The sequence below is a fragment of the Mus musculus genome, chromosome 17 (genome assembly GCF_000001635.26).
Source record: "Mus musculus strain C57BL/6J chromosome 17, GRCm38.p6 C57BL/6J".
NCBI classification, from domain to species: domain Eukaryota; kingdom Metazoa; phylum Chordata; class Mammalia; order Rodentia; family Muridae; genus Mus; species Mus musculus.
In genome coordinates this window covers 64870048-64942136 of record NC_000083.6, presented here as the reverse complement: position 1 = coordinate 64942136, position 72089 = coordinate 64870048, and the positions used below count along the sequence as shown (strand labels likewise).

Here is a 72089-nt window from a genome sequence, read left to right as displayed (position 1 = left end):
TAACATGGAGGGATTACGATCCTAGAGCATAAAGTATTTCATAGAGCCACAGTAATATAAACAGTATGGTGTTTGTATGAAAACAGACATGTGAACCGATAGAGCAAAATCGAGAGCCCAAGCATGAGCACATGAAATTTCAGCCACTTGATGCTCTACACAGAAAGCAAACACGTACACTGGGAAAACAGCATTTCCACAAAGGCTACCAAAGAGGTTTGGTTTGGTTTGGTTTGGTTTGGTTTGGTTTGGTTTGGTTTGGTTTGGTTTGGTTTTGAAACTCAGTTGTGTCACGTGATGTCTTTCTAGGAGCTGTCTTGTGAGAGGACGTTTTGCTGAAGCGGGTGTTTGAGAGGGCACATGATGTTTCGAAAGAGTGCAAGTAGAGCCTCACAAACAGTGAAAGGATGTTTCGCTTCTGCTTCCTGGCCTTTGCTGGTCTTCACTGGCCATGCAATGCTTCGCTGGTCTTGCTTCTTCACCCATCTTCTCAGATCTTCACTTCATAGAGATAAACTCACCAAAGAACTTCTCTTGGTATTCTAGCTGATTCTGGATGCTTCTGCTGGCTCTTGCCAAAATTAACAGTGAATGGATGAAAGACCTAAATGTGCAACTTGAAACACAGAAACTGCTATAAGAAATCACGAGCAGTCCCTTACATTGTATGGATATAGGAAAGGACTTCCTGAACAGGACTCCATTTGCCCAAGGATGAAGGCTAACAATTGACAGTCAGAACTTTATAAGACTAAAAGTTCCTGCATAGCTAAAGAAACAATCAACTACGTGAAGAGGGAGCCCACAGAATGAGAGAATCCATGTCAGAGATACATATATGAAGGTTTTAATGAGAATGTCCACGAATGTGTTTGCCTGATCCACACATTTAGTGGAACTATTTGGAAGGTGTTAGGAGGTGTGGTCTTGTCGGGGGAGGTGTGTTACTACAGGTGGGCTTTGAGCTTTCAAAAGCCTATACCAAGCCCAGTGTCTCTCTGCCTCTTCTTCTTTCTCTCCCTCTCCCCATTCCTCTCCCTTTTTTTCTGTCTTCCTGTTTCCTTCTGTGTGTCTGTGTCTCTTTCTGTCTTTCTCTCTCCCATGCTCCTTCCTGCCCAAGGATCAGGATGTAAGTAAGCTCTCAGCTCCTGCTTCCGTGACCATGTAGGCCTGCCTGCATGCCCCCTTCCCTGATGCTCATAGATGAACCTCTGAAACAGTAAGCAAGCCCCAGTTAAGTGGTTTCTTTGAATATTTGCCATGGTCATGGTGTTTCATCCCAGCAATAGAATAGCAACTAAGACAACAACTGATACAAGATTAATATCAGAATATATAAAGAACTTTTAAAAAACAAAGAATAAAAAAAAAAGAAAAGAAAAGAAAAGAGCCGGGCAGTGGTGATGCATGCCTTTAATCCCAGCACTTGGGAGGCAGAGGCAGGCAGATTTCTGAGTTCAAGGCTAGCCGGGTCTACAGAGTGAGTTCCAGGACAGCTAGGGTGACACAGAGAAACCCTGTTTCAAAAAAACAAAACAAAAAAACAAAACAAAACAAAACAAAAACAAAAACCAAAAAAAAGAAAGGAAGGAAGGAAGGAAGGAAGGAAGGAAGGAAGAAAGAAAGAAAGAAAGAAAGAAAGAAAGAAAGAAAGAAAGAAAGAAAGAAAGAAAGAGAAAAAGAAAAGAAATGAAAAGGCTCATTTTTCAAAAGTGAACCTGAAGCTAGGCAGTGGTGGTATATGACTTTAATTCCAACTCTCGGGAGGCAGAGGCAGGTGGAGTGTGAGGCAGAGCCCTGTCTACAGTGAGTTCTAAGACAGCCAGGGCCTCATAGAAAACTCCTGTCTCAAAAAACCAAAGCCTAAAGGAAAGGGCTTCTCAACAGAGAAGAGGTAGGTGTGTGTGTGTGTGTGTGTGTGTGTGTGTGTGTGTGTGTGTGAGAGAGAGAGAGAGAGAGAGAGAGAGAGAGAGACAGAGAGACAGAGAGACAGAGAGACAGACAGAGAGACAGAGACAGAGAGAGAGAGACAGACAGACAGACAGAGAGACAGAGATAGAGACACAGAGAGAGAGACAGAGGGAAAGGGAAAGGGAGAGGGGGGGACCTGAAAAGAGAATTTTTTAAAACCCCTTTTAAATTAATTATTTTATTTACTTACATCCCAGATGTTGCCCTCTCCCATTCTCCCATCCTTCTTTGCCTCTGAGAGGGTGCCCCCACCCTGGGCATCCCCCTTATCTGGGGCACCAAGTGTCTTCAGGATTAGGCACATCCTCTCCCACTGGTGCCAGACAAGAGAATTCTTAAAAGAGGTTACAAAAAAAGAAATTTCATCACTATCAGTCCCGGAAGAATGAAGGAGGTATTAAAGGTGACAATAAAAACACCTGAAATCATACCATTAACCATTCTACCTAAAAAAGAAAAGCCAGTAATACATGCAATTCTGTATATAAATGGAAGTATATAATTTTAGTGAATTTATCACATCTGGGCTGCCCATGCTCCCTCCAAGAGCCAAGTACCCCTTAACAAAAATCCTAATACCAGACATGAGAAAGCCTTGTTTGAATTGTTGGGTCAGAGCTGTTCAAGAGACCCCTAAAACACCTAACTTATTACTGTTGTTGTCCTCGGTTACCATCCCTGAGAGGTGGAAGATAAGTCCTTAATGCAGAAGAGACTATGCCCTTCAGAAATAGGGCCAAGAGGCTCTTGAGCTGAAATTGACCTTATTCCTCCTCCCTAAAGACTAGCTTTCATAGATCGGAAGGTACCAAGGCAAGCTTCTAAAGGAGGGGTCAGCCAATAGTCTTACTCAGATATGACACCTCTGAACCGTAGCAACCAGCGTGGCATGATAACCCTAAGGTGCATTAGTGGCATGCATACCTTGGCAGTAACCAATGACTCTATAATTGGACTTAAGACCAATTTTTAATTGGCTAATAAAGTCATTTGTCATTGGAGGAGAATCTACAACCACTAATTTATGAAACCAGCATAATCTCTAACAATGTAGTCCCCACCATCATAAAGGACACTTCTCTTTGCAGCAGATGGAGACCACTGCAGAAAAGCACCACCAATCAAAACGCAGACTTGCAGAGCCTAGTCCCAAGGGATACATCTACGAAACACCCCTGCATCTAAGGCTCATGGAACATCCTGGAAGATGGTGCAGAAAGACTGTAAGAGCCAGAGGATCAGGGAGTTTGTTCTGAACTCTCACGGTCTCCTAGCAACACATCTGAAGCTACATCCACAAAGTCTCACTAATATGACCATCCAAATGTGAGCTGAACAAGGATGGGACCAAGGAACATGCCAAAGTGGATGGGGAAAAGCCCACCAGGCCTCAGCACTATACAGAGAGCTACAGGAAACTGAGGAAGGCTGGGAGTGAGAGATATACACTTCCCCAGGAAACAGCACACTGATTGGTTATACAGTACCAAAAGTTCAGCCCTGCAAACATACATACAGTGGTATTATACAGACTGGGGAGGTTATATTTAGGAGCATATATGTAAGCATGTACAAATGTACAGATGTATGTGCACATACATATATTTATATATGCATACAATAACAATGAAAAAACAGGTCATGCATTTGAATGAAAGTAAGAAGGCATACATGAGGGGGTTTGGAGGGAGACAAGGGAAGGGAGAAATGTTGCAATTATATTATACTCTCAAAATTAAGTACAAAAAAGTCCTCTTTGTTCCTATGTCGGCTAACTTGTTCTATCTTCTTTCCTGTTTTGCTCAAGAATATTTCCTCTCAGGGTTGTCCCTCATATTATAAGTGAACATTTGAAGTTTTCTAACATCCAATATTCCATGCATTCTCCATGTTCACCTGTTACCTGACTTCACCTGCAAAGTTGTCTCTACATCTCTGTATAAAGAAAAGCACTGGTCAAAAGTGATTTAGGGTTTGTACAGCATCTGCAGCGTGATCTTTGACCTTTGTCCTCTGCTTTTCAGAGGTGGCCATCAGGATGCTTTGGGAGTGCAGAGGAAAAAGACTCCTTATTCTTCATGCCATTGGAATAAGGCTTGTGGTGAGGTTGTTTTCTATTAAAATAATTCATCTTTTTATGTCAAATGAACACTGTAATTGACATGATTACTTTGAGCTAATCTATTATGGATTCAAACAGACTAAATAAAAGCTAAAAGAAGAAACAGAAATTAATAACGGTGTTGTGCTACTGTTTATTCTGTGATCAATTCTAGTGAAAACCTGAAAAATCAATTCAGGTGTTCTGATCATAGCATTGCCCATACGTGTATTTATATGTATGTGTCTGTATCATACACTGCATCTAGTGGCTAAAGCAGTAATTCTGGGACAATTAGATTTTTATTAGACAGTTTCTTCTTTTGAGAGTATTGGGATAATAAGATCTTGAAAATTAAATAATATTTAAGACAATAAGTATGCATCTAGAGAAATTCAGTATTTAATGAAGGTTAACTCCTATTATGTCACATGTGTCTAACGCTATATAGATTTACACACATGCTCAGGGCATGTGTACATGCACACAGACAGAATCATCTACAAAAACAAACTCAGCATCTCAAATGTGGAACTGTGGACTCTGCCAGGCCTTGGAAAATTATTCAAGGTCATTCAAGACATGCTGAAAGCCATTACTTTCCTCGAATAGCAAGCCTCCCAGGAGGCAGTGATGAAATTCACCCAGGCTTTGATGGCTGTTGATGACTTTGAGAGGCAAAGCAGGGTAGCATAGACACCTGCAGACTAATCCAGCTTATCTTCAGTTAGAACTAATAGTGCTATTCATTTTGAGTGACCCTAAAACAGTTCTTCACATTCCGATAGTGCCTGTGCAGCCATTAAATTGACTTTCCGGGAACAAATGGGAAAACAAATCAGGGGCAGGCTTTCCCTCTGCCAGGATCTATCAGTTTCAGTCAAAGCTGCCTTTACATTATGGAACTTCACGAGAACCCGTGAGCCAGCAGGCAGATGTCTGATTCCATTTAGCCTGGGTTTTCAGTATTTTCTCCAAACACGTCCCTAGAAGACTTCCAGGGTCCGTGGGATGAATCTTCAAGTCCAGAAGACAAAAGTCAGACTCCCGGGTGCTCAGATCACAGGCTGCGTAATTTTAGACCAGTGTTTTCCTGCATAGCATTTCCTGTCACAAAAGTTTATTCTTACAAGTTCACGTCCCTGCACACGAGGCTCTGACTTGGGGCCTGGCAAATGGCTGCTGACAACAGTTTATTTCGTATTCAAGAAGACAACATTTCTGTGAACTCTGTGACAAGCAAGGTGTTAAATAACTTCTAAGTCTAGAAACCTTGTGATTTAGCAGAACAAAGGCTGGAAGAGATTAATGTCCTCAACAAGGAGTAATGACATAGATTCTTTAATCAAAGATTCTGTTCTCCTAGCCATTGAGAATTCCTGATTTTTGCACTGCTTATAGCCATCTGTCCTTAATACATCAGATAAAACATTCAGTGAGTGTTACTTACATTTGCTACAGCTTCACACACAAAGCCTTTTCACTATTGCAACTTGTTTACCTTGTATCCAAAAATATCTAAAAACTCCGAAGGAAAAAAATTACAATTATGTATAAGGTTTTCTGATCAACTTTCTCCTTATACGATACTGTTTAGATATTTAGCTACTAGGTAAATTTAAATAAGATGTTGATACAAAGTTTGAGTAAAAAAATGTAAGCTATTTTGTAAGTTGTGAGGTCTTATTACTTTGGGTCAGCAATTGTTTTTCTCTCCTTTCAAAATCATGCTGAGATAAGAAGCTTGAAAATTATGTTCACAAATTAAATCACCATAAAATGAAAACACACAGTTACTTAAAAAGTAAGTAATAATTGCAAAATATAAATATTGTAATCCATAAAATTATACATGGCAGGAAAACATCCTAGTTTCTAAAAAGTGAAAATGAGATTGTATAATGCCACAAATAACTAAATTTAAAAAAAAAATAAAGTGTTAGGAGGTAGTTTCCTAAGTTCGGGCATCTCAGGAACATGTCCTCCTTGCTGGCAGGATGCAAACTGGGTTCATGTTCCCAGGTTCTGGATCCCAACTCTCGTCCTGCTTCTTCATGTGTTTCCCGTTTGTCTGTTGACCAGATGCTGTTATCTTCATATCTAAACTAAAGCACACAAGTCATAAATGTGCTGCTTGTTCCGGCTTAATTGACTACGTGCTGTTCACCCCACTCCTTTGTTCCCTTATCATTCTAGATTTCAGGTCAGAGTCCAGGAGGGAACCTGACTGCAAAAGCTGACTCAAGGACTCTGAAACCAGGTAACCTGGCTAATGCCCAGTCACCAACATTAACAACTTCCTTGCTTAACCCCTTGTCTCAGAATATGGTTGGCCAATACAACAGCCCACCTGCTGCCCCTTGCTTCATGTTCCTATCCTATGAAAATGTTGTGTAGTCTCCTTTAGGGAGGATTTCAAATCCTGAACTAGTCACCTCCTTGAGCGCTCAGAAAATAAAGCTTTCATTTCTAAGCTTCTATATCTGAAGTGGGTTTTCTCAGCTTCCATCTTGAACCCAACAAAAGGAAGAAGAAAATAGATCGGTCGTTGATGATAAAACAAAGTCCTTTGTCTCTATTATGTACACAATGTCTCAAGCAATTGCTCTTAAACAAAGACCTGGATGCCCAGGAAGTTTTCTCCGCCCTGAAGAAGGGCAGACATTGAGAGAGCCCTTGTAGAACCATCTGGTTTGATCCATTGAGCTTAAATACTGTCAACTATTGACTCAAAGGTGTAACCTAGAATCTAAAAATCTACTATTGTCATTATTTCAAATATAGCTTCTGATCCCCTCAAATTACCAGAAAGACAGTTATAAAAGATTTATTCTGAAGCCCTTTGCAAATAGGATGAAAGCCACAAGCCCTCTCACCAATCACACAAATAGACCATTTCAGTACTACTTCAGGTGTGGCCATCTGCCCAACAGAGCTTGATCATTGCTGCTAGAGAGGAAGCAGACATATGGCTGAAGCCATGAGGAAGGCAAGTGCTGAGCTTAGTGTTCCATGCACCTTTCATACCTTGTGCCTAACACAGTGTTCTCACAAAGTTATGTTCTTAGCAATGGTTGGATCAATAAAAGTATGACTTTCTATTTCAAAAACTATATGAAAATGTAGGTAGAGGACAACATTGGGAGTTCTCTCTATGACACAGATAACCAAATTCCCCTTTAAAAAGACTTCCTTTACATCATCCCACAGATCCTTTGAACGCTGCTAACTTCCTCTGGTGCCAAGAAGAGTTAACAGAGTTTCATGGCATTTTGATTGACAGTCCAATAGGCAACTGTTCTTGGGCTGTATGAGTTTCTATAGAACACAGCTTTCCTTGGTTGAGGGGAATGCTATGTCAATTTGTGGTTCACTTATAGGTAGCAATGATGTCACAATTGTTTTTGACAAACCATGGACAACTGGACTTCCACTTTGCTCAATAGGACCATCTGGCAGGTTCTGGCGTGTGTTCAAAGAGAGCCATTTACTAACCCACTATCTTCTGTTTTGAGAAGACTTTCTGAGACAATATATTAAGTGCAGAGGTTTTCATATCTCATAATCCCTTGTGTCTATTAATAGCAACCAACTCAGAAGTCTCAGGCAGCAATACCCATTTCACTTACACCATGTGTATTTAAAAAGAATAAAAAAGAGCCAAATATCAGAGAAGATGCAGATAGGCACTTGTTTACAAATTTGTACTCTGCACAGCTGTGGCTGTGAAGAGAAAACACAAAGATGCTCGTGGAGAACAGAAGGGAATGTTAACGTTCCCCCAGAGACACACTGCTACCTTGGCTTCACTGTTATTCTTTCCCCACCTCTCATTTTAACCTCGATGATCCCTTCGGCTATCAGAAGTCACAATGGCAACCCAAACTAGTGGGATTAAATGCAGATTAGAAGGCAATTGATTTTGATTATTGAGTTACCACCTTTCCTGTGCAAAAGTAGAAAGGGTCCTTTAAGTAATTCCAAAATTATAGTGAACATAAATAAACCTGATGACCTCATAATAAAATATGAATAATCCTATGAATATCCTTTCATTAAGCACACATGTGCACATGCACGAACACACACACACACACACACACACACACACACACACACACACGAGCGCCTCTTTAGTCTTGCACTCTTGGTATTAACATGCACCCAGCTGAAGTCACTCACAGCCCATTCAAACAGGAAATGCTTATCTTTTCCAGTCTACCGCATTCTTATTTGCCTGACTTCAAACTGTCATCAAGCTAAGAAGGAAGTCTGAGGATGAGGACATTTCCAAGTAATTGTCACTTATTCCTTTTCATTGAAGATGCAGTTTAACAGCTAGAATGGAAGCTGAGGACGAGCAATCGCTTTTACTCAAGTCTGTAGAAACATAATAATATAAGGCAACTGCCTTCAGGAGACACAGAGATCATTTATTATCGGAAGCATCATAGATATCGTTGGGAAAAATGAAACCTGTGGGTTCCTTCAGTCTCTCGGATTGTTATGACTTTACTATAATAATATGTCCTTCTCTCCATATGCATACAAACACACATGTACACAGACATACATACTTGTGTAAATCAAAAACCCCCAGGTGCCAAAAAGAATTGTATCTGGTGGCAACTCACAAGGGCTGGTGAGTAAATTTTAATCCCACTCATTTGAAAACAGGAGGAGGTTGGAATGTAAAGTCAATAACTAAATGATCTAGATACTATTGGATAGCACACCACAAATGATTGCCGACAATGGCAGTTTTGAAGCCCTAGTGCGTGGGAGTCAGTAGCAGCATTCAGTAGGGCCTGGCTACAACCTTGACTTGACACTTTACACAAAGCACAAGTTTCAGGGGGCTCCTCACACTCCAGTGTCTATGCACTGGTGTCCTTGACGTAGCTCAAAGATAGTACAGCGCAGGCAGGGCTTCCAGTCTGCCTATGAAGATAGAAAGGGATTCCGTCGATAAATCTCATTACACCACACAAACACCTAAGGACGTCCCCATGGATCACGGCAGAGCCAGTTCTGAATTTCAAAGATGTGCTTTCAGTTACTGTAATTACAGAGACAACAGCGAAGACAGAGAAGCCTCTTGGAGACTCCAAGAATCTTATACTAAGGTATTCAAGATATACAAAACAGTGTTGACTGTAGCTGTTGGTTCTAAACTCTGAAAACAAAACCTAAAAAAAGCCAGACCCTTTATAGAGGCAGAAGCTCCTGACTTCATATTCAGCATGCCTAGAGAATGGAATTAAAGCAGGGTAAAACAAAGATGCTCAGAAAAAAAAAAAAAAAACTTGTTATTCAGAGAAATCCTTAACTTTCTCTGAGCTCCTGACAGGCTTTGATTGTTAAATGATTCCTCCAGGCTGAAGACACACTAAGTGCTAGCCACTGTGCTACATTCTACTAAGCATACAAACATCAACGTTATTCTCAATCTCAAGAAATTAACTCTATAACTTGAAAAACAAATGAATAAATCAGGAATTACAATCTACAACATAAAAAAAAATGTGTTAAAGTATAAGATAACTCTCCGGTGGCTTCCTGTAGAACTTGATAAGCTTGATAATGGTGGGAAAGCTTTGGTAATGAGAAGAGACGTGGCAAGCTCTTGATACAGAAGGAAAACAGAGGAGAGAGGACATCCTAAGCAAAGCACCAGACTCTAAATACATTTCTGGTACTGTATTCTGTATTAACATTTTTGACTCAAGTTTTAGTTATCAGTTTCTTCAGGCCTTAAAGTGATCTCAGATATGTCTAAAGTTTATTATAGAATAAGACTTTCACATGCATTAAATGTAGAGTATCATAAAACATCTCACATCTTAGACTTGTGCCATACAAAATTTAATATTTTTTATTATTCCAAAGACCAGTAATTGTCATGACAACAATGTCTGAATAAACAGGAGTAAAAATACAAGGTACTTTGGCTTGTTACACTTGTTAGTGTGTTATAGCATTAAGCAACTGTGTCCATATGTTAGCACACAGTAACTGGTAATACCATCACACTAAGACGTGCCCATGAAGGCCAAGATGGTATTTGCAAAGGACAGCAGGGAAGAAATTCAAAGGGGCATTAAGAAGAGAGAGTGGTTACCCAACCTAAAAGAATAGAATTTTGAAAAAGGCTACCTACCACCACTGAGGGAGCAGCTTTCTAGCCAGTTCTAGCCAGTTCTACAGAGGTTCCTCACGCAGGTGGGTCTTCTGAAGAGAACGCAATGGCAAATGTTGAAAAGAATTTCTTGTGCAACCAGAAAATTCTCATCATCTTTCATTCCTTGCTTTTACATCTTTTTCTATCCTTTATCCAAATAAAGGATAAAGGCTGTTTGTTCCCTTAACACAGAAGCAACATGATATCTTACGTAGAGATAATGTGTTAGGACAGAGTAATGCTAGTTTGTTCCCTTCCCACTGAAACCTAAATCATCCCTTGTTATTTCTACTCATCATGTCATAAGCCATGGTGGCATTCAGGTGGTGAGGACCATCTTAAGGTCAGAGCCAGTATCTAGTAAGTACTGGAGAAGCTAGCTGGATGTAATTAATATGGTAAGTGGTTTCCAGAGCACTTGAAGAAAGTTTAGGCATGCATTTCCTGTTAAGATATGACACCCCTCCTCAGTTCCAGGGACTGTGTGTGTGTGTGTGGGGGCGGGGGGTGTGTGTCAGTGCACTGTCTCTTCTTTGATAACTGGATAAGATGCTCTAAATCCCTTCCGAGGCAATTCAGACTCATTTTTCTTCCTAGCCAACCCAATTATTTTCTGCCTGTGCATTTCAAAAGCCCTCCACTAGGGCGCCCATCTATCTCATTCCTAAAGAGTCATTTGCCAGAGATTCCTGTGGGTCAAAATCTGGTAATTAGCATTTTAAACCTGGTCTCATTGTAGTAACTGCTTTCCACCTGTTCTCTGTAATTCCCATGATATTATCCCATTGAGACAGCAACCCCGTTGTACTGAAGTGCCCCTAAATTATACCTAACCAGCAGAAAACTGGTGACTCGGGTCTTGGAGGGCGGTAAGGGGGTGTCACCATGCTTTCTCAGTGGGCGTGGCTTGGGCAGCAGAGCAGAATGCACACAAATATGGCTAACCAGCATCCCTGTTTCTGAAGCATCAGACTCCTCTCTCTTTAGGTTTCAGGGACAGTGCTGCAAGCTCTTTAATCTTACTGACTATAAGCCACCTTTATGTCTGTGTGCATTTAGATTAACTAATTCAACAAATCAGATTTGCCTCCATCAAGTCATTAAAGCAACACATTAAATTCTGAATCCCAAATAAGGTGTATTCAGCTCAATGAATTTAGTCTTGTCTGACTATATTTCAGCCCATTTCTCAAAATATCCACACATGGTTACTTGCACACTATTAATAACAGAGATGAGCAAGGTCTTTCCTGTGTGTGTTTCTTTAGTATTTTGCTCTTTATTTAAATAAAATTTCAAAAAAAACATTAAAACTGCCTGAATGGTATAAAGACTTTCAATATACCTGTTATGCAAATTCAATAAGTATTAACGTTTTTGCCTTCTCTAATATTCTATATTTCGTTACATGCACACATTCTCATACACATTTACATATTATGAAATGCTTGCCAGTTGTGACAAAATTGCAGATATCATGCCCCTAGAACAAGAACTTAAACATAACTACCAAAAATAAAAGTAGAAAAGTGCTAATTACTGTTATGTAACTCAATGTCCTTACTTAAAATTTATCGTTTGTCTCAATAATATTCTTCATGCTTACATTTTTGTGGATTATGTAGCATATTTAAATTATTCTAGGTAAAATTTCTTTCCTTTTCTTACTATTAAATATAGTATTATTGACTCTAGCAAGTTTTCAGTACATATACAATACAGTACTTTTAACTACAGGGAACTTCTGTATACCTTATCTCCTGAAGGTATCCATCCGCCATTCCTCAAACTTGATACCCAACTAAGTAACAACTGTATAATTCTCCTGCCTTAGTAGTTGGAAGCCATTGGTCAACTATGGCTTGGCTATAGTTCAGCCACCTGTCAGGCCTCACATGAGTGTAGTCAGGCAGGACTGATGCTTCTGCAGTTGGCTTATTTCACTTAGCAGATGTTCCCCATGCTCATTCGTTGCTGTCACATAGTATAGGACTCCTTTCCTTTCTAAGGTCAAATGGCATCATATATACTAACTCCATATATATATGCATATATGCATATATGTATATAAGTATATATATATACACACACACACACACACACACACACACACGTTCATTCATCTATTGGTATACATTTAGCTTTTTTCCACATCTTGACTATCGTGAATTCTGGTACAGATACCTCTTAAGGACCTAAATTCCAATTCTTTTTATATATAAACCATCAGTAGACTTGATGGGATAAAATTGTTTTCTGCTTTGAACTGTTAGAAACATTCACGGTTTCCCATAGTACGTATACGATTTTATCTGCCCACTAACGGAGCACAAGGATGATGATCCTGTTCATGTATTGGTAGATTTAATTTGCGAGCATTTGCTCTGAATGTTTGTACCTATGCTTATCTCACTGTTGATCTTTCTTAACAATGGCTTTGTCTGCCTTTGGTATCGATATAATGCTTGAGAGTGCAACGAGTAGTTTATATCAACAAGTGGACGATCTAGAAAAAGCAATATCCTAAAATACACAACCTATCAAGAGTGAGCTGTGAAGAGATATATCACAATTATATTTAGTTAATTAATAAAGAAATGAGCTAGGAGATCAAACCCTCCCAACAAAAAAAAAAGCCAGGACTAGGAAATTTTACTAGTGAACTCTACCCAGTACTTAATTATTAACAGTAACCCTTCTTCCAGACTCTCCTCAACACAAATGAAGAGAAGACGAAATTCCTCAAAGCTTTTCATAAGGTCATTTACATTGACAGCATACAGAGTAAGTCTTTTGAGCAGTCCTGCGAAATGTCAGTGATAGTAGACATTAAAGCGAAAAGCAACTGCTTCGAGTTCACGGAAGAACTAAAACAGAAGGGGTCAGATGGGGAAGGAGTGTGAAGAGGTTCAGCTTCCCATCTGCCTGCTTCACACTGTTTAATCTCTCGGGGTCTCACACCTTCTCCACCGATGCTGCTCTCCCTTCCCATTATGATTTGCCAGCACTGCATATTGTATTAACACAGCAGGTCTCATTTTTACCCCCAGAACTCAATGCCCGGTCACTGCTGGCACAAGGCTAAGCTCAGAAGATCACGTCTCTCGGTACCTTCAGCCTTTTGCCCTATTCCTTTAAACTTGGCAATGTGCCTTTGAAATAATCTTGTTGAGAAAATTAGGTGGAAAAACTGCTTCACCACGTATGTCCATAGTAAATGAAGACCCTCACTGAGACGACCCTTTCATTTCTGCTGCCTCAGGGAACCAGGGGAAGGGTGTTGGCCACAAAAATCTGTATCCCTTACCAAACTTTGTAGTGATCTGACCAAGCAAGCAAAAGCCATTTGATGTTTCTTTCATCCTCTGACAAAAGCCAAGTCACTTTATGTGTGTCTCATGGTGGTACTGGTGGGAAAAAGAAATAGCTATTAGATGCTTACAAACTAAGTTCAAAGAGCTGCAAGAGGAATCGACAGATGACCACAGAATCTCCTCACGGATTTTTAAATGATTAGATCTTTTAAAAAGTCTTTTTGTAAATGTGACAAAAATCACAACTTTGTGTCCATCCCAAATTATTTACTTCTATAAAATCTCAAAGGAAATAACTTAAAATCTGTTTTCCTGGTTGTTTCTTTGTGCAGTAGCTGTGCCACTGAGCACCTAACAGGAAGGCTGACTCAAAGCATTAGGATGCTAATAGATCCACATGGGCACAAGACCTAAATGAATCACTTTTTTTGTTGTTGTTTGTTTTGGTTTTTCGAGACAGGGTTTCTCTGTATAGCCCTGGCTGTCCTGGAGCTCACTTTGTAGACCAGGCTGGCCTCGAACTCAGAAATCCGCCTGCCTCTGCCTCCCGAGTGCTGGGATTAAAGGCGTGCTCCACCACGCCCAGCTATGAATCACTTTTTTTTTTCTTTCCATTATTTATTAGGTATTTAGCTCATTTACATTTCCAATGCTATACCAAAAGTCCCCCATACCCACCCACCCCCACTCCCCTACCCGCCCACTCCCCCTTTTTGGCCCTGGCGTTCCCCTGTTCTGGGGCATTTAAAGTTTGTGTGTCCAATGGGCCTCTCTTTCCAGTGATGGCCGACTAGGCCATCTTTTGATACATATGCAGCTAGAGTCAAGAGCTCCGGGGTACTGGTTAGTTCATAATGTTGATCCACCTATAGGGTTGCAGATCCCTTTAGCTCCTTGGGTACTTTCTCTAGCTCCTCCATTGGGAGCCCTGTGATCCATCCATTAGCTGACTGTGGGCATCCACTTCTGTGTTTGCTAGGCCCCGGCATAGTCTCACAAGAGACAGCTACATCTGGGTCCTTTCGATAAAATCTTGCTAGTGTATGCAATGGTGTCAGCGTTTGGATGCTGATTATGGGGTGGATCCCTGGATAAGGCAGACTCTACATGGTCCATCCTTTCATCTCAGCTCCAAACTTTGTCACTGTAACTCCTTCCAAGGGTGTTTTGTTCCCACTTCTAAGGAGGGGCATAGTGTCCACACTTCAGTCTTCATTTTTCTTGAGTTTCATGTGTTTAGGAAATTGTATCTTATATCTTGGGTATCCTAGGTTTTGGGCTAATATCCACTTATCAGTGAGTACATATTGTGTGAGTTCCTTTGTGAATGTGTTACCTCACTCAGGATGATGCCCTCCAGGTCCATCCATTTGGCTAGGAATTTCATAAATTCATTCTTTTTAATAGCTGAGTAGTACTCCATTGTGTAGATGTACCACATTTTCTGTATCCATTCCTCTGTTGAGGGGCATCTGGGTTCTTTCCAGCTTCTGGCTATTATAAATAAGGCTGCTATGAACATAGTGGAGCATGTGTCCTTCTTACCAGTTGGGGCATCTTCTGGATATATGCCCAGGAGAGGTATTGCTGGATCCTCCGGTAGTACTATGTCCAATTTTCTGAGGAACCGCCAGACTGATTTCCAGAGTGGTTGTACAAGCCTGCAATCCCACCAACAATGGAGGAGTGTTCCTCTTTCTCCACATCCTCACCAGCATCTGCTGTCACCTGAATTTTTGATCTTAGACATTCTGACTGGTGTGAGGTGGAATCTCAGGGTTGTTTTGATTTGCATTTCCCTGATGATTAAGGATGTTGAACATTTTTATGAATCACTTTTTATTGTTTGAAGTACAATTATATCATTTTCCCCTTTCCAATGTAAGTTTTCCAACCAAGCTCACTCTCAAATTCATGGCCTCTGGCCTCTTTTTCTTTAAATGTTAATATATATAATATTTATCATTTATGTGTAGTATAGGTATATGTATGTAATAACAATATACATGATTTCTAACTTAACAAGAGGGCAATGAAAATCTAGCTAACTTCCCGGGTCTAGCAAAGTCATGAATCTTGAAAGAGAACCTAAAACCACCATTTTAGTACCCCAAAATAAATATGCCTTTTACCCCTCAAGAAAGAAAATTCTCTTTGCAATAGACAGAGACCATTGTGGAAGCCCAGAAATGACCGAAACACAGAGAATGGGTGATCATGTGGTATCCAGCCCCATCTGATCGATCCAAATAAGTCATTATTTTAGAAAGGAGAAGCAAGGCTTGTGAGGTGACTCGGCTGGATGAAGGTGCTTGTCACCAATCCTGGCAACCCGAATCCGTCCCTCGACCATATAGGAGAAGGAGAGGACATCTGGCAAGTGCAGGTCTACACACACACACACACACACACACACACACACACACATGGACAGAAAGAGGTGGAGAGAGGCAGACAGAAAGACAGACAGACAGACAGACACAGAGACAGAGACAGACAGAGAGACAGACAGAAAGACAGACAGACAGACACACAGACAGACAGAGACAGAGGGACAGAGAGAAAGAGAGGTGGTTAAATGCAAAAGAAGAGAGAAAGACATAGAGACCCAGGCATACTAAAAATCTATTCCACCAATAGTAACATAAATGAAAATTACAGTAGTAAGATAATACTACTAACTGTTAAATAAGATTTTATAAAGAATACTTTAAAAATAACCGCTGATACTTGCAAGGGTTCAATGTAATGGGATCTCATTGTCACTTCTGGTTGGATATAAATTAAAACTTAACCCACAGATCAAGTCTCAATCAATCCTCTGACCCAGACCACCCTGGCTTTGAAGATTCCATGTTAAGAAATAATTTTTGAATACTGATGATACAGCTTGTAAATCAGTATTACTGTGTCAAGTTGAACCTTAATTAAAACTTTGCAAGCAACTACTTTTTATTTTGTATTGTTTGATGGTTTCATACATTCATTGCTGATGAATTTTAAGTATTTCCCCCATTCCTTTCTCTCCCTCCCTTTCTCCTCCTTCATGAGTTAACTGTTTTTGTTACACATCTTTTATTTGCACCTTCTATATCTTCAGTGAACCCACTCCCTTATCCCAAGTTCTCCATGGCCTGCATGTTTTATTTCTTTGCTGACTACCTACTTCTATCTGAAGACATGTGTTCCTCGGCAGAAGTATATGTTGAAAGGACACATGTCCATCCGTGGTAGCCTCTAAATGCGACACCAATGCTCTAAGGCTGTTGCAGCTACCCCTGGTGCACTCATCTCAAAGCCATAGGCATAGCCAAGCTCAATTTTGCAGGTGTAGTGAATGGAAAAGTTGATGGGGATTTAGGATATGCAAATAGTTGCCAAGAAGCAGGGATTGCAGAAGGCCAGGGGGCTAACAGGTTTTTTTTATAACATCCCTGGACGCAACTTTGCCGTGGGCATATAAAGCACCCCTACTGGCACATTTCCTAATTGCCTTATCCATTTATGTGGACCATAATTGCCAAAATTATCTCCTTGGCTGAATGCATGTGCATTTTGCCTTTGGCATTTTTGTCTCTACAAAAAAAAAAAAAATGAGAAGATTAAAAAACTGCAATGTAAGCTGAATGTTGGCCTTTAGGTTTTAATACGAAGACTAGCTATTTGTTATAATCCAAAATAGAAATGTGTTTCTATAGTTAGAAACCTAAGTACGGGGATGTGTGTTTAGAAGCAGGGCTGGCAACTGAAAATGCTTGTCTCGTGTCTACACAGGCCCATATCAAACACTTTCAGGGGAGAAGCATAGATATGGATTTCCACACACTAAGCCCCAATCTCAACCCTGACCCTTTATCATTTGATAGGAGCATCACCAACATCCCTGAGATATGCAAGCCAGAAACTCAAGCACCTTCTGTGAAGGTGGGAAGGTGATGGAAGGTGAGGTCTACCTTGTGGGCCCCCCCCGGAGGAACTCCTGTCCCCATAGGAAGCAAAGTGACAGCAGTCTCAGAGAAGTCACAGGAAAACACGGAGTGGAAAGGAGCTCTGATGTCTATGTCTAAGCTGATCTGGGTCTGTAGTGCTTTCATTCATTGTATGAAGAGAAGAAAAACAGGAATACATGGTGACCTACAATTATTGTCTGTTTTTCTTTTCAACATTCTAACAGTATTGACAACACACTGGCAAATTATTCAATATATAAACCTATTCCAATTCCAGCTACTTGATAAGGTTATATTGGTATTTATACATATAAAAATAAGGTGAATATCATTCTTTTTACAAATGGCTGGAAGAGGCTGGAAATATTAGGGCTAAGGAAGCGCCATTATCATCATTAGTTTGCAATAAATAAGTCTCTCTACTGAGGACATTACTGTTAAAAGAAAACCAGAGCCTCGTTTATTGTTGTTGTTGCTGTTGTTGTTTATCTTTTCTGGATTCCCAAACCTAGTGTGTTCCATAGCACAGCCAGTGGAGACACTGATACACACATCCAGAATATACGACGAAAGAGATTTAATCCATGTCCCTTTGATAGAGAGGTGTATTCTATTACCCCCAATAAATGTGTTAAATTGCTGAACTGGGAAGTTTGCCAGCTCTCAGATTGCTTGGATGTGTATGATGCTCCATGGGCCACAAATTTCCCCTGCCTCTGTTACAGTCTCCTCTCACAAAATAGAGCTAGCTATACCATAACATACACTTTACATAACCATGGCTCTTCTACGCGGTGTGCATGAGCCACTGACACACAAGAAGCAAGCAGAGCCACAGTCCGATGACCCATCTCTGATAACTGGTCTTATTTTATTCCCTAGGAAGTAATCCAAAATGCCCGGACACTTTTGTTGATCCCCACTCTGCCCACTCCGTCCTTGGACCTCATTTCACACTTAATATTGCTCTAAAGACAATGTTTTTTTCTAGTAGCCAACCCAAGCCTCCTTTGCTTTTAATTTATCAGGCAGCACTTCACTTAAAACTCCCAACTCCAGCCAGATTTCCAAGTACCTTCTGTTTCCTGACTCAGAGCATGGTGTTCTGGTCAGATTTGCACAGCGGTCACCCCATGGCTATAGGGACTTGTGAAAAATGTAATCAGGGAGTGAAGTTGTGTGTTGGCACTGAGAGGTCCCTGGAGCCAGGCGCCACATAAGTACAAGATATTAGAATACTTTGACCTGTGGGGGTGGATGGGATTTGATACAACCTCACTACACTCTATCCTGACAGGCCTTTGCGGAGGGGGGGAGGGGGGGTGTTGGGCAGGAGGCAATCAGTAGCTAGTTTTATCTTGTTGGGTAAACCACAGCAGGAGGCAGTGATACCTAAAACTGAGAACCTTGTGCCTTCCATAGAATCCATGACTGTCTCTATCTTTTATTAATTTCCCTTATCCATAACTATGCCTTTGTTGTGGATAACTATGAACCCCCCACTGCCTTTCTTCATTAAACAGATCCCAAAATGCTTTAAAGGAGCCAGAGACTCTGTCCTGTGTTGTGTGTGTGTGTGTGTGTGTGTGTGTGTGTGTGTGTGTTTCTGAATAAATGAGCATTTAGGAGGGAGTGAAATTGGCGGGAAGATCCTTCTATAGATTGGGTATTATTAGCTCAAAAGATGAGTGCAGATTGCGTTCATTTTCCTGACTATTGAGGCATTTGGAGACCCAAGTAATAACAGAATATGTAAAGCAGGTGCATCTAAGAGATATAGCCCAGTGTTATACCTCTCACCTCCACAATGGCTCCTGGGTGATACGATCTAGCTGTGACACCAGCTAATATTGGATCTGTAATAACAGAGACAATGGAACACTATCAGCTGCAAATGAAATTTCAGATGGCAGTGGCACACCACACAGTGACTTTTATTTATTCATCCGACTTGATGCATGAGGATTTTTTTAAACAGCAAAAGGCCTCGCTTGCTCACGTTCAAGGAGAACTTACTAGGTTAGACTTGTAGGGTATGCTGACCAGTAGCAACAGAAATTGTTTTGAAGTCTATCTCTATTTTCCCCCAAATACTCTCTTTGGCAAAGAAAGATGGGAGAGGCAAATGGCTCACTCTGCACTCTGTAATTAGCTAATGTGGAGGCAAATTGGAACCCAGCCCACCTCTCCTGCAGTACAATCCCTCTGATTGGCATACAATTAAAAAGGGAACCCATATCACGGTGTGCTCTTTCTTGCACTATATTTGCTTTATACACCCATGGTGAACATGCACACACACCCCTGTGCACAGCCCAGATTCCTTCCGGAATCCAGAATGCAAGTAAAATCTTATCTGAAAGCAGAACTCTAAGAGAAGTGGGCTGTGAAGGCAGCTGATAGCAGATGTATCAGTCATTCTGCTTCAGAGGTAGGTGTGAGCGTGCGAACCCAGAGGGTTATCCTTTAACACTGTTAACAGGATAGTCATTTTCCAAGATAAGGTAACACTCTACACACTGGCGGAGACGGAGTGGCTAGTGATGCATTTTCTAGCCTGTGACTTCAGCAGAGGTGATTAGAGATCTCCCCTTGGGGTCCTGTAGTAGCCCCATAGGAATGTGTTCTCCCAAGATCTCCTCACTTTAACATGTTAGCTCCCACCAGAGTGTAACTTTGAGCTGAAAATCTCATTGTTTACATTTTTTTCAACAAAGAGAGATTAATAATAATTTTTTTTTCTAGTGGCAGGTGCAAGATGACTGAAAGGCTATGTTCTCAGGGTGTTCTCCTGGTTGAAAGGTCACCAGTCCATCTTTAATCAGAGGCTGGACCCACCAGACAAACATGTGAGCTTTCATCCTGACCCTCCATTGACTAAATTTTGTCCAAACACAAGGAATTACATAGAAAGAAATGGACGCATGAGATAAGATTTTTAGTTTTCAGCTCATGTAGTTTTTTTGTTGAGAATAATTTGAATAAGTATTTTCATGTGATAGCTTAGATTTTACTAAAAATATGAAAAGCTGACTTGTAGCCCAAATGGATTTTAGCTCTTGGGTTATCAGTGACACACATTCACTAGATCGGCAATTGTAGCTTGCCACAGTTTATCAGGTAGAGATTCCTAAATAGGACAACATAGTTGAAATGGGAGATTGAATATTTAGTTACCAACAGCTTAAATCATTAGATGCAGGAATACTCTCATGCCAATATTAAATTCTAAGAAAGCTGTGTATGCCAGGTGTGACTTGGGGGAAATGTACAGATTTTGAGCCAATAAAATATAATGTTAAAAAAAGGGGTCTTTGTGAAGATAAGAGAGCTAAATTATATTTAAAATTTGTCTTTTTTATAGTCATAAAATTAGCTAACATCTTCTAGGTATTGGACTAAGTCACATTGTTTGATGCATATGACAAGTGCAATGCTTTCCAGAGAAGCTCCTGCCTTGCATGTTTGGAAATCAAATCTCTGTCTCTTAAATAATTACAGAAATTGTCAACCATACTAAAAATTATATGATAGGGAAATAGATGAGATAGCAAAGATAGGTAGGTAGAGCTATCAAAGGTTGAAAGATAGAGATATAGAGAGATGGACAGACAGATAGATAATTGATAGAATAAAAGATGAAAGATTGACTCCTTAATTCCTTAATTTGGTAGTTAAATTTGTCCCAATTGGGAGCACTTCTCCTCCCTCTGAAAATGTCTATGAATTCTGAAGCAATCAATCAGGGTCTGAATAATATCCAAGTAGTGCCTAGACAAATGACTATATCAAATATTTTCAATTATCCAACCCCATTTTCCTCTTATCACTAGTTTCAAAGAAAAAAATGACTGTAGATCTCCTTCTTCCTGGAGAATCCCAGAGGCCTCTATTCCTATGACAATTAAGGGAAGCAGCTAGTATTTTAATAGTAGAGCAGCTAATACAATCCTAGAAAGCACATGCTACAGACCCCAGTTTTCCCACACTCAGGTCATTCTTGTGCAGGGTAGAAACTGACATCACCCAGCTCCTCCCCACTGATGACATCACCCAGCTCCTCCCCACTGATGACATCACCCAGCTCCTCCCCACTGATGACATCACCCAGCTCCTCCCCACTGATAGCATCACCCAGCTCCTCCCCACTGATGGCATCACCCAGCTCCTCCTCACTGATGACATCACCCAACTCCTCCCCACTGATGACATCACCCAGCTCTTCCCTACTGCTCCCTCCCTTCTTCCCTGTCTGCTCATCCTCTGTAAATTGCGATCTCATCTTAAGGCACCTTTGCACTATTTTAGTCCTGGAACTCACTGCCCATTGAGTCTGTGGCATTTCATCACAAGGGGAAGCCAGACGCAGCTGGATTACAAAAAAAAAAAAAAAAAAAAAAAAGCCAGTTCTTACATTTCAGATTTTCAAATTCATGGCAGAAATAATAACTTAAAACAGGGTGTTTTCCTATTTCAAGGGCAATAGTTTTCAAAGAATAAAGCATTTATGGAAATGTCAATTTCAATTTTAAAAATAAGATCATTGATTTATGCTGTACACAGTAAGATTAGAAGGAATGTCAAATTGGCTAGAAGTCATGTTTTTACTTACTGCTGGCAGGGGACATGTTCCAGAAGACAACAATACAGGGGGCTGAACAAGCTGTGTAGTACTGGGGATCTGAAAGCAGAACGAACTGAGACTTTCTTTCCAGATCTTCATTGGAAGGAGCAACAGAATGCCTTTTAAAAGAAGTCTTCAGCAGGTGCTATAACAACCGATGGAGACTGCGGGTTAGATGTAGACAGAGTCTGAAGCGTCCTCCCATGAGGCTTCCTAACCCAGAGGGCTTACAAAGCAAGCTTGAAATCCTCTGTTGGCCTGAAAATGAGGACATAGTGGCTGAGGAAGTAACCCAGAAATGTTCATACATCATGCCATGTGCAGATGTGACAAGACCTATGAGTTGACAGTTATGGGACACTAGGGACAAGGAGGGCATAGATAAGAACTGGTGGCTGAAGGCCAGTAAATAAATGTGCAATGGCTGCAGACACGTGAAGGACCCAGAGTGACAGCAGACTGGACCTGGTACCCTCCTGAAGGTAACAAGAGCCACACGGGTAGCTTCTGATCTGAATGAGAAAGATGGACTAGACACCTGAAATGCTTGTGTGTGAACTCTGAATTATCAGAGAACCACAGTAAAGAATTTAAGGTATAACTCAAACCCAGAAATAAGGAATAAAGTCTGTACATAGTAGTGTCTTTTTCACCAAGCCTGTACTCTAGCAGATTACAGGATGCAGAGTGCTACCAGCTTAGCCTCATTCACTCTGTCTATTGCAGTGTTCCTTCACCTGACTTCTGCTGAAACTATGCGTTACCTAGCTCTTGCGGATGACTGCCTCGACCATTGCAGGATGCTCGAGAGCACCCTTGATCTCCTCCACTGGAGCACAGCAAGCTCTACTACCGTTTCAGCATGGTTTCTAGACATTACTAAACATCTGTAAGGCAAAGTATCGTCCAGGTTGTCCAAGTTCAGAACCGCTGTTCTAAAATGTTCCAGCAAATTCTCGAGAAAGAAATCCTAAACTACAACAAAGCAGAATGATGTAAACACAAGAGATACAGCCAAGTTTCCACTGATAAACATGGAGTCCAAAACAACAACAACAACCCAAGGTGGGTAAATAGAATTTCAAGGCCCAAGATTATAACCAGATATCTTGACCCCCAAATCTATGCTTTCTCTATACAAAACTTAAAATATCTCCTAACTATAGTACAGAATCTACCAACATCTCTGAGTGGATGGATGGATGAATGGATGAAGGAATGAATGAATGCTTTATACAACTGGACTATGGCATGATGTTGAACACTGTGAAAAAAGGAAGAATAGCCCAAGCTTCAGAGCTAGTAACAAAGACATGCAACAAGCTTGCTATTCTTCTTGCACTGATTTAAACAGCTAGACTATGAATCCACAGTCAGCATGGCAGAAATAATAGCAGCCAGTTTGTTACTTAATCTCAGCAGACGTGCTCTGTTTCAGAGCTTTGACAATGGCGGGTATGGACTAGCCTCTTAGATTTCAAAAGTCTCAGGTCTGATGTAGATGCTGAAGCAGCAGTTTGTGCTGTCTGGCAGACCCAGGCTCCGATTTTGAAGCTGAAAACCACCGACTCTCACTCCCTGATCAGCACACCTTGAACCTCTCTCAGATGTATCCACCCATGTCCTTTTCCATAGTATTTCCACCGAACTGTTTTTCTCCTGCAAAATTGCAAGGAGCTCTAAAACTGATAACATTTTTGGTCTATTTCCCGTGTATTTATCTCACACAGTGTAGGGCACAAGCTAGCAGTTGCCCAGGTTTGAATTCATAGATACCAGAATTCTAGAGATATTCCTTTAATTTGTTCGGGAACCAAATTCCCCTACAGTCATAGTCTGTCTGCCCAAGACAGACCAAAACCTGCACTTCTACTACTGTCTGTCTTTATTTATTAATGTGTAGCTGGATGGCACATTATCTGACATCAGAAGCCAGTGGCAACTTTCCAATCCGCTACTAATAGAGATAAATGTGTAGCAGGGGTGGTAACCTGGCTGAGGGCCTACCAAAGGCAGCTTGAGGGTAAGTTCTGCTTGGCCATTTATTAAAGGCAATGTAGCTGGGTGCAGGCTGGGCTCATTCAATACAGCTGACTTGGAACCAACCTCCTGTCGTTGCATCACGATGCAAAGCATTAGTGCTTGTGGGCCAGGTCTCTTGAGTTAGCTCTACCCTGAAGCTGGGGCCTCTGTGATTACTGTGTGTGATTGTTCAAAGAACTCCCTTCTCTTGGCGATGTAAAGCCAGGGTTGAAAACCCCAGTAAGGGCAGATGATGTAAGCACGTATTAAATGCTTTCCTGACAACAGGTTTACCCTTCATCAAGGCAACTGGAGCTCAGCAATGTGCAAAATAGGTATTCCAACTTCAGTAGTCGGTGAGGCAAAGAGGAGGGGTGTGTGAAGAGCTAAGTTATCCAAAGATGGAATCCAACTCTACCTTGATGATAGAAGATGACCTCAGCATTTTGGTAATATCAGTAGTGGTTAGGACTGTAGTCTTTGGAAGCATGCCTGCGTCTGGATCCTGGCTTTACTGGTCACTAGAACAGTTGTCTTAAGCCAGCCTCTTAGCTGCTCTGTGCACACCTCTGCTCCCTCATACAGAAAATGGAGTGACAGCCAGTCCCACACAAGAAGGGTGTGATAAAGATTAGACACCACAAATAAAGTTCTTAGACACAATAAGCCGTCCTCCATGAATGCGAGCCATGGGCACAGTCCCGCCCCACGCCCACCACGACCGCCACAAAGATCTGGCCACAGAAGTAGCAGATTGAGCGGCGTGTAACGCCACCCACTGCCTAGCCATAAAAAACCTTAGCACTAAGGCCTGAAGTACGACTCCTTTCAAATGTTGAACACACATGAAGATAGTCAAAGAGCTCACATCAATCCATGTATTCAAATGTTTTACCGGTAAAATCACATGAAAAGCCTTTATTCCTCCTAAATCTTTTTGCTGCCAGCCACTGAACTCGTTTTTTAAAGGTCTCAGTAAGTATATACATCTCCCCACCCAACCACCCACATCTCTTCACCCAAGCCTTCTCCGTGCCTGGTGTGCCACAGCTCCCCCAAGTGGCAGAAATCAGTATTGGTTTGGCGGTATTTTTTTGGAAGAAAGTCGAGTGTACTCAAAGACTGTGAGCACAGAAACAATTGTTACAAGCCTGTTCCCAATCTGTTTCTCATCTGCTAATGAAGACCTTCTGGTTTTTCTCCGTTTTCTGCTCCCACGTTTCTGTTTTCTGAGCCAAGGAGTGAGGATAGTTCTGAGAATTGAGCATTACAGAAGGGGCAGGCCTAGGGGAAACAAGGAGGAAAAGATGACTTGCCTAGAAAGAGTTTATTCCTGTTACTTTTTAAAAGAGAGAAAAGGATTGGATAGCCACAGAACGAGGAGGACAGAAACATGGGAGGAACACAGCAGCATCTATGGACTGGGGTGTGATGGGATGTAACCTTGCCACTTTGGAGGTTGCTGGGATGACAAAGGTCAGAGAGTCTAATATTTTAGATGCTCCTTAAGTCTCTCTCTTTCCTTCTTTTTCCAACCCTCACCTCAGGAGAGAACCTAGGGCCATTCTCTTCTACACCATCTGTCTTTAAATCAATCCACAGCGAATGCTTAGGCTCTGTAAGGTCTTTTATGTGGGAGTACACAAAGGCTCAAGTGTGAGAGACTGATTGGGACCAGGGTGATATTTGGCTCACATGACTATCCAGGGGTCTACATTTGAAGAAAATGCAAAGCCGTTGGCTTAACAGCAGATGTTTCAGGTCCATCTTAGAGACAGTCTGTGGCTGCACTAAAGCTGGTGACTTGCAGAGGCCAAACAGTCGGAATCGCTGGAGAAGGACAGGCTGAAACCCTATGGAGAAACAGCAAAAAGAAAAGAAAAAAAAAAAAAAAAAGCCCCTGTGCCTAGTGGCACTACCCCTCCCCCCAGGAGGCAGCAACTATGTAACTTTATTAGTGGCTCTAAGCAGCTCGCAGCTCTGAAGACTGCTGCCCAGCTGCTCTCTCCCTTCTCAGATGTGCAATACAAATTAATTTGCCAAAACATCCAAGAGTCATCTTTGCACTAAATGATGCATGATTACAAAAACACACTTGCTGGCTATTTCTGGCCTCACCACATTCATTACCATGATTTGCTAAACATTTATGAGCTCATCACGATTTGGGGGTAGCAACAGCTTGGTAAGAGCCAGGAGGACCCTGTGAGCACACTATGATGTTCCTTCTGGGAGGCAGGGCTTCGTATTTATCTGTTGCTGTTCCCAAGCAAAAATATTAGACTGTGCTCCAGAGGGCTGGGGAAGCAGGCTTTCCTATGTCACTATTGGTCATTAACTCCACGAGTATTTCCTGTCTTGTGTGATAAAGATTTTTACAAAGTAATAATAGAACGGGTAAAAAAGTAACAGTTGAATATGAAAAATATTTTTAAAAAAAGAAGAAGAATCAATCAGAAGGAAGAGAGTCAGAGAAAACACGCAAGAGTCACAGTTTGTAAAGCATTGATGACTTTTTAGGTCTCTGCTTTTCTCCAGCAAATGGGAAACATCCCAGCCCATGGGGAAGGATGACTTCTGACTTCAGAGCGAGCGGAAGCACTTTTCTTTGACTTAGAGACTCCCTTTGTCTCACAAAGCTACGAGGCTGCTTGCCTTTTTTGAATTGATTAAGTCTTGAAAGGAGCTGGGCTTGTCCTTGTCTGGTGTGTAGCCCAGACATTCTCAAGAAATTCGCTGTGTCTCTGCCAGACCCAGCCTGCAACATCTGAGCAGGGTCAGAGGTCCCTCAAGCCTTTCCTCCTGGCAGGAACATCTTAGGTTCCTGCTTACAGAAGGGCCAAGATGTCACCATGTGCCTGCCTGCACTCTCTGCCACTTTCTGAAAGGAAAGGCCAGAGCTGGCTTTTACTTAGAGGTTGTGGAAGGCTCCACTGTAATTAAACAGGACAACATCAAAGTTGGCTCTGCCTCCAGCAAGACAGACTGCTAGTCAAGGTCTTTGTTTCCAGCCTTACAAGTCACTTGATCCTTTTTTTTTTTTTCTCCTGTAAATGCAAAGAAGGAAAAAAATCCCTACAAGGCAGAACAAGAAAGATGTTGAGGAAAAGTCAATAAAACAATTTGCTCTTCAGGGGACTAGCAGGCAATTTCCACTGTGATCTCCCGTATCTGCATCCTCGTTCTGTGTCTGATGTATCAATTTTGAAGACGAACCTCTCTATATTGAACTTTTGGATTATCGCCTGTTTGTTGGCTGAGGGCACAGGCTTTTAATTATCTCCATGAAGAATGTCCTTATTGGATTTCAGAAACAAAGGTGTGCCTATATCCAGGGATGAGAAACATATAGAAGCCCGTATTAATTCACAGGCAAGACAAGAACTTTTTTTGTAACTCGCTTGCACCTGTGAGCTTGCACACTGGAAGGCCCAGAGAAGAGAGGCCTTGCCCGCTGAGCCTCTCTGGCACGATGCCCAAACCTCAGGGCGACACGGTCAAGTGATTTAAAGGTGAAATCAATTATCTGCATGCTTATGTGGCGTGGTGCCAAATAACCAACTTGGTAAGTGTTTAAGTGCTTGAAGCTTGGCAATCACCTAGCTTTGAGTAAATCTCGGTTTCCTTTGTATTAAACCCTGTCTGTCTCCTCCTGTCCTTCTGTGGATGTTTTTTTTCCCTTCTCTCCAGTTTGAGGAATTTTATGTCATCAAAAAGAGAAAACTTTACCTCCTTCCTTTCCCTTATAGGTGACAAGATGACATTGACTGCGAGCATCTGACTGGTTGAAACACAGGAGCAGTGCACTTACATAGGACAGGATTTTCTGAGGACAGAGGAGGCTGCTGACGCAGAGGCACGCTCCCCGTCAGCCACTACAACTGTTCTATTATACGATGCTATTATACGAGATGCTTAAACAAAGTCCTGAATGCAAGGCTCTGAAAGAGACATATCAAGGAGAGATGGCTGCCAGTCACAATAAGCATAGGAAACAGAAACTTTCAGAAACTCGGGACAATAAAAGGGTCAGAGTGGACCCTGCCCCCACCAAGAAAACATATCTACGGACAGGAGAAAGACAGAGGTAGAAGGCTTTCCACCCTCTCTGACTCCCACTGCAGTGGCCTGCATCTACTTACTGTCTTACTATCAGCAAAGCCTAGTGAGGGCAGACCACTGGTAAGTTTTTGAGAGAAGCTGAAGGTAATGGGTTGTCGAAAGCAATGACTTCCCAGCAAAGCTAGGCTTATCCATAAAAATAAAACCAAGTAACAGCCATTCTAGGAGTGGCTACTATTTCCTGTGTTGCCCTTGATCCTGCCTTCAATGAGACAACAGAATAGGGTAAACTGGGGGCCTGAAGCCCTTATAGCAGTACTGAAAGATCAGTATATGAAATAAATAACGCTGTAGAGATGAAGGCTGGAAACTCCCCTGCGTACAAAGGTTACTGGTCACTGGCACAGACAGAGGCTCTTCAAAGTATCCTGGAAGGTGACCTGCTGCTCATTACAGTGGCTGCACAGATATTAAGATGTTAATGAGATAAGCCAGGCAGGAAGTTGTATGTAGAACTACATGCACCACTCAGAATGCAGGAGGAAGGCTGTGTCATCCAAATGACGAGAGGCTTTCTGCAGCCTTGCCTCTGAGCATCCTTCATCCCTTGGAAGTCCATCCTATAAAGACAAAAGTTACCTTCGGTCACAACTACCAATGTGTTTCTGTCCAATTCCTTGTTCCAAGACTCAGGACAATGGAATCACTGTGGAAGTGTCCTCTGCACTCCAAAATCCACCAAGGTCATTGCCATCGTCTGCCTCCTCCACAGACCAGAGGGAGGTAACACCAGTTGGATTCAGGCGAGCCATTTCCTAGGACTGTTGAATTAGACCGTAATCCAATTTTCCAAAGAGCAAAGTTACGTTATCATAACGTTCTCTTAGAACAAACTGGGAAACCTACATGATCACTGCTGCCAATCTGGAACCTGCGCTCTTTCTGGAATTGTCAGAAGATCAACGGACAGCACAAGGCTGAGGTTACACTCTGCATCTCACACAATCCGACAGAGTAGAAGGAGTAAGTGCAGGTGCCTCACATCACCAATGCAGGATGTGAGGCACTCAGGCTTAGCGCTCGCTCGCTGGAGGTAAGGTGTGCAAGCAGAAAACAACACAGCCTTCTGGACTCCATCCTGCCTGTGTGCAGCCCACTGTCCTTTCCGCTTGCTTACACTGACCCCTAACCTGTAACTGTGATAGGGTTCTACTCACAGGGTCTTCTCTGATTAGATCCTGCTTCAACTAGCGTCAAGCTAGGAGTTTTATCAGCTCTAGCCCGAAATCCAAAGACTCCTGTGCTCTGCCATCTCTAGTATGGGACTGGCAAGAAAATGCCATATTCTCACCATCTGGAATTTTTCTATTTAGATGACCCTGGTCTCCACTTAGAACTCACAGGGAGCAGAAGTATTGCAAGCAGAAAGCAAATCCTTCTCCTGGTATCTACTGCCCTTCATTAGAGAAGCAAGTTTAATTGTGAAATTAAGGGCGCTTAAAAGATTCCTAAGGCCAGGAAGAATAAACAATTTTTATTATTATTAAAACAGGTGAGAGGTTAGTTTGAAAAACAGTGTGTGTGTGTGTGTGTGTGTGTGTGTGTATAAAATAAATATTTCCTGGCCATTTTGTGTGCCAGTCATTGACTGCACAATGCTGAATAAAACCTGGTTTTTCTGTCCCTGGGACTTTACAATGGGTAAGAGAAAAATATAGGAAGTAAATGAATAATTATCAATTATATAATTCAATTTCACATGCACTTAAAAAACAGCATCAATTATCATAATCATGGCACTAGAAATAGAATATTAATAAAAATATAAATGCTTAGAAAATTTTACAAAATTCTCTTGTTGAATAATCAACTTGTTCGTTAGAAAGCACCACTAAAAGTAAAAACATAGTTGAGTAAAACACGTGTTTATTTAGGGTTTAATGGAGATGCCTAAAAGGTGTTGGGAGGGAGTTAGATCCTTTAAGGCTTCCAGCTTCCTACTGTAATTATTGTTCTGTTCTCTGCTGTGTATGGAAACACCAAATAAATGAAATATTCCATGCCAAAAGGAGGATGAAACATAAGTAGGACAAGCAGTAAGGCAAAGAAAACCACAGTGTGCTACAAAAGCTACAAGCAGAAGTCCAGAGATGCGCTATCCCTTGCATCACCCGTTTGACTCTGGTGCAGCACAATGAGATTGACAGGAGCTCTTGCCTGAGGCTTGGGCGGTAAGACAAGGCTTCCTTCCTCGTCAAGCAGCTCAGCAAAGCCACATTTGTGAAACTGGGCACATGAAACTGAAACCCATTGGCGAATATGAATCCTAATGGAGCTTATTTGGGATTTCAGCTTAGAAATCCTACTCTAGAGATGGGTGTGGAACAGAAGCTCATGTGCATGATCTGCTGGACACTATCTGTTGCCTTAAGGTTTCCACTCCCCTTTTCATAATGATTAGGTACCATAATGATTAGTTTGGGAGAACTAATGAGTCTTCCTCTAGCCCCAGGAACAGAGAAGTGTCTTTATTACGGGCCGGTGGGAATATACCTTCCCCATCTGTCTGTCCTTATTCAAGGCAGTGCTTGACATACAGCATGTATTCTGTTAAAATAGCTCTGTGGAAGCAGTGCAGGGAATTCTTGGAATTCTTGGGGCTTAGGGGGTGGGGATATCACCTTATAAGAAGTAATACAATAATATAACAAACGAACAAACAAACACTTAAGGGGGTGGGAGCTACCATTCCATCTCCATATAACATCTGACATTCCAAATATAAAGTAAGGTCTGAAGCAGGGTTGGCAGAAGTAGGAATGTAACACAATACTTATCTCCAAATAATGTATTTTAACAAGAGAAAGCTTTAAATATTATTTAATACTAAAATGTAAAATATAAAATGGAACAGATAAAAGAATGTGGGTATTTAGATAAAACACAAGTAACTCATATCTGTTGGTGCAAGGACCAAGAAAAGCCCTAAAGAAGGTGTTTCATTAATTTATGTTTTTCATTTGAACTTTGGGAAAGTGTGATTTCAATAGCTAAAGAGTGCAGGGAAGACACTTAACCTAGTTAAGAAGGATGAAATTGAAGCTTAGTCACCTCAGTCCCTCAATAGCAGAAGAGAAAAACGTGGAGTCCTTTAAATTACTTAGAAAAAAAAAAAAAGAGAACAAAGCAAGTACATTATTGGTATTTTGCCTGCCTAGAGAGAAGGCTGTGCTCAAGCCCCAACGCAGAAGCAAAAAGAGGACAGGGAGGTGGGGAAGAGAGGGAAAACAAAAAAGAAAGCACACAGACTCAGCACACATTATAGGAAGCATTTAGAGAATCAGCCAAAGGCTCAGAATTTGCCTTGGAAAGCAAAACCCACGGAGGAGAATCTTTCTAAGAGAAGGGAAAGGGGAAGGCAGTATTGGGCAGAGTATGGCTACTCTGTGGCATCATTTGTCCTGAGGTCACAGCAGAAAAGACACACAGGTAACAGAAATGAGCCTGTGAGTTGGCCAGGAGCCTGAGGTTGAAGAGAGCAGAGGTGAGCAACTGTTGGGAGAGCAGAAATGGGGTTAGCAGAGCTGTGGAGGGTGGAGCAGAAATATAACCACCTGTCTTCTCAACAGTGCTCCTCCCATTGCCCTCCTTTCTTAGCTTCCAATGCCTCTGGGAGTGAAGTTTCACACTGGAAAGCAATCACATACACAGTGGGGTAGGATCTAAACTTTTTCTTGTGCTTTTCGTTACCCTTTCAAACTTTTATGTAATGGATTCAAATGGAAGGAAAGCTTACTGTCAGGTTCTAAGCAAAATGGGACAAGATCATCAGCATGGTGAGCTCTCCCAGGTAACAGTTGTCTTCCCGGCCTTCCCTACCTCCTAACTCTCCTTAAAGCTGCCCCAACCCTCACCAACCTCAGCATTCCCAGAGAGAATCATTTCCATCTCCCATGATGCACACCTCTTGGCATCAAATTACCACACTTTCAACTTGAAGCCTTATGTTTTTAGAGTTTAGCAACACTGAAAAACACCTGCATCATATAAAGAAAGGATAAACCAAGAAACTAAAGGTACCATCATAGTGTCTCTGCCAAGCATATTGATAACCATTCCATGTTTCATAAAAATCTCAGCAAGTTAAGCATTGCTGTTTCTATTTCATCTGTATACTGCTAGATTGGCTAATACTAGTAATAAAAAAAAATATTGGCTAGAGGAGAAAATAGGGATAAGGTCACATCTAATCAAGCTTTGGAAAATGAATGGAAAACAGAAGAAAGGGGTGAGTGTGAAAGCCAGCATAACTTCCCTGCCTCTTGGGAAGTAGAAGCTGGTACCCAAGACGTGATCTGAAGCTGAAGCACACCATACTCAAGCGTAGATGGAGAATGACCAAGCTGTTTTAAGAGAGTCCTTCATGGTGGGTTTTCTCGGGTGATGGGAGGGTACTCATCTACAGTAGTAGCTAAGAGTAACTGAAGAAGCAACAATTATAGCTGTGTGAATGTGTCAGTGCCTCAGCTGTGGTAACTAGAGTTGGCCAAGACATGAGAATTAGCAAAGTGATCAGTGCAAAGCACAGATGCAGGTGTTCATCGGTAATCCTGCCAAAGTAGCTCTAAATCAGTGTGTGTGTGTGTGTATATATATATATATATATATATATATATATATATAGTTATCATTATACATTTGTTAGTCTATTTTATTCCATGAACTTTTAATTAAATTCTTTTGTAAATTCCTTATATGATGCCATGCCAAAAAAAAATCAAGAATCATGTGCAGTAATCAGATGGTGACAAGATACTGATGAATGTGTGATAAGGACCAGCCTTGGCTTGGAGAGGTGTTCTGAGGAAGAGGATGTTTGGGAGCACTGAAAGAAATGACTTGAAGTTACTTATGGGTGCAAGCCTACAGCTCTGTGTTCTGCTTGAGCTGGCTATCAAGATAGCTATGTAGATAGCTCTGCTTTTGTAGACCAAAGACCAGTCTTTTATTTACATATGAATTCAATTGTTTACCCAGGTTCTCTTTTGATTATCCTGCAAATCAGCATTTTATGACCTGAGTCTCCTGATTCTCAGAAAGAGACACCAAGTCCATTCTTTAACATAGTAAGTGAACTCAGAGATCTGCCTCCCTTTGTATCTTTCTGGTAAGTTCGTTAGTGCAGCCACTTTTACTCTTTTAGGCCTGTGAAGCCCCTCATACAATTCATTTGAATCCTTATATTTTGCAGGTTGAGGAATTATATATATATATATACATATATATATATATTTTTTTTTAACTCAAGTTTTCAGAGTTCTTTCCCACAGCCTTAAGGGCTGTCTTGAAGATCACAGCATTTACCATCTTGCCTGAGGACATTAGATACACCCTTGCCTCTTGGGCTAGTGCTGTTTCTAATTATCACAGAGTCATTAACCTTGGCAGGGAGAATACTGCCCGAAGGAGGAACATAAGGTAAATTATGTATATTTTTACACAAACAAACCTCACACCTAGCAACCGTCAACACTTGCGGAAGCCCTTGCCCTGCTAATTCTGCTCCAGGAATGGGAACTGTTTCACACAGTTCCTTCTGTATGGTAGGACTTGGCAAATGGGACAAAATGAAGTTTTTCACCACTTTTTCCCACATGAATGAGGGACAAGCAAGGAGGAGACCAAACTAAGCAATTATCCAGGAAACTAATTCAATTTCTTTTGTAAGTGTTAATTTTACAAGTAATTCTAGAAATATTCTTCTCATAGCAAATCCAATATTAGCAAAAGTCTCTATCATAATGCTTAAGTGCTGGTCCTTCCAGAACTTGTCTGTGTCTTACACATGGACACGCGCGCGCGCGCGCGCGCGCGCACACACACACACACACACACACACACACACACACACACACACAATGATTGATAGCATATGCTTCTTTTCTTTTCCAGTGGTGAGTATTGACTCTGGAATCTACTGTATTCTAGGCAATCATTCTACCATTAAGACATATCCCCAGCTCCATCATGTGTTTTCTCAATATTAAGAAAGACACGTGTCTTTAAAATAAAATAACTTACAGAATACTGATCTAGTCCCTTCTTTTTAACACCTAACAACTTATTTGTATTACTACTGTAAGGAGTAAGTGCCTATGTAGTATACCTAAAACAATAGAATGTTATGATTTACTCATGCCTAGTTCATTGATGCTGATAGGCAAGCAGCTTCTCCCTTCAGACCCCTATGATGCTTCCACACTGTTATTGGTGATATTCGACAGTCTGATGCTTGCTTACGTACAGCAGAACGTGAGGGAGGCTTCCCCAGAGTTTGATGGAGAAAGGAATTTCCCCGGGCTTGGAGGTGATTCAAGTAGAGGGAGGACCTGCCTTAACTTTGTCTTGAGTTCTAGTCCATTGGCTACACAGCTGAGTTTGTATTGAAGGAGTTTTAGTGAAGAGAAGCTGGAAGGGTGTAGCTTTGCACACAGTGTCCTAAAAGAATACATTCACCATTATCAAAGTGAATCAGATAGGAGATTTCAGTGATGAGCAGAAGTAGCCTTCACTAATCACAGGTGGGGTATACGCCATATAGATCCCAACATGTGACATTATCAATTTAGTAATAACATATACACCTCTTCTCTCCCAAACCCTCCCTGACTCCAGAGGAGCCTCAGTACATTAGTGCATGGAAGTAGAAAGTTGTGCAGGCTGAAAAGAAACTGGAGTCTGGAAAATGGAGAAGGACTGTGCCCACACTGACAGCCGTGAGAGCTGCCTTTGAAGTTTATATTTCACATGATCTAAAAAAGCAAAAATCCCAAAGGTCTGGGCCAGGTGAGACCAGGAGAACAAAACAAAAATTCTTCCTAATTTGTCAAGTTTCATCACGAAATTTGTTCTGGACTTCCAGTTTCCTGGTATTTTATGAAAACAGAGTAAGAGTTGGGAGAAGAGACACACTTCAGCTTGCAGCAGGGTGAGCAATACGGAAGAGTCATAGTCATATAGAAGATGCACATGCTGGCTTGCCACCACAGGGACAGCTGCTTCTGTCCTTCTGCTGACCTTTGGGTCCTGTGAAGATGGATGAAAATAATTCGCCTCCACAACAACCTACCGGACTTGAATTTCCAAAGAAGTCAGGACAATACTGGTGATCCCCTGAATTCAATGACCACGCCATATACACCTGCATTAAATAGTCTTCCATGTTGACTTAGCACGTCCTTTAGTGAGCAGCTCATTTTAACTGCTTAGAACAGATCATTCAAAGAGTCAGTAGTCAGTAGGTGTTGTTGAAAGCAACCAGTTTCTAAAGAAAGAAAAACTAAAGTTTATCCGAAGAGTGAGTTTGTTCGGTGCTTATATTTTAATTCCCTACAGGGATGGCAAATATGTGTGCAGGGTGTGTGTGTGTGTGTGTGTGTGTGTGTGTGTGTGTATAAAGTTTCAAGCAATTTTTGAAAAAACTAAATGAAGACATTTTATCACAACAGAACATATAACTCTGCAAAGTAGAAGCCGTTGTATCACTGTGAGAGCCAGGTGTTGGTTGATGTCAGCACTATACTTCAAAGCCAGCTGTTCTTCCCCAGTAACTGGGCCACGAAATAGACATGAAAGAGTGGATACAAGTCAGGCAAGCTGGAGAGAGCTATTACCTGTAATGAGAAGCCAGGGTATAATACGCTCGGGTAGGGAAAGTGATCCAAAACAAAAGCATAGTGGAGCCAAATTGACTCGGGTGCAGGTGATTGACAGTCTCTAGTTATCACAGATTGCTGCAAAGGACTGCAGCAAAACCCAGCGCTCTTTAGAGTTCTTCTTTCCTATGAAAAGTAAGTGGAACAGAGAAACTACCTGAGGGCTGTCTGTCTCTTTTGGGAGTAACTTGCAACAGTTGGGCAGTGCCGAGCCCTAAAAACAAACAAATTAATATCCTAATAGATATGCCAGTGACTTAGGTATAGATTTGTTCTTTTATTTGACTTGCCAAAACTGATAAGAAAACTCCCTTGGAATCTCAAGGGTCCTGACCAGTTTGTCTTATAAATGGGAAAGACACACGTAAGAACTGAGCATTCTAGGAAATGGAGCAATGATGGCTAGCTTCTTCTCGGAAGTGCAGAAAAACTCCCAAGATTCCAGAAACTCAAGTTCTTATAAATGAAACTCGTGGGAAGCCCCACATTCAGAATTACATCTCACACATGAAAGTTAAGAACTGTGCAGGTGAAGGTACCAATCACTACCAGATTCTGCTCCAGTACCCTCACCAGTAGATTCCAAGTAGGCCTCCTTAAGTCAGTGTGTTATTAGTGCCATTTGATCCATCAATTGTGTGTGTGTGTGTGTGTGTGTGCACATGTGCATGCAAAAAAATCTCAATGTGGAGCCTAGGGTGATCCTGGAACTCATTTATGTAGCCCAGGCTGATCCAAAATCCTGGATAATCCCCCTGGCTCTGCATCCTGGATGCTTGAGACTATAGTCATGAACCCCCATCATGCCAATCTAAGACTATAATTTTTCTTAATATTTTACACCCATCAACAACATACAGTGGTACATGATTAACTTCACACTTGTGGATGGATAGTGGAGATTCTTGGTGAATATGCAGGTCTCTGGGAGAGGACCCATGTCTTCCACCATATACACATAGATGTATGGAAGGCTTTCTACTGTGTGCTTGATAAGCCACACTGAATTGTGTCCACTGTGTGACAATGGAAGAAACGGGCTTGTCAGCATTTGTTCATGTAATAAACGTAGGCCATACAAGATATGATATGCCCTAGGCATCTTTCTATATACTTATCTCTGTGAGTGGCAACTATAGTGTGTTCTCAGGCATGAATAAATTAGAATGAAAGTTTTACCACAATGTTTCTCACATAATACATAGTGTACTTTTTTCTCTAGGGTTCAGCAATACATTGTTTATTCATTTTTACTTAGTACAGAAGACGTTTTGTGACTTTTTTTTCTGCATATGCACTTGTATTTTGCCAATAGCCATGCCATCCATCTCCCTGTCTTACTCCCCACCTCATGTCTTTCTGGTCTTCTTCCTCCCTACAAACAGCCCCTCCCCTGGACTTCATGCCATGTATATGAAGAGAAAATATATATGACTTTCTTACAACTTGCTGTTCTCAAATATACCTCTTCAGTCACCTTCTGGTCTTGGTCTTCATGTAATATCTAGATTTGATATAAATACAGCATATGAAAGAAGCCATGTGATGTCTGTCTTTACGACATTGGTTTGTTTCACTTAATTATTCACTTAATGACTTGGATTATTTTCATCCATTTTTGCAAATGTATTATTTTACTATTTTAGACTTCAATGGTGTATGTGTGTGTCTGTGTGTGTGTGTGTGTCTGTCTGTCTGTCTGTGCATCAAGCTGTCTCCCTGGAGCTAGAGTGAAGGTTGTAAGCCCTGTGGTATGGATGCTGGGGGAATGTATCTAGGTCCTCTGCAAGAGTAGCAAGAGCCATGTCTCTAGCCTTGGTGCTCAACGGTATTTTTGAAGGGGAAAAAAGAGAGAGAAGAGAAATAAGACAGGAGCAAGGAGGGAAGTGGAAAATAAAGGAGAACGCCTGACAGCATCTAGCATTTTCCCCTTATGTTGCAAATTAAATAAGAGCCTCGAGACCAAAGACAGCAAAGAAAGTGGTGTCATCCTAAAAGAGGTGGTTCACAATAGTGTAGAATACTCAGCAGTATGCAATAAATGATGCTTACGTTTGTGCTATGGATAATATGAGAAAGGTTACATTAAAAAATATGAAAGTTAATGTTCCTGGACTATACTTTTGCAGAGTCAATGTTTGTGTGTTCTCCCAAAATGCATATGGAAGAATGCTAATTTCCAGTGTGATAGTGGGGCCTATGGAAAGTAATTCGGTTTAGATGAGGGTATTAGGGGCTCAGGAAGGTGTTAGCGCCCTTATGAGAAGCACAATAGAATTTGTGTTCTCTCATTCATATTTTCTCTCTTTTATCTCCACCCTTCTTTCCTTTTCCCTCCTGATTTCCCTCTTCTCTCTCCATCTCCCACTCCTCATTTTGTCCCTCTGCTGGCTCTCACATGCAAGAAGAGAGGGAAGGCGCTGTATGTCATCTAGAAAAAGAACCCTCATCAGTACCTGACCATGCTAACACCCTGATTTCGGGCATTCGACCTCTGTGTCTGTGAGAAAAACCCATCCATCTCCATTGTTTAAGTCATCAATCTGTAGCATTTTGCAATGTCCATTAACACAATCTCTCTCTCTCTCTCTCTCTCTCTCTCTCTCTCTCTCTCTCACGCGCGCACACACACACACACACACACACACACACACACACCCCACAGACCTTTGTAACCATATCCATTCTTTGTGAACCGTTCTGTTCTATACTTTTCCAGACCCTATTCTAGTCAGAATAACTAAGGGTGCCCTCTCCTCCCCAAACCAAAGTTCCTGTAGAGTTGCTGCCTTTTATTTACGTGAGCTACTAATGAAAATGTTCAACACTGGCTTCCCTGGACTGTAAGTCCTCGGAACATAAGAGTCTGGATCTCCTTCATCTTATAATATTTCTACCAAGCCAAGCAATTTCCCCATAAATATCTGTTGAATATAATGGAATCAACTCCTGAACACTTAACTCAGACCCCAGATAAGACTCTCCAGCCAGACAGGAGAAGATTGACAGATCCCAACAGGGCCAGGATGCAGCTTTTCCTCCTTTAAGATTTAGGAAGCTGCCTGCAGATTCTGCCAACCTTCCGAGCATCAAAAAAATCAATGGCAGCAAATGGTATTGTCAAAGGGCCAGGTCATGGGGGACATACACACAGAAGCATTCGGCGAATGGTCCACGGCTGCAGCCTCACGGAGGCTCATCAAGGCCTCCTTCATCTGGCTCCATGCACAGAAAAAGGTCAGGCTCAGGCAAAGGGCAGTTGGCTGATTTTGCCCTCACTCCTGGAGTGATGTCTGTGTCTGTCAGTAAGTGAAGAAAGGATGAATTATCTCCATTTCGGGCTGCAAGGCCCAGAAAGGACCAAACAGACACTTGTCTGCTTGCAAGATGAGGGAAGACAAGGAACAGGGAGGTAAGAACAAATGACTGCCAGGCCAGAGTGCACAAATGAGCTGCACTCCAACTGCGCAGAGAATAGAGAATGCCTCACTGCATGACGAATACATCATCATTTTAATCTCCACAGGCAGGGAGAAGTTTGCAGTTTTGAAATACAAGGTGAGGCTCCTATCATACTGGTAAGCCTTGCAATGTATGTATTAGTATGCTGGAGCTGGAAATTTGAGCCAAATTAGAAATTCAGAATTACCCAAGTAGGTGCTCTTAATGTGAGATGTCATATCATTCTTTCCCTGCCCCCGTGCTTGCTCTGCCCACTTTGTACCTCTCCCTCTGGCCCCACCCCATCACCTCTTCGCTCTGCCCTCCATGGAGGGGCACCATTCCCTACACCAAAGCAGCTTACATCTGAAGGTAGCAAAATAGATTAAAGTCTTGAGAAAGCTGCCTGGAACCCCGCGGTGAAAAGACAGAACGGAAAGGGAGAGGAAAGACTAGAGCAATAAGCAAAGTTAATTTAAGGCCCGAGAAAGGCAGCTGAGCGGTCTTGTGCACAGATTATCTCACCCTGCAGCTGCGGTGATTCACTCTCCTTCATCATTGGCATAAACAGTCCATATCTCCAATTACATGTGCCTGGGGAGCAGGCATTAGTATGCCGAGTACCGTCTGGGGAAAGGTGTAAGTCTGGGTTTCTCCCTGCATCAGAAGTCCCTAGCAGACATGTCCAGGAACAAAGGAAAAAGAAGTGTAGAGAAGCCAAGCCTCTGTCGGCTGTCAGAGCCCATGTCGGAATGATGAGGTCAAGCGGTTGGGTCAGAATCAAAAGAGGAAGGAAGACAGGAGAGGCAAGAAGATGCAATTGGTCACTAGAGTAATTTCATTAAAGTGCTCCCTCGGGAATGACCTGCTCACTAAGAGCTTTGGTCTAATTTTAGGACGAGGCAGAGCAGTAATAACAGGGATGAGCATGTCAGTTAGGAGCCAAGTACACAGGGATGCAGAATAAAAGGGGGAAGCGTTGGGTACCCTCTCCACTTTCCTCTCATTTTAATTACCAGTTCGTTTTTTATAACCTTCTTGCCAGTTTAAAAGAGCAGGGAGTCACATGCAGAACAGAACAACTCGGTGTATCCTACCTAAGAGTCTGTCTCAAACCAAGCTGTCTGTGAGTCACAGCTGCATACGGCCGCCTAGTCTAACCAGACTACAGGAACTTCATTTGTAAGGACACTGTTGAAAACTATAAGAAGGAAACATTTAAACACATAAGAGCTTGAGTGGTAATAACAGGGAGCTGGTTAAATCAATCACAAAATATGCATTATACTAACTTCTGTGCAACCAATGATTCGGTGCTATTTCATGAGTGGCTACTGTTTATCTATAAAGCAAAAGCTTCATGGGGGAGCTACTGTAACACAGGAGTCTTGTCTCGGGGATGGGAAGGTAGGAAAGACTTGTCTGATAGGATGCAGCAACTTGTTTGACCAGGATTAAGCAATCAGTCCTTTGGTACGCACTGGAGATGTGTGCATCTACATTAACATATCGATATGGGCAGGGCCATGAAACAGACTTAATTCTTCAGTGACATCTAAACCCTAGGAGACTCTGTGGAGCACACTGGTTTATTTTGGTAGCTTCTATTTTTCTCTTCCCTTGGTAACTGCAGTCTCAGTTGTTATAGTGCGGTATGTTTCCTGCTTAATGTAGCTTAAAACAAAACAACAAAAACCTTTTCCAAACTTTCTGGCATAAAAACTGGTTCTGATTAAGAAAAGGTAGAAATGAGTGAAGTGGGCTAATATTCACACTAGGTAGAGAGGGAGAGTGAACCCTCACACACTTCTGGCCCCCATTCAATGCTGAAAAGGATGGCCTTGTGCTTTGAGCTAGTGGGACAAGATCAGAATCCACCTCCTGGGGACAAGTGAACAGGGCGCCTCTAGAGCACTCGGCTCCTAGTTGGCACAAGGAGGCTGGGCAGCTATTCCTTAGCTTTTGTCTCATGCTATGAGTTATACCCAAAGGAAAAAGATTATGGAGAGAAAATGTCGTTTGGGCTCTATGTGGTTTAATCCACTAAACTTCCAGTGTTAATAAGAGGTCTTATTGAAATCTCAGACAACCAAAATCATCTACCTTCCCTACCCTCATGCAAAACAAAAAATCCATATAAAGAAGGTTGGTTGGTTTATTTACTTGGTTGGATAGTTATACATACCATGTTCTCTCTTTTTCTCTCTATTGCTCTCTCTCTCTCTCTCTCTCTCTCTCTCTCTCTCTCACACACACACACACACACACACACACACACACACACACACACAAACACACACACATAAGAACACACATACATAATGTATCTACACTCAGAATCTAAGAGTGGAAACTCATTTGGAAATATGGTGCTTGCAGATACAGTCACACTAAGATGACATTACAGATGGGTATAGAATCCCCACCCAGCAGATGCTGGGAATCAACCTAGATCCTCTACAAGAGCAGCCATTGCTTTTTAACCACTGAGCCTTCTCTCTAGCCCTTCAATTTCTGTTTCTAAGCCAATCTGTGCAGTCCTGGGGAGCTAATACAATTGCTTCTTTCTCTATTTTATTTTCAAACATGGACTATTATATCCCCTGGGAAACTCTTAAACTTATATGAAAGGAACTAAATTCCCACTCTGAGTCCTATGAGATGTGTCAGAATTCAAGACTTCCTGAAAAAAAATCAGTTTACCCATAACCCTTTTGTGGAGGTGACCAAGAAAGAAAAATTCTCTCTGCAGAGTTGTAGCTGTGCCTTTTAGTGGAGGATGGCTCTGGACTGCCAAATGATAGGGACCAGTGGAGACCATTACATGATGCAGGGCCACATGACTTCAGAGTATAAGTTAATTTAGTACAGGAATGAAATAGATGAACGGACTATAATATTTTGTATGCTGATAGTCCCCATTTGGCAAATGGTAAATCTGCATACACTTTTTAGAACACACCAGTTCTTGAATGACCAACCATCACAAATGTGGTAGATAAGAAGGGAAGTTGTAGCCGGGCGGTGGTGGCACACGCCTTTAATCCCAGCACTTGGGAGGCAGAGGCAGGTGGATTTCTGAGTTCAAGGCCAGCCTGGTCTACAAAGTGAGTTCCAGGACAGCCAGAGCTATACAGAGAAACCCTGTCTTGAAAAACCAAAAAAAAAAGGGGGGGGGGGGAGTTGTTCAGGATTCTCTTTAACTTACCCAGAGAATTGTGAGAGTGAAACAATGTAAATAAAAATGAGCCAAACTTGTTATAACAAAGCAAATATACAATGTTTCTATTTGCCTAAGAGAAGAAACTAGATGGCCGGCACAGAAACAAAGAAAAAGAAAGTTAAGTGATAAAAGTACCAGAAAATTTTCCTTTAACTAGAGAATACCTTGAGAATGTCCTGGCTAGTTTTATGTCAACTTGACACATGCTAGAGTCCTCTGAAAGGAGGCAGCTTCATTTGAGAAAATGTCTCCATAGGATCTGGCTGGAAGGCATTTTCTTAGTTAATGGGTGATGGGTGAGGACACAGCCCACTGTGGGTGGTGCCATCCCTGCTCTGGTGGTCCTGAGTCCTATAAAAAAGCAGGCTGAGCAAAGCCACGGAGAACAGGCCAGAAGCAACACCTCCATGGCTTCTGCCTCAGATCCTCCTTCCTGCCCTGCTTGACTGTCTTTGATGTCTTTATTTCCTTTGATGATGATGATGCGGAAGGATAAGTTAAATAAATACCCCCCACACACACCAGTTGCTTTGGTAATGGTGTTTCATCATAGCAATAGTAACACCAACTAAGACACAAGACAAATAATTTCAATGGAACTATGAGATGTTGTTGAAGCCTCCAGATCAAGCACTGGGCATACAATAAGCCATAGTTTTCAGAATAATAGCAAGAGACCATCTTTTCTAAATAACTAAACAAATGTTTCTTCCTTATCATATCATTATGTTATTTATGTAAAAATCATCAGTCTTCAAATGGACTGTCTTCGAATACCTCTAGCCAGTCCCCTAATCTAAGAAGCAGGATGCCAGCTGTTTTTCTAGACTGCTAGACACAGGGAAGAAGTACAACGTAGGAGTCTATTTGCATGCAAGCAGAGGACAGTTCCTGAAGGTAAAAGGTAGTGGACTTGTGAGCCTAGTACAGTTCTTCAGAGAAGCTAGTCAAGACCAAAGGAGGGCAGGAACTGTCCCTACTAGCTTGTATTACAAAGGCCATGTGTATGAACAAGGAGATGATGTGTATGTTGGGTGTGTGTTATGGCTAGAAATACCAAACACAGAAAATGCCTGTTAAATGATGCCAAAGAAAATGCATTAAAAAAAAAAAGGAAAGGATTGAACAACTTCTTTCCTGCACCAAAAAGTCCCATGAGCAACAGAGAAATCAGTGCTTTCTGGGCCCCGCACCTTTGAAGGCATCCACCAGCTCTGGACCATGGTACTCCACCTCTTCTCTGCTTGATGAGCAACCTCTCTTCCTTCCCATTGCTGTTTTAATGTCTCTAAAGATCGGCTCTGACTTTACCACCGCCTTGGTATAGCTGTTCTCTTTGCTGGGTTAAATTCTACTCATAGTGTTCACTACAATGATGGAAATTCTGATGTCAAGGAGCAGAAACAACTCCCTGGTTGTGCAGAATAGGGTCCTCCACCTCGTCAAGCTGCATCGAGAGGGCCGGCCACTCATCTAAAGGTTGGAGACGAAGCCAGTGGCAAATACACTGAGGCTCACACGGCAGCAAAGTCTACAGATGCTGGGTTAGAAGGCTTAGGAACATAAGCCTGATGTGGAGAAAATAAAAAAAATATAACCCAATACAAGCAAAAAGGGCAGGCAATAAGTGACTTTGCTCTCCCGGATTTAACATATTCATTTGCCAGTGTAAGCTCACTTAATGAAGACCTAGAGGCCATCTTGTATAACATGAAATATTTATGAGGGTGTTGTATATTACCAAAGGCTGAAACCAGAGAAGATCACAAGAAGAGAATACGGAAGAGGAACAATTAGCATCAATAATTTGCACTGCTTCCAGATGGCCACAGCAAAGAATCCCTTTTACAAGTCAAACTGAAAGCTATGCAAATTGGTCAGGAAAACACATCACTAAAGATTCAAACTGGAGGCCCTATCCAGAAGAAACTTTAAATAATTCAGCAGCAAGGTCTTAGCTAGAAGTGGAGAACTACAAGGGGATGCTCTGACTTTTTCCAGGCCTCAGCAGTCAATGGACAAAGGAGACCCACACAGAACAATTAAAACCCTCCAAGTCTGCTGCTTTTTAGTCTACTTACATGCAGCTGTATCTGTGGGCTTCAGGAGTCTCTTACTTAAGCCTTTTGGACTGATAAGAGCACACATGCTCTACTTTGGGTTGGTTTGTGTTTTCTTTCATTCTGCTCCTCTTTATTATACTATATCTAGTATATGTTAAGAGATAGAAAAAGAGAAATAAAGGGAAACAAAACAAAATAAAAAAAACCACCTGAGTGTAGCGTGATTGCTGGTTCTAGGGCCAGTATGAAAGAAGGGTTGCCAGCTTCATATCTAGGGAGCCTTGGATGCTGTCCCATGCCATTCACTCACTCTGTGCCTAAAAGCACCAGGATGGACTCTGAAGGGACAGAAATTCCCAAAACGTATGTGACTTTGTTGTCCAGCCTGCCAAGTAGTATATATCATGTAGCCAAACTTCCAAGTTATGAAGTTCATCTTCACCATCTGTCTGTGAGTAATCTCTCCTTTAGACTCAGATGTAAGTCCATGGGCCAGAAAAGCAGATCAGTATTTACAATACACATCATGCTGCCTTCTCCATCATGTCTCCTACACATATGGACATGTGGGTAGAAGCCTTTGAAGAGGCCACACCCCCTTGTGCAGATGTTTAGTAATATAGTAGACCATGAATAGCCTGCTAACCTATGAGATATGCTTTTCACTTCCAGAGTTTGAGCAGTGGTCATGGGGCATTCAATAACTCAGTCAAAAAATACTTAGTAGACATCTACTCTATGCTGTATAACAATAAAGGGATGACAAACAAAAGTAGGCATGGTTTGCAATCTCACAGAACTTAAAATCCAAGGACGGATGCTAATTGAAGCCCATGCACACACAACAGCAATGAGAACAATAAATAGTAATGGAGAAAGACACAAGTGAGGACATCTTTCCATTATGGGGGTGTGAGAAGGTTCCCTGAGAAAGTAGCTACAGAACTACTAGATAAATAACGGGAGGAGACACCCCCTCCCTCATCCCACCTTCCCTAGACTCTCCAGTCAGGTACAAGAGTAGATCAAGATTAAAAGGCTGGAGAATGCTCAAGACACTGAAGGAATTTAGGTAGAAAACGACCCCTTCCCACTACATGCTGATACGGTTCATGTTAGTAAGTACCGGGATCACTGTGCAAATAAAACAAATTACAGTTTTATATCAAGAAGATTCTAGTCTAATTGGAAAAGCACGGAAACTCGCTTTGATGAGAATGTGAAAATGTTCGTAAAGGATGTAGGAATCACAGGCCAGAGGGGTAGGCATCACCTGCTGGTTCAGGATCATGGAGATGGAGACGAAGAAGATGGGACAAAGCGCATAGGCAAGGGCACAGAGCCTGAAGCAGCATGGCTTCCTCAGGGGGACTCATGCAAGAAGTGGACTTGGCGGATGAGAAAGCTACGAACAGATGGAGGTCAAGAATGTGGCAGGAGATGAGTAGAGACAGGAAAAAAACCTGCAGACCCCAAGAAGAGACACTATGTTTATAATGCTACAGTAGAAACTTACCCAGAATGCAGCGGTAAAAGAGCAAAGAGCGGAGAGATTCAGCGAAGGGTTTCCTCACTGTTCAATTTCTGCTATCATCTCTCCCTTTCTACCACTGAGAAACAAGAAGATTCCAAACAAACCTAACCCAGCGACTGAGCCTGACTCTGCTTTGCTGCTTTACATATTTATTTCCTGGTGGATTTTAGCGCATAAAATCCCAGGACGCTTATCGACTTATATTACATTTCCTCCCGTTTAGTAAATCAGAGTTTATTTGCTTTTGTTACGCAGCTTTGTATTTTGCTGGGCAGAGAGCCATTCTGGCACCGAGGGGGAAAAAAATAATGGTTTCCAGCAATTGTGTGGCCACGTGTATGAAATAGATAGATGCTGTATCGGGAACAGACTTTCTTTTAATGCCATGGTTTATTCACTGAATGGCAAAAATGTAAGAGACATTGGGAAAATGACGGCTTTTGTATGAAGCAAGCTGAACATTTTTCAATCGTTTTGCATGTATTTTAGTATCATGTCAGAGGTATTTAAATCATTTATCAGCATATGTTTGTGCTGTAAAGCTTAAAATATATTAAACCCCCATGACCTACCATCTAATGAACATAATTTGATTTTCTCTGATTGATAAAAAATTTAAACATATTTCTGCATTCATTGGTTAAACATGTCCATACCATTTGTCCATTTTTCTATTTTGTTTGTTTTCTCTCAGTTGGTAGGAGCTCTTTGTATATCCCAAACAGTAGATGTTTGATGATTGTATACATGACAGCTATTGCAATGAATTTGCTCTTTTTTATCACTTTCTTTGTGATGCTTTTGCTAAAAAAGGTGTCATTGAATTTAATATAGTTTAATTATATGATAAAAATATTGTTTAACAAAATCTTGCTACCAGGAGTTTTTCTTTTAGCTAAGGTCTTTACCCATTTTAGTTCCCTAAACTATGCAATCTGAGTAAGGGCTTCAATTCCCCTTTTATCAATGGTCACTCCCACCCGCAATGCTGCTCCCAGAGCAGATTCCCCATTGAGCTGTAATGCCCTCTGGTGTACATGACTGTGTGTCCTTTAGTAACTTGGTAACTTTTGGTTTCCCTTGCTTGGTTTTCTAATATCACAAAACTTAGATTAAATCCCCCAAACGTCTTTATTAGTGCGATTCAAGGTAAGGTTGGGTGTTACCCAAGTGAGGCACTTACACAGACTTAGAGGAGAGAAGCGAACTTGAAATCATTTATTCCCAGCACCAATGGCAAAGGAAACAAGACTTGGACAGGTATTCGGCTTTACAGAAACCATGTGCCCATGTAGCCAGCAGTCTTTTGCGGAACAGTGTGGGATACCATGTCTTCATCCAGTCCACTTTCTGAGGAGTATCCCTGCACGGTTGGGTCAATGAGTTTTCAAGCTAATGGTCTCTTGTGTTCCCAGCCTTTGCTCTCTCTCCCCCCGTCCCCCCACACCTGTGGTTATCTGCTTCTGTTTTAAATTCAGACACTTGAAAAGATGACTTGTTTCTGTTTTTCTCTTTGAACCCCTGTCAAAGATTGTACTCAGCTATGAGTGGCTCTATTCGCTGGATTTCTGTCTGCTCTATATTACTGGTAGTTTTGGCTTTTCACTGTGGCAACATACTGCCTCTGTTGCAGTTATAGAATAAATTTGATATTGATACATTTTTCTCACCTATTCTCCATAAATGTTTTGGTTGCTCTTAATCCTTTGTTATTTTAATCTCAGAGACAATGACTCTGAAATGAGTTTGAGAGCCTGTTGAGGTCGAGGTCAGGTGAAGGGCTGACTCTAAAACTTTCAAGAGGAAATAAGCTATGTATCAGGATCTATGGCTCATCTACAAGTAAATAACTGTGGAATCCAGCATTGAAAAGTGCAGCCACCGTTGGGAAGAAGCCTCGGATAGAACCCTCAGGAAAGGGAGCTGGCCAGAGAGATGGAGAAAAGTGCCCAGTGTTAAGCACATGGGAACCCAGGGAAGAAAATCCCTGTGAAGCCAAAAGAGGAGAGAGAGTAAGACGGGAATTGTTAACAGTGTCAAATAATAAAGGGGCTGAAATATAACCACTGGATTTAATAATGTGAAGTTAATTGCTGGAAATAATTTCACTCATGTTTGAGGGAGGGAAGATAAATTATTGTCAGTTGAGCAATATATGTCCAGCGGGGATGGAAATGGCAGATGTGAACTACAAAGCCGTAGCTAGAGGGAGATGCAGAGTCAGAGGATTAAAAAAAAATGTTCATCTGTTGAAGAGAACAACAGAATATAGAGAAGAGAAACTGGAGGGCAGGAAGCTCAGGGGTGCTTTGAACCTAGAGAATCTTGGTGCAGGTGGTTAGAAGAAAGGTTTTGGCTTTGGCTGAAGAAGGGACAAGGGTGAATCTTCATATTATTAGTGGTTTGGGAACTTGGGGAGGTGGGTAAAGGGAAGATATATTTTGTCATTCTGAGTTAATAGGAAGGGGAAGTTCTGTACTCAGAGCGCAAGACAATGAAGCAGGAGAAAAGGAAAGCCGTGACAGCCCATGTTGAGAGAGCAGGAAGAGGCAGATGGCTAACTGCGGGAAAATGCCTCCAGACATTTGCCAAATCCAGCTTTGGCCAGAAGGGTTTTCAAAAATACTGCATGGTTTTCCCCCAAGTAAAGCAGCCTCAGAAATGCACTGTTCGTTTTGTCCCAGACTCTTTCACCTGATTTCCACGGGTAGAGTGAAATTAGCACCATGTTGGGTTCTTGCACCCAACTTTTATTACAAATGAGATGGGACGGTGGTGCGGGGTGGATTCAAAAGGCAAAGGAGTATGCATCAAATAAGAGAAAAGTCTTAACTTTAACCGTTTGGGGCTACACCAAAGGCATTGGTATATGAGAAACAATTATCATTTCAGTGATGTTAGTGAGTAGGCCTCTGTTACTAAGGACAAATGAAAAGCTAGCCTAAGATGAATTTGTACAAAATGGTGATTAACCAACTCCAGCCACCAGATCAGATACTCTGCTCTTTAAGAAACTTAATAAAACTGTAGGACTTATTGATTTTGCTTTTCCTCTAGGCAGAAATATGCCAAGAATATACACAGAGAAAATAAATAATCTTGAGCTTCTGTTTAAAAAAAAAAAAAGCGCAAGCAAATGTGGAGCTATAGCATCTCAAAGTGAACTCAGAACTAAGGCTGGTTCAGCATGCAGCTAATGCTATAAAGATTAATTTCCAAGGGCTCGTGTTAACAATGATGAAACATCTATCATATGACCTGGAGGTTCTTTCTCTCTAAAACGTACCCAGGAGAAATGGAAACAGGGCAGCCGCTTATCACTTGATGTACGGAGAAGCCATCTGTGACGCAGAATCCATCAGGTACCCCACTGGAGACTCTTCTGGAGTGTTCTGGAGGAGTGGCTTGACACCCTGTTAATCACCGAGACTCTAGCAGAACAGCTGTTATTAGAATAAGTTAAGGACTGGGAAAGAACACTACAGAGAATGCTTAACTGGTTGCCCTGGGTTTGAGGTCTGCAGACATGTGCTGTGTGGCTCCGGAAACAGCACTGATAGGCTGTGTGGCTCTGGAAACAGCACTGATTGGCTGTGTGGCTCCAGAAACAGCACTGATTGGCTGTGTGGCTCCGGAAACAGCACTGGTTGAGCCAGTCTGAGTCACTGAGATCCACAGTGGAGCAGCTAGAAGACTCCCTTCTATGGGATCCATCCAGGACCCCAGGAACTGAAATCTTCAGTGGAAAATAGGGAAAATCGTCTAAGACTAGAAAATGAACTCACACAAAATGAAAGACTGGTTTAAAAGAAGAAATCCCTTGTATCTTCAGTTATCCTCTCTTACCTTTTTTTTTTTTACTTCTAGTCTTATTTCGAACAAGATGAGAGATGGAGGAGGGGTGCAGATTCTTTGTCCCCGTTACCGTCTCTTTTATTCCTCCATGGACCTCTGAGCGGGAAGAAGCTGTCCTGAAATAATGTTTCATTGCCGACTCTCACTGGTTCATCCTGAAAGGAATATGGGTGACTTATCCACCTTGCAGAAAGCTGTATTCTTAGCACGCGAGGCATGGATAAGAGCATCCTTAATCTGATTACAGGTTACTGAAAATACCTAAAACTAATGTCATATTTAATAGAACTCTAAATGGTGTTTAACAATGACATATAAACAGCCTTCTCCATGCCTAAGATCTGGAAGAAGTAAAGACATTCGTTAGTCCTACATCTTTAAGTTGTGCTAGAGGTCCTAGATAATACAACAGGAAATGTGAATCTATGAAGTATATGCCATGAAAATGCAACAAACTACTCAAGTGCCCTGCTGCATATGTGCATTGAAAACTTCTTGAGCTACAATTAACAAATGAATAAATACAAGTAAAAGGTGTTTTGATTATAAACTGAACACTTAAAATCAGTGATGTTTATGTATATGATAGCAGCATATAATTAGAAAGTAATTTTTAATCAAAATCTTTAAAATAGCATTTAAAAAAATCCTCAAATGCTTAAGGAAAAAATTGAGAGGGCTATATAAATGCCACCCAGAGAGAGCACCAAATATACAGAGGCATTTATCATAACTACAGATTAGGAGGCTCACTATAAAACTTTTCCTTACATGCTTCAAATTGTAACTTGGATTAAAATAACAACACCTATTGTGGAAATGGCAGAGGCCAGGAATGAGCTGACTCCTCTGAAGAACAAACGAGGTACCAGATACTAATATATTCTAAATCTTCCATGACTCAAAAAGCAGAGTGTGGGTACATGACTCGAGAATCAGATGGCAGTGAAACAGAATAGAGAACTCTTAATTAAACCCACATCTCTAAGGCTTCTTTATATTTGACAGAAGTGCCACGATAATGTAGAGGATGACTTAGTCATCCTTGTAACAAATAGCACAGTTCTGACTGGATGTGCATATGGGAAGAAACATATCTTGGTTCCGTTACAGATCATATACAGAAATCTGTTCCAGATCGATTGTGGGCATATATAGATGACAAAATAATTCTATAGGAAAATATATTCATGACCTAGGAGAAAACAATGATTTATTAAACAAGATACAAAGAAACTGCTATTCGCAGTAATTGAGAAAGTATTCACAGGCACTGAGAAAGGAGATTAGATTGAAAGCCATGCAGCAGTGACCTTCAAAACTGTATGTATGCATATTCTATGAAGCAGAAATTCTATTTCCAGAGGTATTTCCAAAAGAAAGCCCACACATGTATACCAGAGGTATGCATAATTACTTATAGAAGAATAATTAGTGATAGATCCACATTGGAAACAATTCAAATGTTCATAGGCAAGACAGCAGCTAAATTAACCATCAGATATTTTAACAATAGTTTCTTATAGGAAACAGTAAATATAAAACTATAGCTGCATGCTATGGTTTGGTGGAGTAATTTTAAGAAAAAAGAAGCTTGACATAGAACTATGCATTTTATAGAATTCTATTTCCATAAAACTCAAAGGATATGTCAAACTAATTTATTTTTATGTCTATGCGTGTTTTGCCTGCATATATGTCTATGCACCACATGTGTCTAGTGACTGCAGAGGCCAGAAGAGAATGTCAGATATCCTAGAACTGGAGTTGCAATAAGTTATGGTCCGTGTAGGTTCTAGGAATTGAACCCCAGTGTTCTGGAAAAACACCCAGTGCTCTTAACCACTGAGTAACCCCTCTGGCTCCAGGTCAAATAGATTTACTGAGGTAAAATGATGATTATTTTGTAGAGGTTATTATTACTACTAATTTAAAAGAAAGAGGCTACTAAGAAATTTATAGTGCTTATTTCTTGGTAAGGGGTATGTTGGTTTTGTAAAACTATAGCAAACTATGCATTTAAGATTGGTACTTTTTATATGCTTCATACTTCAATAAAAATAACATGCAAAGTTAGAATCACAAATGTAACTTCTACATCTATAACACCTCCCTAGGATTTCTATGCCTCCTCAATTATGAATTTGTCTATATGATTCTTTCTCTTACAGAATATATAAACATTTGAAAATTCCTCATGATAAATGATTGGTTAGTGTCATGTTACTATGGAAACATCATCTACTGCAAGTGCATAAACAAGGGCCTTCCATCTCTATGGTGTCAGACAATGCTCTTTAAATTGGATTACTTCAGTTTCTTTATTTATTAAAAGAATGACGATTGCAAGAACTGGTATGATGGTGCAGGGCTGTAATCCAAACACTTTGGAGGCAGAGGCAGGAGGATCAGAAGTCGAAGTCATCTTTGGGTGCCCAGTGAGTTTGATTCCAGCCTTGGATGTGAGAGATGCTTCCTTATACAAGGCTGTAGGTATCAATATAGGCAGACCTGTGCATGGGCCAACCCCAATACATCTAATTGTTCCCCATTGTCTTCCTTTGATATCCTCCTTAGCACAACCTGACCTGGGAAGTGCTTTTCTTTCACTTCTTAAGACTAAATACTTGCTGTCTTCTTGCACTATGCCCGGTTACTACTCCAGTAAACTCTTAGAATCCTTCCTGATGTCTCTATACTTTGTGCATGCCTACTGCTGTGGTGCCAGTGTGGTTGTTCCATTCATATGGTAACATCCAATCCCCGGTGTTAGTGTATTAAAAGGTAGGCCTTTTGGAGCCAATTGGGTCATAATTGCTCTGCTTTCATGACTGGACTTGTGTCACTTATCAGGAGGTTTCTGGAAGGTTGCTTGTCTTTTCCATACCTTACACGGTGCGAGCATACAGAACCAGGCAGCGGTATAGGAGGAGAACCTGAGCTTTTGCTGAACACTGAAACTGCTGTTACCTTGGAAGTCTTGGACTTCCTGCAGACTAGACCCGTGAGATATAAACTCCACTATTTATGCCTCACCCAGCATAAGATATCTTCCCATGACACTAGAAACGGACAGAGATACTTTTTGATAGTAAATCTGGTTAACACATTTAATAGCTAGAACAGCAGTTCTCAACCTGGTGGTTTTTGATTCCTTCGGAAGTTAAACAATCATTTCATAGGGGTCATGTGGAACCCTGAGAAAACACAGATATTTATATTACAATTCTTAACAGCAGCAAAATTTATACTTATGAAATAACTTTATGGCTGGGGCTCACTACAACCTGAGGTGAAGGACTGCAGCATTAGGAAGATTGAGAAACAACGATCTAGATGCTTCTGAAAAGCAAGGACTATGGTTTTATTTTTTCATATTTTCCATCTCTGAGATCTATCTTTATAGGTGGAATATTAATGCTTATTGGACATATGAATGAATAAATGAATACTATTGTGCTCCGCATGTATAAGCAATTAGAACAGTCTATAGGATTGTTATGCATGAAAGGGTTAAAAGGTAATTAACAGATACTAGTTGTTGCACATCAAATGCATGGGAGTAGATCACAAACCTGTGTCCAGTTCATGATCCTCACTCACAAAGGAATACAGAACATGACAGCTGAGTTTTGACCCTTCATCAAAACTCAGGCCACCGGCAAAGAGAGACAACTGACTCACCTAAGTTGAAATCCAGTCAAATGATGAGGAACCCTTGTCTCAGAGACAGAAGTAGCATTTCTAAAAATCAGCCTTCAGAACACAAATATCGTCTCCCCATCTATTCTAAGCCTCAACGGATAAAGAAATAATATGATTGGAAAGCCACGTGATGCCCTATAAAGGAGGAAATAGACTATCTGTGAACACACATTTAGGGATAGAGACACAGGAGAGCCTCCTTTTGAAAATATTTACTCTATTCTTAGTAGAAATAGATAATTGAGCTCTTTACCCTTTGTTAAAATCAAAACCTACCTCTTTGGTTTTGGTTTGTGCTCTAAGAGCTTGTTTTCACTCTATTTTAATAAAAATAGAAGCATGGTGGTCAAACTACAGTATGTCAATAGTGTCACTAATGGTAACACCATGCTTTTCATCAGGGCTATTTGTTGCAGGAAAAAAAACAGCTATGTAATGTAGTTCCTCATGACCTAGAAAACGTTTATGAAAGAGGACTGACTGAACCCTAGGATTGCAGCCAGTCTGTATAAGAATACCTCTCAGTTCAAATCGGTCAGCATTCCAAATCCAGCCTAGGGGAAAGAGGATAAAAATTTTTACAGATGCTAGATGGATTTAAATCAAGTTAAAGCCCTACCTAACGTAGCTCCCAGAGGTGGGGAATCAGCAATGCATTTCAACATTGTGTTCATGGCCCTAAAGCAAGAAGAAGGCTTGCAGATATCAGGTGCCCAACATCATTTTCATGTATATATATGTCAATCATTACTGTCTACCACAGGGATTCTGGGAAACAAAACAAAGCTATGAATAAGAAAACTAGTGAATGTTTCCTTTCTCAAAAAGCAAAGTAATTTAGAAAATAGAAGAGAAAAATAAAATCAGAATTATAAACTTCCTTTATTCACAAACATGAGTGCACAGTCATTTTCCTGATAAACTTTAAGGTTTTACTCAGGGGAAAAAATTCACCCTATTATAAATGTAATAGAATGCCTATAAATATGATGTGTGAGCCACTAACTCATATACTAAATTAGATGCCAGAGACATTGCTGAGCTACAAATGCCTGTCCCTCAACCTCTGTAAACATATCCGCTGTTGAATCAAAATGGCCATCGGCAGCAGTAAATGACACCATCAAGCCAGACACACCTCATGGGTAAATTGATATACACCACTAGGCAGATTAAAATGTCAATATATTATGATTGATAAAATTTGCCAAATATAGTTACACAGACTCTTACATTTTCAATGACACCACATTTCCTTGCATTTCTGAGATGACCTGGTCTCTTGGCCATGATGAAACACAAGCACAACCATCGGGGTATGGTTGATAAGGGGGAAAACCCTAGGAGAAACACACCAGCCACCACTTAGAGCTCTCTTCCTAGATGCCATAGGCATAGGCTTTACCAAGAACTAGCAATCACCTGGTAAACTTCACCAGCAAAACACAGTGCAAAGGGAGGGTAAAGTAAGGCTCTATTGGTAATTGCTCCAGTTCTGCTTTCTAGAAAACACGAAATGGGCTTTTACAGCCTTTATGACCATCTCTATATGTATATCTGACAATGCAAATACTGTTCATTGTCTACAAGGATGTCTGGGAGACATGTAATATACTAGAGTTTTAAATGACACACTTTCACAGGAGTGTGAGTGTATGTGTACATACATACATCCGTACAAATGTGCATGTGTGCATGTGTGCATACATGCATGTGTGTGCATAGGTCAGATCTCTTAGAACCGGAATCACAGGCCTTTGTGAGCCATTCAGTGTGGGTGATGGGATCTAAACCCTGGTCCTCCTATAGAGCAGCGAGTGTTTTGGACAGCTGAGCCGCCTCTCCAGCTTCACATTTCATCTTTTAAATCAGTAATTAATATATACTGCCTGGTGTTTTTTTTTCAAAGAAAGATTTGTACTTCAGTTTATAAATCTACCTCTACTTCAGACATAAGGCTGCAGATTAAAATATGTGGGCTCCATGAAAGCCACTTAGTTACAATCTAATAAAAAATCTTAATACACCACTCCAAAAATTCTACCACAGGAAATTAGAGCAGAACAGACTGTTAGAGTTATTTCTATTTTTTATTAGCTATTTTCTTTATATACATTTCAAATGCTATTCTGAAAGTTCCCTATACACTCCCTCTGTCCTGCTCCCCTACCCACCCACTCCTGCTTCTTGGCCCTGGCATTCCCCTGTACTGGGGCATATAAAGTTTGCTAGACCAAGGGGCCTCTCTTCCCAATGATGGCTGACTAGGCCATCTTCTGCGACTTGTGCAGCTAGAGACACGAGCTCTGGGGGTACTGGTTGGTTCATATTGTTGATCCACCTATAGGGTTGCAAACACTTTCAGCTCCTTGGGTGTTTTCTCTAGCTTCTCTTTGGGAGCCCTGTGTTCCATCCTATAGATGACTGTGAGCATCCACTTCTGTATTTGCCAGGCACTGGCATAGCCTCATATGAGACAGCTATAACAGGGTCCCTTCTGCAAAATCTTGCTGGCATATGCAATAGTGTCTGTGTTTGGTGGCTGATTATAGGTGGGATCCCCAGGTGGGGTAGTCTCTGGATAGTCCATCATTTCGTCTTAGCTCCAAACTTTGGCTCTGTAACTCCTTTCATGGGTATTTTGTTCCATATTCTAAGGAGGAATGAAGTATCCATACGTTGATCTTCCCTCTTCTTGATTTTCTTGTGTTTTGCAAATTGTATCTTGGGTATTCTAAGTTTCTGGGCTAATATCTACTTATCAGTGAGTGCATATCTAATGACTTCTTTTGTGACTTGGTTACCTCACTAAGGATGATATCCTCCAGATATATTCATTTGCACAAGAATTTCATAAATTCATTGTTTTTAATAGCTGAGTAGTACTCCATTGTGTAAATGTACCACATTTTCTGTATCCATTCCTCTGTTGAGGGACATCTGGCTTCTTTCCAGCTTCTGGTTATTATAAATAAGGCTGCTATTAATATACTGGAGCATGTGTTCCTATTACCAGTTGGAACATCTTCTGGGAATATGCCCAGGAGAGGTATTGCAGGATCTTCCAGTAGTACTATGTCCAATTTTCTGAGGAACAGCCAGACTGACAGAGAGTGGTTGTACAAGCTTGCAATCCCACAAGCAATGGAGGAGTGTTCCTCTTCCTCCACATCCTTGCCAGCATCTGCTATCACCTGAATTTTTTATCTTAGCCATTCTGACTGGTGTGAGGTGGAATCTCAGTATTGTTTTGATTTGCATTTCCCTGATGATTAAGGATGTTGAACGTTTTTTTCAGGTGCTTCTCAGCCATTCGGTATTCATTCCTTAGTTGAGAATTCTTTGTTTAGCTCTATACCCCATTTTTTAATGGAGTTATTTGAATTTCTGGAGTCCAGCTTCTTGAGTTCTTTGTATATATTGGATATTAGTCCCCTATCAGATTTAGAATTGGTAAAAATCCTTTCCTGATCTGTTGGTGGCCTTTTTGTCTTATTGACAGTGTCTTTTGCCTTACAGAAGCTTTGCAATTTTATGAGGTCCCATTTCTCAATTCTTGATCTTACAGCACAAGCCATTGCTGTTCTGTTTAGGAATATTTCCCCTGTGGCCATATCTTCGAAGCTTTTCCCCACTGTCTCCTCTATTAATTTTAGTGTCTCTAGTTTTATGTGGAGGTCTTTGATCCACTTAGACTTGAGCTTTGTACAAGGAGGTAAGAATTGATCAATTCATATTCTCCTACATGATAACTGCCAGTTGTATCAGCACCATTTGTTGAAAATGCTGTCTTTGTTCCACTGGAAGGTTTTAGTTCCCTTGTCAAAGATCAAGTGACCACAGCTGTGTGGATTCATTTCTGGATCTTCAATTCTATTCTATTGATCTACCTGTCTGTCATTGTACCAGTACCATGCAGGTTTTTTGTTTGTTTGTTTGTTTGTTTTTTGTTTGTTTGTTTGTTTTTTATCACAGATTAATATCAGGCATGGTGATTCCACCAGAGGTTCTTTTATTGTTGAGAATAGTTTTTGCTATCCTAGGTTTTTTATTATTCCAGATGAATTTGCAAATTGCCCTTTCTAACTCAGTGAAGAATTGAGTTGGAATTTTGATGGGATTGCATTGAATCTGTAGATTGCTTTCGGCAGGATAAACATTTTGACTATATTAGTCCTGCCAATCCATGAGCATGGGAGATCTTCTTCAATTTCTTTCTTCAGAGACTTGAAGTTCTTATCATAAAGATCTTTCACTTCCTTAGCTAGAGTCACATCAAGGTATTTTATATTATTTGTGACTATTGTGAAGGATGTTGTTTTCCTAATTTCTTTCTAAGTTTGTTTATCCTTTTGAGTAGAGAAAGGCCATTAATTTGTTTGAGTTAATTTCATATCCAGCTACTACACTGAAGCTGTTTATCAGGCTTAGGAGTTCTCTGGTGGAATTTTTAGGGTCACTTAGATATACTATCATATCATCTGCAAATAGTGATATTTTGACTTCTTCCTTTCCAATTTGTATCCCCTTGTATCCTTTTGTTGTCGAATTGCTCTGGCTAGGACTTCAAGTACTATATTGAATAGGTAGGAAGAAAGTATGCAGCCTTGTCTACTCCCTGATTTTATTGGGATTGCTTTGAGTTTCTCTCCATTTAGTTTGATGTTGACTACTGGTTTGCTGTATATTGCTTTTATCATGTTTAGGTATGGGCCTTGAATTCCTTTCTAAGATTTTATCATGAAGGGGTGTTGGATTTTGTCAAATGCTTTCTCAGCATCTAAAGGGATGATCATGTGGTTTTTGTCTTTGAGTTTGTTTATATAGTGGATTACGTTGATTGATTTCAATATATTAAACCATCCCTGCATCCCTGGGATGAAGCCTACTTGGTCATGATGGATGATCATTTTGATGTGTTCTTGGATTTGGTTTGCGAGGATTTTATTGAGTATTTTTGCATCGATATTCATAAGGGAAATTGGTCTGAAGTTCTCTTTCTTTGTTGGATCTTTGTATGTTTTAGGTATCAGAGTAATTGTGGCTTCATAGAATGAATTAGGTAGAGTACCTTCTGTTTCTATTTTGTGGAATAGTTTGAGGAGAGTTGGAATTAGGTCTTCATTGAAAGTCTGATAGAATTCTGCACTAAACCTATCTGGTCCTGGGCTTCTTTTGGTTGGGAGACTATTGACTATTGAGACTATTTCTTTAGGGGAAATGGGACTGTTTAGATCATTAATCAAATCCTGGTTTAACTTTGGTACCTGATATCTGTCTAGGAAGTTGTCCATTTCATCCATTTCATTCATAGTTTTGTTGAGTATAGCCTTTTGTAGTAGAATCTGATGATGTTTTGGATTTCCTCAGGTTCTGTTGTTATGTCTCCTTTTTCATTTTTGATTTTATTAATTAGGATACTGTCGCTGTGCCCTCTAGTTAATCTGGCTAAGGGTTTATCTATCTTGTTGATTTTCTTAAAGAACCAGCTCCTGGTTTGGCTGAATCTTTGAATAGTTCTTTTTGTTTCCACTTGGTTGATTTCAGCCCTAAGTTTGATTATTTCTTGCAGTCTACTCCTTTTGGCTGAATTTGCTTCCTTTCATTCTAGAACTTCTAGGTGTGCTGTCAGGCTGTTAGTGTATGCTCTCTCTAGTTTCTTTTTGGAGGCACTCAGGGCTATGAATTTTCCTCTTAGGACTGCCTTCATTGTGTCCCATAAGTTTGGGTATGTTGTAGCTTCGTTTTCATTAAACTTTAAAAAGTCTTTAATATCTTTCTTTATTTTATCCTTGACCAAGGAATCATTGAGTAGAGTGTTGTTCAGTTTCCACATGAATGTTGGCTTTCTATTGTTTATGTTGTTATTGAAGATCAGCCTTTGTCTGTGGTGATCAGATAGGATGCATGGGATAATTTCAATATTTTTGTATCTGTGGAGGCCTGTTTTGTGACCAATTATATGGTCAATTTTGGAGGAGGTAGCATGTGGCGCTGAGAAGAAATTATATCCTTTTGTTTTAGTATAAAATGTTGTGTAGATATCTATTAAATCCATGTGTTTCATAACTTCTGTTAGGGTCCATATGTCTCTGTTTAGTTTCTGTTTCCAGTATCTGTTCATTGATGAGAGTGGGGTGTTGAAGTCTCCCACTATTACTGTGTGAGGTGCAATGTGAGCTTTGAGCTTTACTAGTTTCTTTAACGAATGTGGCTGCCCTTGTATTTGGAGTATAGATATTCAGAATTGAGAGTTCATCTTGGTAGATTTTTACCTTTGATGAGTATGAAGTGCCACTCCTTATCTTTTTTGATACCTTTGTGTTGGAAGTCAATTTTATTCGATAATAGAATGGCTACTCCAGCTTGTTTCTTCAGACCATTTGCTTGGAAAATTATTTTCCAGCCTTTCACTCTGAGGTAGTGTCTGTTTTTTTACCCTGAGGTGGGTTTTCTGTAAGCAGCAAAATGTTGGGTCCTGTTTGTGTTTAGTCTATATCTTTTTATTGGGGAATTAAGTCCATTGATGTTAAGAGAAATTAAAGAAAAGTAATTGTAGCTTCCTGTTATTTTTGTTGTTAAAGTTGAGATTCTGTTCTTGTGGCTATCTTCTTTTAGGTTTGTTGAAGGATTACTTTCTTGCTTTTTCTAGGGTGTACTTTCCGTCCTTGTATTGGTTTTTTTTCTGTTATTATCCTTTGAAGGGCTAGATTCGTGGAAAGATATCGTGTAAATTTGGTTTTATCATGGAATACTTTCATTTCTCCATCTATGGTAATTGAGAGTTTGGCTGGGTATAGTAGTTTGGGCTGGCATTTGTGTTCTCTTAGGGTCTGCATAACATCTGTCCAGGGTCTTCTGGCTTTCATAGTCTCTGGTGAGAAGTCTGGTGTAATTCTAATAGGCCTGCCTTTATATGTTACTTGACATTTTTCCCTTACTGCTTTTAATATTCTATCTTTATTTAGTGCATTTGTTGTTCTGATTATTATGTGTCAGGAGGAATTTCTTTTCTGGTCCAGTCTATTTGGAGTTCTGTAGGTTTCTTGTATGCTCATGGGCATCTCTTTCTTTGGGTTTGGGAGTTTTCTTCTATAATTTTGTTGAAGATATTTGCTGGCCCTTTAAGTTGAAAATCTTCATTCTCATCTACTATTATCCATAGGTTTTTTCTTCTCATTGTGTCCTGGATTTCCTGGATGTTTTGAGTTAGGATCTTTTTGCATTTTGCGTTTTCTTTGTTTGTTGTGCCCATGTTCTCTATGGAATCTTCTACACCTGAGATTCTCTCTTCCATCTCTTGTATTCTGTTGCTGATGCTCACATCTATGGTTCCAGATTTCTTTCCTAGGGTTTCTATCTCCAGAGTTGTCTCACTTTGGGTTTTCTTTATTGTTTCTATTTCCCTTTTTAGGTCTTGGATGGTTTTGTTTAATTCCATCACCTGTTTGGTTGTGTTTTCCTGTAATCCTTCAAGGGATTTTTGTGCTTTCTCTTTAAGGGCTTCTACCTCTTTAGCACTGTTCTCCTGTATTTCCTTAATTGAGTTATTAATGCCCTTCTTGATGTCCTCTACCAGCATCATGAGATATGATTTTAAATATGAGTCTTGGTTTTCTGTGTGTTGGAGTATCCAGGATTGGCTGAGGTGGGAGTGCTGCGTTCTGATGATGGTGTTTGGTCTTGGTTTCTTTTAGTAAGATTCTTATGTTTGCCTTTCACCATCTGGTAATCTCTGGAGTTAGTTTTTATAGTTGTTGTCTCTGGTTGGAGCTTGTTCCTCCTGTGATTTCGTTAGCCTCTGTCAGCAGTCCTAATAGTCCAGCTCTCTCCTGAGTCTCAGTGGTCAAGTACTCTCTGGCAGGTAAGCTCTCCTCTTGCACAGAGGTCTGGCGTTCAGACCTGCCTCCTGGCTGAAGATGAAGGCCTGAAACAGGGCCTGTCCCAGGAGATGTGTTGCCTTTGCAGTCTGCTCGCTCACTCTTCGCAGTCTGTGAGCTGACCTGCGCAGACTGGTCTCTGAGGGGTCCGGGACCCAAGATGGCTCCCTCACCTGTTCAGACAGTCAGAGTCCTCCCAGGCAGGCACCTCTCCTCTGGCAGGGAAGTTTCCCGGATATCTGGAGCCTGAAACAGGGTCTGTCCTAGAAGCTGTGTCTATATTTTATTTTCTGCATGAAGAAAATGAGAGAAAGGTGTTCAAAGTCAGGCATGAGTGACTATGTACTCATTTTTAAAAGTTGTAATTGTTTTAGAATCTTTGAATTAAAGCTCAAATCACTGTAATGAGGATGAAGAAATCCATGAGTTTTAATTGGAGAGAAAGAGAGTCAAAAGTGTGTGTGTGTGTGTGTGTGTGTGTGTGTGTAAGAGAGAGAGAGAGAGAGAGAGAGAGAGAGAGAGAGAGAGAGAGAGATGTTTAGAGAATTATCTAGGTGTAGAGAGGAGGCAGTGTCCCTAAACTCATGCAGGTCTAATGTTAATCATATGTGTCAATTGAACTAGATCATTATCTCCAGATATTTCATCAGATAATATTCTAAGCATCCCTGTGACTAGTTCTTGACGAGACTAACATTTAAATTATGAGTTTTGGACAGAGAAGGTTGTCCTTTATAGTTGGGAGGGGTATACTTACCAGTACTTAGCAGTGGCCTCCCTCTAGAAAGAGGAATCCCTGCCAGCATACAACTAACAGTGAACCTCCCCAAGGTCTCCTAACTGCTAGCATACCCTCTGACAATGGACCTGGCAGCCTCCAGTCAACTACATAAAAAAAATGCTTTTCTCATTTTTCATAATTAAGCCCATAGCCAACTTTCTTACTTGCTGATTCTCCTCATAATGGTCGTTCTGAGACTTGGATCACTTCATAGTGCTGTGCTGAGAAACAGGGTCAGTGCATAGACTCTGTCTCTGTCATAGACTTGAGGTCTCTCCCTTTCACACATTTCTTAGTTCTCTCATGACATAGCCCATTGCCCTAGGTTTACTCAGACCCAACATGGCCCTGACAGGCCATACTTGCAAAGACCAAAATGCTGCCCAAGGGAGGAGTTTATAATTTCTTTAATTCTTTGACAAAAACCTGTCAACTTGGTCCCTCAGAGACCTTAACCACACAACTCAGATAAACAAACCAGGAAGAGAAGAACATTATACAGAACTTTCTTTCTAAGACAAACATTATTTAGTTTTGTGTCAACTTGGTGTGAGAAATCTGAGACCACTCTGGGTGCCTTCATAGTCTGTATCTTTAGGCATAATACCTGGTGTTTGCTTGTCTTGCTTTAGTCTGTGAGATTTCAGATTATTTCTTGTGCTGTAATCTGCTTGAAATCACTAGAATAAATCAACCAGTCGAGACACTGCCAACTTACACAAACGTTCAGTCTCAGATTTGTAGGATTTAAACTTTTCATAAGCCAAAAGTGTCCCTGCAATAATGTTGTTTTTTTTTTTTTTTTTTTTTTTTTTTTTTGATTGGCCTTCTTATGAGGAACTGTCTCTGCGCTTTGGTAAGACTTGTTTCTCAATCTCTCTCTCTCTCTCTCTCTCTCTCTCTCTCTCTCTCTCTCTCTCTCTGCCAATAGAGGTAAATGGCATGGTGACTACTTTTCATTTGACCTGTGCAGATCTTGTCTGCTGGAATTTGAGGACCTGAAACAATGGGATGGACTACAGCCTGCAGACAACCTTTCTTCAGTGTCAGTGTACTTTTATTCATGAATGCAACCAAGAGAGCAATGGTCCAAGGAAGGTTGTATGAGTTCAGGAAAACATGGTCAGAGAAATATGTTTTAAAAAAATAGCATGTAAATAAGCGCCAGTAAGCACACACTAAATATTAACAGAGCAGCCCTTTCCCAGAACTTTCTCAAGACAGAGCAATTTAAACACAGTTGCCTTGCATATACGATAGAGCATATCTGGAAAAGCATGAAACCAAATCAGGTCATATCTAGACTCAGGGTAGACTGACCAGATTGGTTCTATAGCTATGCTCCAACATCCAACAAGAATAACCATATCTTATAAATTGAATATAAATGTTTATCATAGGAGGGATGAAATCGTGCCCAAGAAAAACACAGGGAACACAAAGCACCAAGGTAAAACGCCCTCTGACCTTTGTCCTGGAGCTTCCCACAGTTACCAAGGCATTGCTCACCACAGGTCATCCTTTTGACCATGTTCCAACAGTGGGAGCAGTCATCCAGCACACAGTAGGTATGGGCTAGCTCAGAAAGAATCAGCAACGAAACCAAAATAGCATAAGATGTGAAAAAAAGATACTGTTCCTAGCTTTTTGTATCATCCATATTGAGATGTTCCCTCAAGCTCTTGTTCCCAACCAATGTCAAAGCTTTCTTCACCTCAAAAATACCCCATGGGACATTTTTGTGACCTATGAAGATCATCAAGAATATCCAAACTGTGAGGGAACACACCTCATTTTATATTCCCATGTCTTGTGTCCATGTAAGGTCTACTGTGAATGCTGCATGAGCGCCTGGGATAAGGACCAACTCTAATATATTTTGTTGCTTTCTCAAACCTGAACCTCAGTTAGTGTGCTATAGAACTTAGCCAGTTTTCAGGAATAAGAAACCACACAAGCTCCAGCATACAGCTCACTCAACCAAAACACTCTTAATTTTGTCAACAGACCTAGATATGAAAGCGTAGGGTTTCCATGCATTTGAAGATCTTTCTTCTTGCTTTTTTTTTTTTTTTTTTTTTTTTTTTTGGCTTTAACTGGAAGTCGGGATCCTCACAATCTTATGAAACATCCCCTGAGTTAGTGACTCTGGGCCCTTATCCCATAAATTCAAAGCATGAAAATCATGGACCACAGAGGGTGAGCTTAGGAAGAAGTTACTTATAGATTCATAGGTCGGTGCTTAAGAGATCATCTGTGCAGTAGGAATGGGGTCCCAGAAACAGGGCATTGGGGGCACTGACTCAGAATGACCATGGAAGGAGACACTGGGTACAGGGAAGTGGTTAGTTACAGAGTTTATAGGTGCCTCTGGGCTCCAGTCAATTCTCAGTATAAGGGGCACCCATTCAAGGGAAGAAAGAGAAAGGAAATGGAGACCTTTGTGGTAGGTATCCTTGGCCTCTAACCAGGGCAGAACCAGAGACATTTTGGATTAAACACTCCTGGTGTCTCTCTGGTCTCTGGCAATAACATTTCTTGTATGTATGTATGTATGTATGTATGTATATATGTATGTATTTATGACAAACCCAAACATTCTTTAATTTTTGGCAAAATTTTGTGTAGCAGTACTAGTTTACAAAAATAAGTTAGTCCTCTGGTATACACGTTTTCACAGTTTGAACAGGAAGTTTGCCTTCCAGAGTGTCCCCAGCACATGTCAGCCTTCCACACCCTGCTGCTCACTCAGAAGACTCGTTCGGGGTGATCTGTTCCAATTACCTTTTTTTCCTTTTCCTTTTCTTTTCTGAAGCAGGGGACTTTGTATCCTGTGCTTTCTTCTTTTGCCTCAGGCAGCTGAGAGGATTGGAACTGCCCACCTTCTTCTTTTTCCTCCAACCTCCTCCTCCTCCCCCCTCCTCCCCCCCCAGGTCCGGTTTTGCACCAGGCCTTGCTCCTCCTTGAGTTGCTTGATACATTGTTTCTCATGCACTGAGACCAGCTGACCTGCCCCGACCACCTTCACAAAGGTCACTGTTCTGGGAGAAGGCTTGCCCAACACTACAGTGTTCTGAATAATGAACATGAGAGGAATTCTAGAAGTTCTCTTGACTTTCACAGATAGGTTCTGATCCTGTGTGGCCACAAAATAATGGTGAGGGTTCCCCCACCCACCCACCCACCCATCCACCATGCACAGGAGACATTCAGACCCACTCGCTGGGCTCTTGAAATGAGGACAGTTTCGAACCTGGGATTTCTGTGCAATCAGTTTTGCTCCATATAATTCCTTTCCCCGTGTTTCTAACTCCCTTAACACACATCTTATGGTGCACAGTTGAGGCTTCCCCATAAGGTAGCAGGGCAGCTGGTCCCGCAGCTGGATGCAACCCCACAGTGCCACCTGGCAGAAAGTGCTGGCCAGAAGGATCGGGTAGGGCTCACAGACTCCGAAATTGTTGCGGAAAAAGCAGAGATGCTTCTCGGCATGTTTCTGCCTGGTGATCTTCATGCCGGCTTAAGCAATCAGACTCACCGGCACCAGCCTCACTTCCGCACTCTTAAAAATTTGTATTTCCCGGAACAAAGTCACATTTCTAACTTTTAACAAAGAAAAGCATATTCACTATCAGAGCGCAGCTACCCTACACTGTCAGTTCCAACCTCCCAGTCTGACAACACTGTTTGATTGCCCTTAGAGTTATTCTTTAGATGCTCAATGGCTGGGATAAATTCAGGGACATTGAGAGTATAAAAAAATTCTGTTCAATTATTTTAATGTATAGTTTCCCCCCTAGGAAATAATTTGGTGATAAATTAATTTTTCTAAGTAAGTTCAGTAAGCTGCAAAGATGATAAAGTTGTCTTAAATTGGTTCCAGGTGTCAACCTTTCTGTACAAGTTGTTAAAGCCAGAATAAGCTATGACGGCAACAAAGGAAGGGGAGATGAAGATGGAGAGTCCTTCTTTCAGTAGATTTTTGCCCTATTCAAACAAATTATTTAAATATGTATCTTTTATTTGACCAAGGAATTATCTCATATGAAAGATTTCAAAGGTGTAAACCTTCTTTTTAAAAATGTCATTTGATTCAGGATGACCACCACCTATGGGGATATAAAGCTCTGTATAGATTAGTCAGGTCTTACATGCTTCAAAGACATTTTAGAAGCCAAGCTGATAAAAATCATTTCTAAGTGCGGATTCTCATTCAAGTAACGAGTACAGAATCAGGCTGCATTAATAACGGAAAGGTCTTACGTGACTAAGTATATACCAAAGTCTGAGAGTTACTGTAAAGCCAGATTAAAAGTGAATGCTCCTGTGGCCATTAGTATGCATCACCGTCTTCCAAAGGGAAGGCAGTGCTAAGAATGGGCTGCTTGGGGCAAGGATGGTAAGCAGCTGCCCAAGGACAGACACAGGTGGACAGAGACCACAGGTGGACAGACACCGATCACAGGTGGACAGACACCAATCACAGGTGGACAGACATCACAGGTGGATAGACACAGGTGGACAGAGACCACAGGTGGATAGACACCAATCACAGGTGGACAGACACCAATCACAGGTGGATAGACATCACAGGTGGATAGACACCACAGGTGGCAGACAACACAGGTGGATAGACACCACAGGTGACAGACAACACAGGTGGACAGACATCACAGCTGGACAGACATCACAGGTGGATAGACACCACAGATAGACAGACACCACAGGTGGACAGACACCACAGGTGGATAGACACCACAGATAGACAGACATCACAGGTGGAGAGACACAGATGGACAGACACCACAGATAGACAGACACCACAGGTGGATAGACACCACAGACAGACATCACAGGTGGACAGACACCACAGATAGACAGACATCACAGGTGGACAGACACCATGGGTTAGGGTTCAACACTCAGTGCTTATGGCTGAGGTCAAGGCACAGAACTTCTTAAGACTTGATCAACATATATGCTGAACCTCATGAAGGTTTCAAACCAAGATAATAAGGTCAGACACAAGATGCTCAGCCTAAGCATCACTTTGATGTTGATCTAAACGCTAAAACTATTCTATCTGGATATTCCAGAGGTTGAAGCTGAGGGGTGGGTAAGAGCCTGTCTTTGTGTTTCCAGTGTAGACCAGAGCTGTACTGTGAGTAGAACCTTTTCTTGCCTTCTTTTTCTATTAGGCTCACACTAGTGGTCTAGGAAGCAGGGCCATCAATCAAGAGGCTGCTGAGTTGGTGGGCAAGGAAAAGCATTCACTCTTGGAAACACGGGAAACTAGGGTGGGCTTCGGGTGCAGAAAGATATTGTTAGTAAACGGTGTGAAAACAAACACAGGGCTAGGGAGTTGTTTAGTATCAAGTCTTCAAATCCCTCCCATAAACTATGGTAAATAATTTTGGGTTTATCCGGACTGTCTCCAAATTGAGGCAGGATTTGGGAAGAGTACCGATGATGTCTTGGTCGTTTCCAGAGGAAAGACCGTTTCACTTGCTTCTTACTATGTCTCAAGACATATTTCATGTATGTTTTATTTAGAATTTTATAATGCTAGAAACATGATAACAAAGGGATCTCTTAAGGAGAACCCTAACTCTCTTCAGAGAGTTAAGAACGGATTTGCACGATCTCATTTAAGGTCTATAATCTGCAGCGTGAAGCCATGACAGTAGCTGCAATTCCCCATACCACCACTAGCAGGCACTGAAGTGTTGAAATGCTGAAGTAGGGCTGGAGAACTAAAGATCTCTTTGTTTTAGCTCCTTTCACGCTTCAGGAGCCAATGCAGAAATGAAGAGGGACCTAATCCTGTCAACCAGAACAACTCACCCTTCAGGGCAGACATTAAGACAGGTGCAAAGTGGGGTGTTTTAACTCCTAACCCCAAGGGCTACAGTCAGCTCCTGAGCAGTCAGTTGGAAAGCGCAGCTTTCACTGGCTTTATTTGTTATGCTTATATTCTTTGTTCTTCTAGTTTCCCTTCCCGCAGGGAACAGGACTCCAAGCACAGAAGGATTCTCCTTCCTGTTCTCTGAGGAATTTCTTGCAAGAGGGGACAAAACACTTCATTCTATCCACAGTGCTTGGAGAGACAAAAGCCCCTGAGGGAGCTAAGGTTTCTAGCTAAAAGCCTCCCAGAGCTGTTCTACCAGTCTTCGCCTTTCCTCAACGATGTCCCTGAAGGTCCACTGTAATGTGCACACTCAAAGGATTCCTCTTCGTACACAGGAAGGGATGTAAATGGGAAAGGGCAGACTCAAGGACACAAGGACATCTTGAGCAAAGAGAAGGACAGAGTCAGAAATTGAGAGCTTCCTCGTGCTTCCCATCAATTGCTCTCCAAGTAGACCACTGATAGGGTTAACTCTAAGAATATCCCCCCAAAGGACAAGAAATGCCCAGAAGGGAGGTTTTTTTTTTCACCTACCTGGCAAGGTTCATGCCAAGACTATTATGATCACTGAAGGGGAACAAAGGCATAAAATAATGCTTTGCCAGGAAATCAAAGCAAGAGAAAAAGCCCTGCATAGCTATAATGAGGTATCAGGCCTCACTGTATTTCAAATTGAGGTTTCCAAAGTAGTTTTGTTCTCTTTTTAAAAGGGCTTAATTATACTGATGCTCTCAAAGAAGCACGTGACAATGGGTTTATTAGCATGTTTTCCAGAGAGCTGAGCTGGTATGAGTTAGAAACTAAACCAGTTTTATTCATATATTATATTATATCATATTCATATATGTGAATATATATTCATATATTATATCATATTCATATATATATGTGTGTGTATGTGTATATAAAATTTGGAGTTCTATTTTCAAACTCTGAAAGTGGGAGTATTCATATTTATAGATCCCCATGTCCACATAGAAATATGGAAATATGTAGCAAAGCTACCAATGTCTGCCTTTGGCTGCATTTCCAAGGAAGAATCATTCATGCACTGTACGAAGTACCTATAGCTGTTTTTTGATTCATAGAGAAGAAACTTAGAAAAATACAGAAATTTAAAACGGTATCAAGGCATGTATTTGTTGAGTTTTTTTCCTTAGATTTATGAAATGGTGCTTTTTCATGATAGCCTACTCCTCAGGGAACCCATGCAAAATAATGTTTAATTAAAACAGAGAGCAACCAACATGGACTGCCAGATATTAGCATCAGTAACTTACCATACTAAAAAGAGGGCTTTTTTCCCCCACTGGGACTTTGCCAATCAGGCCAGGCAGAAAACATTCTCCAAACCAAGACCTGCCATGGGAACCTCTCCTCTGTGTCTGGAGGTTGGAAGTCTATGCTATAGCTGAGATGTTGCAAGGCTTGCTATTCTGGTGACAGCACACAGGGAAGCTACATTTCTAGGATGGGGCAGGATCATTCATTGATTATCAGAGAACTGTGTCTTGCTTAGGAAGACAACCCAGAAAAGGCAGCTGGAGCTCATAGAGTTTTGAATCCCCATAGCTCATACCAGTTAACAGCCAGAGTATCATTCTGTATTCCCAGAGGACCTGAGGTGCATCACAACTCAATATTAATAGACCCTGGGGAGTTGATAAAGTCACCTATGGTGTCACACACCAAACCTTCCCAGCCTGAGTTGAACTCTAAGGTCCTATTTAGAAAAGTACCCCATTGGTCACTCTATCTTTGATTTAAAGAAAAGGACCCAGTTATCACTACTTAGAGGGCAAGATGTGGAGGGGAGATGATGGGGATGATGTAGATCTAACCAACAACAATCAGTTTGGTGACATAAGCTGAGAGGTGCATTGGTAAAATTCTGTTGACTTTGAGGTATTCCTGCATATGAGGACTTTGGTTGACTTTGCCTTCTGAACTACCTACCATCCCCCTTTTCTCAGTTTTCTTTTGAGGTGCAAACTCTTTCATGTTCAAAATCTCTGTTGCCCACAGAGAGGACTAAGCCAGGCACCGACAAGATAGGCCACTAGATCTATACCTGGTCATAGCTTCGAGGCCATGTGACAAAGATAATTGGTTTACATATGTACACATTCACAGAACCAGTGAACACTTGAGAATGAACCAACAGGTGTTTAGCATCACTAGGAAGAAAAGCTTTCTCTGGAAAGCTAAATGGCACCTCAGTTTATGAAAGGAGTTGGTAGACCTAGGTACAGGAATGACCCAAACTTTTGGTCTACTCATTAGTATAAATTGATTCCCTTTGTCTGTGGGCTCCCAAAAAACTAGTCCAGCAAAGGATCTACAAATGTCCCTTCATATCTGTGGAAGTGTGGGAGGCTTCAGTGAGATGGATGAGAGGTACTGACACACCATGGAACCCTGACAGGGATTAAGCAGTTATGGAGTCACTGTTGTGTTAATGATAAGTTAAGCTGTCATTGTAAACACTTTCTCTGATGCACTATATATATATATGCAAAGACCTAAGGGGATAGGGCAATAGACTCCCTTAGTGATTCTTCTTTGCAGCCTCATGGAAAATGGCTATCACCCAAACAGCCAGACTACTCTTATATCAACACCAATCATCTGGAATCATTGACATCTTGGAAAACAAAAACAAAAACAAAAACAAAAACCTCACAGTTGCAACCAATTGCCCCAGCTTCCAAGAGTGAGGTCTTACCCGGGGCTAATTGAAACAACTTAAAAAAAGACCTTCACTATCACAAACGTTAGTGAACTCTAGATAAGCCTGCAACCATTTCTTCCTATGCCTCATGGTAAGGTCTTCCACTGCTGGCCTAGCTGAAGCACTGTTATGATTGGTGCTGTTCGTTTATGTATACATCAAAATTGGGCTAAATTTCAAAGCATTGTTTCTCCCAAACCACAAGCCCCTGGTGGCTATGATTGGTGCCCAGTGGCAAGACTGAAATTGTTGGAATACAAAAGATTGTGATTAGTACAAAACAGATAATTGTCCTTGGTCCAAACACCTCTTCTCAGGCTATGTAAGAATGCTACTCAGTCCCAATTAGTGAACAGGATATAATTGCTCCCCTGATGTTGAGGCATTAGGCCAATAAAGGATAGATGATACATGAAGCAGGAGAACAGCAGAGCAGTTGGCTGACCAAGACAAAAGTGGAAAAGCCTGAGGCTTCAACAGCAGCAGCATAAGAGATGAACAGTTGCTTCAAGCGAGGCAGGATATCAAAATAAAGAGGCAGTAAGGAAGAAGAGAAAGCTGAGACTACAGAAGGATAAAGGGCCTTTGGGATCTAGAGAAGAGACTCTTATAACCTCATTTGTAGAAGAGTTTCAAAGAACTGTCTCATCGGGAAGGCCAAGGGTGTCAGACCAAGGACAAATAGTTCTGCCATTAGCTGATGCTAAGTGCCAAGGAATTCTGATTTCCCAGGTTGTCCCAGGAGCTATAACACTACCTGATGTGAGAAGTTGAACATCTCAAGTCCTATAGGCCTACCTGGATGCTATACCGCTGTTATTAAACGCGTTCTCACGCCCGGCCAGGAAGAACACAGCAAACCAGAATCTTCTGCGGCAAAACTTTATTGCTTACATCTTCAGGAGCAAGAGTGTAAGAAGCAAGAGAGCGAGAAAACGAAACCCCGTCCCTATTAAGGAGAATTATCCTTCGCCTAGGACGTGTCACTCCCTGATTGGCTGCAGCCCATCGGCCGAGTTGACGTCACG

The 72089-nt window shown here is 41.2% G+C and overlaps 1 pseudogene; it reads right to left on the bottom strand.

Moving 5' to 3' along the window:
* Positions 1-25332: 25332 nt before the first annotated feature.
* Positions 25333-65936, bottom strand: Gm4701 (annotated as a pseudogene).
* Positions 65937-72089: the final 6153 nt, after the last annotated feature.